Source organism: Micromys minutus (assembly GCF_963924665.1).
Source record: "Micromys minutus genome assembly, chromosome: 1".
Classification (NCBI taxonomy): domain Eukaryota; kingdom Metazoa; phylum Chordata; class Mammalia; order Rodentia; family Muridae; genus Micromys; species Micromys minutus.
Genome location: NC_137969.1, coordinates 77,666,779 through 77,738,867, shown reverse-complemented (window position 1 = coordinate 77,738,867; position 72,089 = coordinate 77,666,779). Strand labels below are relative to the sequence as shown.

The 72,089-nt window shown below is 39.5% G+C and overlaps 1 protein-coding gene across 2 annotated transcripts; it reads right to left on the bottom strand.

The window, feature by feature from the left end:
- Nucleotides 1-21,598: 21,598 nt before the first annotated feature.
- GORAB (golgin, RAB6 interacting) lies at nt 21,599-38,156 on the bottom strand. 2 transcript variants are annotated; one of them, XM_080929035.1, is made up of 5 exons: nt 38,024-38,156; nt 31,587-31,944; nt 29,490-29,591; nt 27,718-27,858; nt 21,599-22,124 (listed from the first exon to the last, which is right to left on the bottom strand). In XM_080929035.1, the coding sequence occupies exons 1-5, from the start codon at nt 38,082-38,084 to the stop codon at nt 21,680-21,682; spliced, it is 1,107 nt and encodes a 368-aa protein (XP_080785161.1). In that variant the 5' UTR covers nt 38,085-38,156; the 3' UTR covers nt 21,599-21,679. The 2 variants fall into 2 exon arrangements, with proteins under 2 accessions (XP_080785161.1, XP_080785162.1); XM_080929036.1 differs by lacking the exon at nt 38,024-38,156 and having other exon boundaries at nt 31,583-31,715.
- Between the last annotated feature and the right edge of the window lie 33,933 nt (nt 38,157-72,089).

Below are 72,089 nucleotides of genomic sequence, written 5' to 3'. Positions count from 1 at the left end.
TCCTGTGCTCAGTAAAACAAAACAAAACAAAACAAACAAACAAACAAAACACCCTTAACTGAAATGTGCCCTGATAAACACAAGAGGCAAGTCACTCTGGATCAGAGAGTAGTTAGAGGTCTCCCATGTCTTGGGTAGCTGCTATTCTTGATTTGAGAACATGTGTGTAGCTTCCCAGTATCTTTGAGAGAAGAGTTGTGAAATACATATTTTATTGAGTGTGTGAATGCATCTCCATTTCTAGAATGGGGAGTATTCAGGGGAGTTTCTTCTGCTTGCTTTTTTTACAACAGACTTGAGTCTCCCTAAAAGGCTGCAATTTTCTGTGGCATTGGAAGACAACAAAATCCAAGCAGATTGTAAGATGGACAGTGCCTTTTGGCCAATGTCTAGTAGAAATTGGAGGGCAAACCCTCTAACCACAGTCAAACAACCATGAGGTTTGTGGGGTGTTTGTGTGTTTGTTAGTTTTGATAGATTGATTGAGCGATTCTATCAGTCTCCCTATTGGTTGGAATGTCCAGATTAGTGATAAAGTCAAATCAGGTCATTTCCATGTAGTAGAAATAGTGTTCTGTAAATGTCAGAGTTTTAAAGTTGTACAGCATCAGAGTCACACAGGATGTATCCCCCATGTGACCCTGACCTTCCTGTGTCACAACTTTCTTCTGTCTAAATGGATACCACATCAAGAGATTTATATTTTTAAAGAAGATATAACAGTTTCTAGGTATATTGAAACAAAAGTGTAGGTCAATATTCAGTAAGGGTTCTTTTCTTTCTCCAATGACCAACAATAATTAATTTTCAGTGAATCATTTTGTTGCAGATCTTTTGAGAACGTAGTCAGTAACTTTTTAGTAACTGGTGACCTTCTTTTGCTATAACTGCATAACTCAGATAATAGTGTAAGTGTGCAAGTCATAGGAGATATGATGAACAGTATCTTAAATGCTAAATCGACTCTCACATTTATCCCTAACACCCAATATTCCGATGCTTTTTGGTGCCTTAACAATAGCAATGATATATTCTTGCAATGTTTTTTTGCAATCTATACTTACATTTATTTGTTTCCCCTAATGATTTTATGAAATAACCTAGGCAATGGGTACTCAGCAGTAAAATAAAGGCCACTACATAAGTCATAAGTATGAAACTCAAACCCAGGTCCCTTTGACTGAAAGCTTAAGCACCGGGCATATTGTCTTGAGCTCTTAATCAGAAAGAACAGAATCCTCTGGAACTTCAGACTCAACCGAAACACTGCCAGACACTTGGATAATGTAAAATTCACTTTTCTCTCTCGGTACTTTATTCTACAAGTTGGTGTTATTTTTCTTTCCTCCAGTTCTTTGAATCAGATAATTGTTATAATGAAGGTAAAGGGAACATTCTTTAAAACATGTAATGGTCATAAAGGGGGAAAAGCTTCTGGATTTTCTCCAGAGTTCCTGGCCACTCTCTGGTGCTAGTGAGATTCTCCATGGTCATTAAATGTTATTTTTGTCAGCATATTTTCAAGATGATATATTAGAGCTGCACTTGCACTGGGAGAAAGATTGAGGCCAGCCAGAATTACACAGTGAGACCCTGTCTCCAAACACCAAACAAAACATACACCAACGCTACCTGCTATAGTTCGCTATGGGGTGTTTTCTACGCTGAGGGGTGCAGAATGTACTCTGAACTGCAACACAGGAGAGTGAGAAACCCCTTGTTTACACATTACCTAGTGAAAGCGCAATATTTTGTTAACATTTCTGATAGTTCTGATATGAATTAGATACACTACTAAAACTTTTTTGACATGTTTAAAGAAATTTCTTTCATTTGTTACTTTTGTGGCTTCGTGTGCAACTTTGCGTTACATTTCTGCCAGGCAGAATTTATCTCAAACCTTGCAGTGGGAGGTAGAACTCCTGCTTCTGTCTTCATGTGGGCTCACAGCAGGATAAAAGTAAAGGCTCCTGGAGCTGCCTTCCTACCCTGAGCTGTGGCTTCCACCACAGGTTACTGGGCATGAATGGACAGAGCACCTCCCTCTTGGTGTATAGCTAGTTTTTGACTGGGTTTCCCTTACTCTTGTTTAAGTGCAAAGAGAGTTAGTTGTGTCTTTAGAGCGCTGTTTGTACTGTAAATGAAGGCATTGCTTCATTCCACGAAAACTATTAAGTCAGCATTAAAAAAAAAGGCATTTGCGCTCAGTTTTGCTGATTTATACATAGAAGGGACTAGGGGGTGGGTGGGGGAACAGGGGATGGAGTTGTGTTACATGAAGTTGGGTCTAAGCTCACATCAGTAACACCGTGAGTACTCACAACGAGCACAAACATCTTTCCAGATCGAGTGCTCCCCATCTGAAAAGAACACCGTCCAGAGTGAGCAACGAGGGTTCCTCGAGAAATCAAATGACATTAGCCACGACTCCACCTACATATATTGCTTCAGGAGACTACAGCTGATTTCCATCTTGAAGGAAGGAATTGTTTCTGTCAGCCTGCCTGCCTGAGATTGCAGTTGAGCCCTATTTAGCCTCTCGCTAGATGTTTTAGTGCCTGGCTCTTTTTAACTGGCATATGTTAAGAGCTTCGAATTAACAGGTGCATAAAAACTGTCAAAAAACACTTAAATCTCAAGACAGACTGTCAGTTGTATTAAAAAATATAGCGTTACATAACCATGCAGACCCAACACATCCAGCATGTTGTAGTTGGAATGTCCTTTTCCAGCTCCATGAAATGCAGTGATGCTAACCCATTACTGGAAACAAAAGACCATGGTCTTTCAGACGGCAGTGGAGGACCCTGATTATGAGGTAGATGGAGACAGTAGATTCTAAGCATCAAGCAAAGGTTGTCTTTTCCTACAATTAAAACTCCCTTCAGGTTTAGAGATCCTTTTATAAGCCAAGCTAAGTAGAGGGAAGAACTAGACTTCGAGCAGGCTCCTAATTTTTTTCCCTTTTAAAGAACATCACATCACAGGACTGTACTGAAATTCAAATTTATATTATCACAAATTATATTATCGCATTACTATGGAGAAAATCCGTTGCTTTTCAAGGCATTGTATTTTATTTTATGTGTAGGCGAGCTTTGTCTGCACTGGATAGCACATGCATGCCTTGCGCCCTGGAGGCCAGAAGAGGGCGCTTGGTCCCCTAGATTTGGAGTTACAGACAGTTGGAAGCCTCCACACAGGTACTGAGAACTGAACCCAGGTCCTCTGAAAGAGCAGTAAACGCTTTTAACCACTGAACCAACTTCGGTTTGTATTGACTAAAGCTTTACATCATTTCAAGTAAATGGATAAAAGATGCAGCTTGCCTGAAATCTGTGGAATCAAGTGTGAGGCAGTTATTGCACAGGAGAAAGCATGTTTACATTTATATCAAGCATCCCTTCTTCTCAAAGACAATAGTTATTTCAGGAATCCCGAAACTGGGTTATTACCAAGAATTTCTGATTTCACTACTTCTTTGTACACGGCATACCATTAAGGCATTTTTAAAAAATGAAATCAAGTTGAAAGTTAGACTTGACCTTGGCTTTATTTTAAAGTATTTCATATTTGGCACTAATCATTGATCTGGCAAATAACTGGGTGGCCAGTGATAAGTCACTTTTTCTAAAGCTTTTTAAAAATTATCTTTAAATGTATTATAGAGCAGGATGGGTATAGGATATTTGAAAAAGCATTCATTTTAATATTAAAAGGAGAAAAGACTATGGTGTGTGAGATGCTACCTTCTAGGTATTTCTCTGTGGGATGCTAACATCATATTGAAATTATGTTTTTGTTTTGCCCCATTGTTTTTCTGTGTTCTGACATAGATGACTTCCATACATCAGCTTTTTACAAAAGTAGACTCTGAAACAGAGATGTGTTTACCAAACTTTATTGGTGAGGATGCCTTAGGAAAGCAACCGAAAGGAACACTGGGTGGATTTCACGCAGGAGCGGCAGTCAACAACTCTCTCCTCCAGATACTGTGGGGGAAGTCTGGCTCAAGATTTTTCCCAACTTGGGATAAGGAAAAATGTATACACTCATAACTATAGTCTCTTTTTTCTGTTCCCCAAAAGAAAGTACATTTGGAAAAACTACTCTCTTTAGCCCAGAGTAAGCCCGGGAGTTTTCAGCTCAGCCTTGACCGTTTCTTGAGTTGGGAGAGAATTTTGATTTGTAAATATGGAACAGGAAAGGAACCCTTTCTCCCACATTCAACTGTAATCAAGCCTTTCTCAGTCTATCAGAAAGTTATAATGAAAATGCCTTGCCCTGTAACCATGGCACACTTAAAGTGATTATCAGAATTGCCAGTGATCCATCAGCAGCCAATGTTTCCAAAGGGTAACAGTCCTGAGGGATACAGGACCCAGCATATGATATACCATAGCATTCCACACAAAGAGGATGTAGAATCTATTCTGATGGTTCTTGTCAGGACCTTTGACAAGATACCAAACACGACCTTTATGAACCCATGCTTTCCTTATTTCTAATTTGGAGAACCAGGCAAAATGATGAAGATGGGGATGATAGTATAAAGGATCTTAGAGTGCGTGGGTGTCCAGCATTAACAGTTAGGTTCACTGTCCTCTCTTACTAGATAATCATCTTTCTTTATGACTAAAGATAACTTAAGTAAATCAAGAATAAAGAGATATGAAACTGTCCTTGAGTGTCCTCTACAGAGAGAGCTGTTTTCCAACCAGAAGCTGCCTTATTCCCCGAAAAGGGCTGACGTTTCAGACTGTATTGCATTACCAGAACAATGTGATAGGCTACAGCCTCGTTCTGTCTCCATCCTGTTTCCAAGCTACTTCAGCCTCTCTAGTTTCCCTCACTGACAATGCACTGGGAATGGAGACTTGAGGAGTTCTCCAGAGAGGCCAGTGCTACTCTCCTTATCTATCAATTTTAGGGATATCATTAAATGTTCTGCCAATTTTTTCTGACGCTGGTTTAAGACGAGGAGGACTTGGATAGGACAGATGGGAGAAATGCAGAAGTATTTAGTCATTTTGCCAAATCCCCTTTTAAATATAAACCCAAGTCAGAAACAGTTTGCATAAATACCAACAAATTGCTTCCCATTGGGAAGTTTTGCTTTGTTGGCCATTAAGTTAAGTATCATCTTTACATATAGTCTACCATACATTAAAGTATATTATTAAAGTTACTGTGATTACTGGAGGAATTACATTTTTGTTATTTTGTTTGTATTGAACAGAAAAAAGTCAGTTTCTAGAAAGGAGAGGGAGGAAAAGGGGGTTTTCTCCAGCAGTTGGGCTTTAAATTCGAAGTGTCCAGGTCTCAAATGATACTCTTCTCTGAATACTTAGTCTGGAAGTCCTGCTTGAAATTCCAAAGTGCACAGCAAATCATCAACATTATTATTCTTGCCCACCCCCTCTCTCTGCTTCCTTTGCCCAGAGAGCTTATGGTGTTTCCCATTCACAACACCAGCTGATCTAACTTAACCATTACCTCAGGCCAAAGAAGGAGATGCAATGTCATGAACCAAACACTACTAATGAATACTTTAAAAAAAAAAAAAAAAAAAGCTAAAAACCAACTAAAACAAAACACCAAAAAAAGTATCTCATTTCAGAAGTCAAAGGACAATGTTGAGGGAGGAATGTTCTAAAACAGCAGCTGGCCTCCTGACATAGGCAATTTTCTTCTCTTTTCATTCTCACTCCTTGTTTTTCCTCTTCCTCTCCCCTCCCTCTCACTCTCCTCTTCTGGCCTTTCTCTTCTCCTCCCCCTCCCCTATTCTTTTCCTTGTCTGTCTGTCTGTCTGTCTGCTTTGGGTTTGTCATTGATCTCATGCTGGCCTCAAACACACCTCCCTACCCTAGGGTCCCCTAGTGCTAGGGTGACAGTCAGTTCTGCCACACTCAGCCTCCATAACTTCCTTAGTTGGGAGATAATTTTGATTTTTAAATATGGAGCAGAAAAGCTCTTTTTCCCCAACATTAGACTGAAATCAAGCCTTTTTTAGCCCATCAGCAAGTTATATTGAAAATGTTTTGGGCTGTGACTATGGTAAGCTTAGAAACCATAGCAGTAAAACAACCTTTGAAAGGCCTAAACAAACAAAACCTGCTTTCTTGTCCATGGTAGGAGCTGAACAGCCACGCGTCCCAGGGCAGATTGGTTTCCCTTTCAGCTTATTTACTTTAGACTTCCATTTCCCTCCCTGATGGAGTCTCAGGAGTTTTAGAGTGGAAAGGAGTTTTATGCTAGCAACGCTCATTGTATTACCTTGGTCCTGATAAAAGATGTCAGGTGCTTAATTTTGAAGCATGTAACAGGTCTCTTAGAAAGACTATTAAGCTGTTTATTTTACTGCTTTAGCTCTCAGAAAGGATCCGAGTATGTGGTTTCATAACTGATTGGTACCTTATACTTGGTCAGAATTTAGCAGAGTCTGTCCATGTAGCAAGTTTCACAATAGCAGGCTTGTGCTGAGACATAGAGTCACGGGTGATCAGGAGACTCATGGGAAGAAAAGGAAATGGGGGTCCCAGAGGTACTTCCACCCATTCTAAAACAGCCCCTTAAGGTCCCAGGGGTCCTGTGGTGTTTTGGCATTACCTGCCAAACCCACCTGGCTTGGTGGCTCAGGGATGGACAGCCTCTTGCACTGCCACTAGCAGGTGCCCCTCTCAGTTGACCCTCACATGTCAGAGACATGTCAGGGACCATATGCCTTCTACCATCAGACTGGGAGAAATAGGCACATTGCAGGCATACCTCTCATACCACACTCACTATCCAAGGCTCCAGACCCACAGATGCTGTGCAGTCCAGAAAGCTGCAGAAGTAATTGCCTACCAGTCAGAATAAGTAAAAGTGGGATTTGTCAGACACATTTCCCTTTCTCCCTCCTCCTGTGGACAAAACTTATCTGAAGCTCCACCTTGCTACCTGCTAATGCTCCCACTAGAGACACTCCCTGGCTACCCAGCTATGCCTCTTCCTTACTGTTGCCAAGTGGAGGCCAACACAATGTCCCTGACTACTCCTGTATTCTTTGCTCAAACTGGCCTCTTCAGTAAAATCACAGCAGTTACTTCTTCACCTCAGCATCATGATCTTGTAGACCTCAGTCAGACAACAGGGCAGAAGGAAGTTTTCCAAGAAACTGGTCATTTAAGAGGGTGAATAAAAAGAAAAATGTGCCCATCAGAAACCCTGCAGAAGACAGAAAACTCCAAGATGCTGGTAACGATATCCGTCTTTCAGGGTGTCAAAAAGTATTTCTACAGGCCAGGTGGATGTGGGGGTACCCCTGGAAGACCACTGGAAAGCAAGTCTAGCCATAGGCCTCCATAGCTGCAATGAAGAATTATCAGATACCTTCACAACAAAATGGCTGAAAGCTAGGGAACAGGCGAGCAGGAATACATACAGCTAGAGGTGCACATTGGTGTGAGAATGTACACAGAAAAATTCGGGAGGGATCTCGTGGAACGTTTTAAACGTATACATTTGGAAGGGGGGGGGGGTTGAAAGAAGGATCTAGAAATTCTGAAAAACAAATGAGACCAAGGCCAACATCCAAAATGTAGATGTTGGCCTGGGGAGATGGTCAGTCAGTAAAGCACTTGCCTGGAAGGAGAACTTAATCCCCAGCACCCATATAAGAACAGAAGGAAAAAGCCAGATTACAATCACACTTTTAATCCCTGCAGATCACTGGAGTCTACCAACCAGTCAGCCAGTGTTCACACTGGTAAATAGAGAGTCGAGGGGCATCTACACAGAAGACTATTGCTGAGCTTATAAAAGAAGTAAACCTGTCCCAGCGTTTATTATCCTGGAGGACACTATATTAAGTGAAGTAAACCAAAGACAGAAAGACATATCTATTGTGATCTCAGGTTTGTTTGGAACAACAAAAGATTGATTGAATAGCAGCCAAGAGCAAATTTTGGTTAAAACGATATTACATAAAGTATATCAAATCTCAGTTAGTGAGAAGAAATAATATCAGAAAATATATTGTACAACAGAATTACCTTAGTTTAGTTTAACAGAACAGAACAAAACAAAAACAGGCATTGTGGGTCAGTGAAATCGCCAAATGGGTAAGGTCACCTGCCACCAAGTCTAAATGCCATCCCCTGAGCACCCACATGTTAGAAGAGAACCAAGTCTCACAAGTTTTCTTCTGACTTCCACATTTGCACATGGCATGCACATGACTCCCTACTCATGCACACACTAAATAAAACCTTCAAAATAGTAATTCCTTCAAAACCATTAGCAGAGAATACTTCAAGTGGTCTCATTACAGAAATGAGAAGTCTCCGAAATACTACACAACGCACACGCTACTAGCTGGACTTAGCCATTTGTCAGCTCAGGGAGCAGTGGTGTGGGTTAGGAAGCAACAAGAAGAGCAGAAAACCCACTGAAGGAGTCAGCAGACTTATTTCCTCAGACATTCTGAGGGATAGCCATAGGATTGATTAGCCAGGCTTAATTAACTAGCTGCCAGGATTGTCCAGCAGGATTGGCACCTGGCCATGCTGAGATCTCACTAGGCTAGCAAGCCTCATGCTTATTCAGGTAACCATCACTGTAAAAAGGTATTAGCATTGGAGAGGCAGGAGCACTACGTCAAGTACTCTAAGCTAGAGCTGCACCATCTTGGAATGGTGACTTCAACTTTCTGAAACATGTTCTTCATTTTGAAAAATGCTTAATCCTATTTGGGAGCTGGTGTAACAGCAGAAGACCATCCTGTTGCCAGATACAGCTTGGGGACACTTTGCGCATGTAAATGTGATCATTTAGGATGAACAGATGCTTGTGGAGAGTCCGGCTCAAGTCTGACAAACAGGAAGCTGCCATTTATTTAGTAAACACAAATGGAGCTTTTGGTTCACTCTGTAAAATATGTACTACAACCCAAATCAATCCCTCAAGATGAAGCCATCTTAAGTTTCCTGGTTACCATTGAAAGTCAGAGAGCCACTGGTTCAATCATAGAGCAGGACCCACGTCCTGGCGTTTCCAAAACTGGAGCAGCTCAGAAGTCAGTAATCACTCAGGACTGTTAGCACAGCGTGCGGCAACCGAATCTGTGAACATGTGGTGGTCAATGAGAAGTTTTCCTCCAAATGTTTACAGACGGCAGAGAATACTATTAAATCAAGCTTCAAAAACAGGTAAAAGATAGGAAACAACCACTAGACTGTTTTCCCCAAATGCACTGGAGAGAGAACAAACCGGATCAAATCTCTCTGACCAGTTTACACAGTTGGCAAAAGGGAATAATGGCTGGCATGCCTTGGTTGGCCCTCTGTGTCTGGTATTTGGTTTCTTTCTGGAAAGATCAGAAATTCGAGGCTGAAACCATTTATCCAATACAGTATTATGGAATGACAGAGCCAGGAAGACACCAGCGTCAGCTATGAGTTCAAGGGTAGCTTGGTCTACTCAGTAAATTCCAGGCTAGCCAGAGCTATATAATGAAAAGCCTGCCTCCAAAACTGAGAAGCAAAATTAACAGACATACATACCAATATCAAAATCAGTATGACTGGCAAGAGTCACCATTTCTAGTCTATACTGTCTCCCAAGTCTCTGGAATGGATAGATCTATCTAGTTAAGCGTGTACAACATAACCAAGAGCCATCTTGAAGGACGAGGGAGCAGAAAAGACTGAACCCAAGAGATTCACAGGCTGTAGTAGGAGGAAGCAACAGGAGAGACATCTCTATGCATCTGTCTTTTTGGAGGTTGGTTGGGGCAGAGGGCTAGGGAGTTAGAAGTCAGGTGGCAGTCGATTTGGATGCTTGGACTTTATGCTGGAACTAGAGACAACCGGTCCCTACTATTTGTGAAGCAGCCTCCGGCCTCTGCCCTCCAGTTCTGTTTCAGATGCATTTTTGAATAGTTTTGCAGCCGTCTGAATCCTTTGCCCTGCATCTGTATCATTCTAGGCTCCTCCATTGTCTTTTGAGATGATTCCAAGATCTGAGAGAAAATCCTCATTGATTTCTGCTTCTCTGGTTGGGAAAAATACAAATAGGGAAAAAATGAGAATGCAGGGGGAAAAATGAGGCCAGTCAAGCTAGCCTGTAATCACAGGTACCTCATTAGGGTTGATTTATGTTTGGCTAAGTTAGACAATGTTTTTACCAAAACAGCCCACTCCTAATTCTTAGAGCCATGTAGCCTTTCACCCTCAATCTGACTTGAGCTACAAATGTGATTTAAACTCTGCAATGCGCATGTTGCCCAAGGCAAGGGTTTAATGTCAGAGTCAAGTTTGCAGTCTCTCACAAAATAGCCTTTCTCACCCTTGTCACTTCTCCAGTTACCAAGTCTTTTCCAACCTGTCTGGGCCCTCTGAGGCCCATGCATAAATCAGGAGAGATGTGGGTGGATATGGCTTCCTTTTCTTCAAAGCAATGTGTACCCACCTCAATGGAGTGCTAGCAGTCTGTAATGGTGCATGTGGTTTCCATTACGTCAAGGGGGAAAGCCTGTCCTCACTGCTCCAAATAGTCTGTGGTTTATAGTGACACAGCCTCTCCTCTGGATAAACCCATTTTTAGAAACCCCAAGCCTCTAGGTTAGAATCAAAGGCATCAGTGACTGGGAAGATGGTTCAGTGGTTAAAGGGCTTGCTATGAAATTGTGAAGGCTTGAGTTTGGATCCCTGCACGCCCAAGAAAAGCCTAGCCAAACACGGTATCACTTCTTCAGCCCAATGTTAGGCAGATGGAGCAGAGAGACAGGAGGATCCTGGGAGTTTTCAGGCCAGCCAGTCTAGCTGAAATGGTGAGCTACCCATGTTCAGTGAGAGACCCTGTGTCCAACCAAATGAGAATAATCAAAAAAGACACTCAGTACTAAACCTGGGCCTCTATACGTACATATATAGTAGGGGCATGCACACATGCACACACAAGCATGAAGAACAGAGAGAACATTGACACACATTCAACATACATGGCCCCCACATATGAACATATGCAAATACATAGGCACACATGCAAATATACATGTGCGTGTGGATCCATGCATGTGCGTGAGCGTTCGCGCGCGTGCGTGCACACACACACACACACACACACACACACACACACAGAGAACTATTTCATATCTTAGATCAAGTCTCTTATTTTAAGGAGAGAGACACTGAAGACGCTATGACTTGGATCTTTGGCATGATCTCCGAAAGAGTCTGCCCTGATATCTCTGGCTTCAAATACCACTATCCTTAAGGGATTTCAGACACCACGGCTGTTCGCAGCCTGATCCAGAATGGTCATGGAAGGCCTGGGAACAAACATGAGACACAAAACCTTGTGGCTCCAGGCCTGCATTTGCAGCTTTCTTTGCTTCTTCCTCTCCCCCTCCCTCCTTTCCATCTGTACCTTTTACTTCCCTACCTTCCTTCCTTCTCTTCCCATCTTTCCTCCCATTTTCTCTCTTTTCCCAGTCGATGTTGTTCTTTGTGTGCTCAGCTGAGCAGATGGACAGCTTAGACAAACCACCCAGGAGCACTCCACTGTGCTGTTTTTCCTGAGATTCTGTTGTCACTGTGAGCCTGCTTCCCTCGGTAAGGAGCAGTATTTGTAGACAACTGGATCAACATATAGACATGTTTATGTCAAGGAGAGATGTGTAACAGGAAATAGAGGGTAATAACCAAACATGTACCAAAGCTCCTTGCATAAGTGATATGTGCATAAATTCTGTCTTCCAGATTTATAGGAGAGACAGACAGACACAGAGAGGCATAAAGACAGATGCACACACAGAGCAAAATATTTCCAATGAGTCAAAATCATCATTTCATTCAATGAACATTTATTAAGTGTTTTTATTCTAGAAACTCTTGTAGGTGAGACTTAAAACAGTAAACACAAAGACACACTCTGACTGGTCCACTTTGTAGTTTCAGGCATTTTGGATATGTGACTTGAATGTTCCCAAGGACTCTAGAACTAGATATCATTTCCAGCCTACACACAAGGAAAATCAAACCTCAGTGATGTTAAAGTGCTGTGGTTTAGTAGAAGAGCCTGGTTAAACCAAGTCCATCTGATTCCAAAGCTTGCATGCTTCCCATTAGATAACACAGTGTTTAGTGTCTAAGGAAACCCTTCCCGAGAGGTAGCATAGGTAGTGACATCTAGGCTAAGTGTCAACTGAGCAATCTGACAAGGGTCTGAGAAGTTCCATGAAGGCACAGAGTCTGAAAGACAGACATAACTAGGACAAGAGAGAAGGGACACTGAGCCACCAAGCACATATAGTGCAGACACAGAGTGGTGGCCCCATTTAGGGACAGTGTGTAGAAATGGCGTGAATGAAAAGAGAGACTCTCACAGTAAGCAGATCATCTGGAGGCAGATGCGAACAGGAAGGTCTGGGACACACTGGTGTGCCTGGACTGTGTACAGCAGCTCAGATCATTAGAGTATGCAAGGTTGGACTTAAACCCTTACAGTAAATAACCAGCTATTACTTTATGAAATTTCCCCCATTCAGACTCACCGTGTTCTTTGAAATAGAGAACAATTACAGACCTATTTTTACAGTCTTTGAGAGACATCAACTAATAAAAATGCTTGTAAATTTCTGGACAGAATGTCTCACACACGATTAGCCTCCCCATTCTGGTTATATGTTTTAATATAAGGGCAGAGTCTTCTTTGAGCAGGCATGGTGTTCATATAACTGGATACATAAGTATTGAGCCAATAAAGCTGGTTGAAGAATGTGAGAAATTTATCTAGTACATGAAGTCATTGTTTCATATTTGTCTGGAGCTCCCAGTGGACTCTGAATCCCAGCTCTTTGCTCCCCTCTGCTTTCCACATTGCCTGCTCCCATGAGGAGACTCTTTTGATATCAGCATGGGGTATATGGAATTCTGGGGGGGGGGTGAAAGGTGTACTTTCTGTTATAGTAACTTTTTATTTAACTAGTTCATTCCCACACTATAGCTCCTCCAGATGCAATAAAAGTTAAAGGAGCATGGCAGGTCTGTTGGACTCCTCTGTTAGGGGACAGTTACTAGGCAAATTTGTTGAGCAGCTGGAATCGTTAAGGCCACACTAACATTGAAAAATGAAGGTCCTGACATCAACATACTCAAAGATCTGAATAATCTTGGGCTGCTTCCAATTTTGAAACCCATTCTTCTGGGCCTTTCCTTTCTTCCTTTCTTTCTCCCACAGTGGTTTCTGACTTTTCCCCTTTGCCTAATGAGCCCAATTCTATGCGGATTTTTAAATTTTTGCCCATCATAATGCTAACAGTTCCTATGTTCTAACCTTTAGGTCAACTCTACCAAGCATTATTGGCTCAATCTGCTCAGGAGGGTGGGTGGGGGCGGGGGTATCCCTTTCTTCTGCCCAGATCTTGTGTAATTGCAGGAATTCCCTGATTTAGCTTGTGTTGCAAATCCATCCCAAAGGTGCACTGGCTGCAGAGACCGAGAGGGTAATCATTATGCATTCCCTGCTGAAATACTGACCTGCAAATAATGATGGGAAAATCAACCTTGTGCTTTTCTTTAGTCTAATTCCTTTGGAACTTCAGACTGTAACTATTTTTTTCTTTCTTTCTTTCTTTTTCTTTCTTTCTTTCTTTCTTTCTTTCTTTCTCTCTCTTTTTTTTTTAATAGATAGCCCCAGGATATACCGGAGTCTAACCAGGAGAGTGCTGAGACCTGGATTTTCACACCATGAAACTGGTAACAGTTTTGACTTCAATGTCTTGAAAAGTGGGTGATTTCAATTGCCCTGTTTCCTTTCAGGGGAAAATGCTTTCTTTGCACCTAAACAATCTTCCGGTGCCTTTGACTGACAAGCATATTGTTGTGATTATGACCGGACTTCTTGACTCCTGCAGGGATAGCATTTAAAACTGCCAGAGACTGGCACAAATCAAAATATTCATCAACTTAAACTATGTCACCTAAAATGGAAAAGCCCAAATCGTACTGTTTTATATCATGTCAGAAGCCCATGAACAAAGTGCAATCCACTTAACTCTTGCTCTGCCCGGGGAAAATTCATCACACTTACACGTACAGTCAAAGGAGCTCGAATTCTTTCCCCCAAATCATAGTGACTATATACTTACTCTCCTTTTATTTTTATTATCTTTACTATTTGTTCGTTTGTTTTTATGAGACAGGGTCACACTATGTAGCTCAGACTAGCCTAGACAATACTACCTCACTCAGAGTAAGGAGTTATTTATTCTGAGCAAAATATGAGTGACCATACTGTAGAAACAGGATTCAGTCTTTTCTAAATATGTTTTGATCTAGGAGCAGTTACATAAAATTTTATAGTCCCAGGAAAAAAAAAAAAAGAAAGTCATAAACCAATGGCTCTACCAAATATATTGGTAGGGACAGCAGGTCATAACAAGGCAGGGAGGAAGACTCTGCGACAGGCTTTAGGGTTCCATTTTGGGTTTGGTGGAAGCTAATGATCTGCTATATTAACACATTTAAAATGTTTTATCTGATAAGTGAAAGAAAACAAAACATAGGCCAGATGTGGCGATGGTTGCTAAATGGCAATTGGAGGGAGTAAAAGGCTGAGGTCATTTTGGCTCTCATCAGACTGAGACATCTTCAACATAGGTGAACCAACAGCAAGTGTGTGGCTAGTATTGTCAATCTGACAGGCTCTAGAATCAACTAGGAGACAAGTCTGTGAGCTTGCCAGCGAGGAGTTCTCATGGGTGCACCATCCTATGGGCCAAGGTCCCTGATTGATTCAAAAGGAGGCCACAAGCATCTCTTGCCCTCTGCTCCTAGCTCTCTGCTTCCTGGATTTGGGATACAATGTCTAGCTCGCTGTCTAAGCTTCTGCAACGACAACCTCACACACCACAATGCACACAGCATTGTACCCTCCAACTGTGAGCCAAACTTAACAAGATGACTCTCATCAGACATTTTGTTACAACAATGCTAAAATGCTTGGCAGCTCTTTTCTTTTCTAGAGGTCACTGATTGCTTGAACTCACTAACTCAATGAAGTCTGCCCTCCATTCTCATTCATTGATTCATCTGATAACTCAATGCTATTATTTTTGTTGTTTTAGAAATTTTAGTTCTGCAGGGCTTTGTTTGCCTCCATGAGGAAGAGGAGCTAAATTTGCGCACACAACTTACTGACAGTCTATCGGACCAGACATGTCCATAAATCACTAGAAAGCAGGGAGCACAGCTCCTGTGGGATAGGTGCATATTAACCTCCAAGCTTGTTTAGGAAGGTGGAAACCCTTCCACTTAGGAAACAGTGAAACAGACAGCCAAGGGGTTTTCTACTCAGACTCCACTTTCCCAAGCTTTGTCTGTTCCTCTGGGGCAGTAGATACTTCACAGACACTTCAGAGCATGAGACTTTTGTCTTTTCAGATTCATCTAATGACCATTGGCCACCGTGGTTCATTCCCTTGGAATTCAAATAGCATAGCCTGAGATTTCAGTGTCAGGCAAGCCCAGAGGACCATGATGTAAAACCTTCCCAAAATGAAGCCAACAGGGACAGGGACACATAGTCAACATTTGGGAGATGAGTGGAGCCCAAAGAAAGTACAGATCTTAAAGACATTTCCTATCGTTGGTGTTTTCTCTAAATAGAAATCAGCCTCATACTCTAGCCTCTCTCATCTCTTCCCCAGTGCCTACATTTCAGTCCCTCCCCCCAAGGGGAAAATAGAACTAAGCTGATCCCTATTGGTCACTTCCAAGGAAATCTATCTGATACACAATGTAAGCAAGAAAGACAGGTTTGTCTCCATTGAGCAGAGAATGGAAAAGAGAAATCACAGTGTAGCAGGCTAATATTTTGATGTATTAACTAATGTGTTTTCCCCATGATTTCCTGTTACCCTTTACCCCACCCCCACCCCAAAATCTGGGCAGTTAGACCATGAGTCATTCTGTGCCTCAAGGGAATGTTGTCACAGCAGAGTCAGAGAACAAAAGAGACAAATTCTTGGCTTTGGAGTTTAAAAAGCTCAGCTTCAGGCTTCAGACAAAAAAGATTTGGAAGACTATTTGATCCATTTGAGCCAATTTTTCTTCCTGCCCACATAAGATAAAAATTCCCCTGGCTGGGATACAAGAGGCAATTTTAAGGCAAAGCCAGAGGGTTAGAAGCCATGTGGTCTCCAGGGAGCTCCAGGGCTCTTTTACCCCTTCCTCTTCCTAAGCGTTGGAGTGGAGTTCTAAAGTATTAAGCCAATTATTTCTTAGTATATTTCTTTGTTGGGATCTAGAGGGAGGCAAGCCTTAAAGATCCTTATACCAGGTATTACTGCCAGAGAAACTGCCTGGCATGGACAGGCTAAATGGGCTGAGGTGACCTTAGAGAGGTGAGGGAGGTAAGCTAAAAGAGGGAAGAGTTGGAGGAATCCCACAGTTACGGCAGGTATGATAATAGTATTCCTAAAAATTAGAGGACAGGGAATGGTGGTTTCAGATACTAGCCTGGCCAGATAACAACCAGGCTGGAGCTGGGGATGATGACAGATGTTCAGAACTGGTGGAATCAGAAGAATCTTTGGTTCAAGGAAAGCTTGGGATACCCAGCAAGATCCTGGCTCAAAACCAAGTGAGCAGCCATGAGAATCAGACCCTAGCAAATACAGAATGTTGTGCAATTCTGGCAAAGTAGCTTGAATTCACTTGGAGCAGCAGTCTGAGTTTGTCGGACCTGCAAGTTATGTGTACTGAGTCTAAAGGTTCCAGACACTCTCAATTGAGTGAGCTAATGATTTGAAAGTTTCTTCAAGAGCAGGATTTCTCTCAGAAAATTGATGTCTTGACTAGCTCTGGACCCCTATAAGCTGTTCAGAGTCAAAGCGTCTTGTCTGCCTCCTTCATCAAGCACAAGGAGAGGGTTTTTTTTTTCTCCTTTTTGTTATCTACCCAACCAAATTCCATCTAAAGAGGACCACAAATGGCTGTGGTGTCCTTTCTAGAATTCCATTGCCAAGTTGATATTACAGGAAGAATAAAAGTCTAACATCATGTAGAATACAGAGAAACCTCTGTCCAAGCCATGGTCTGCTCTTCTAAGCCTGTTTTACTGGAAATGATTTACTCTCCTATAATTGCCTACACTGTACTTTCCCTTCTCTGTAAAAAATAGCCCACCATCAACTACCTCTTGGGTGTCATGCTACATGTCTCCTGTACTTCTACATGTCGGTAAAGTTTGTATTTCCTGTTCTTTCCTGTTTGTCTGTCTACTGCTAACTTATTTCATAGATTAAAATTACAGAAGAGTAGCCCAGTATGCTGGGTCTTGCTAGCAACCCCAGTTATTGAAAAGTTGAGGCAGCAGACCAAATTCATGGCTAGCCTAATAGACATAGCAAGTTTTAGGCCAGCCAGCGCCACACAGTGAGACTGTCCAAACATAGACTGGAAGTTTGGATTTCCCTACATTGTCCTCCATTCTTTTCCTACAAACTGATTTTAAGAATGAAAGCCCATCACCCAAAAAGGGGTCTGAGCCTTGAGAAGCCAGCCACTGTTTGCTCTGACATGTTTAGGATATGGCTTTGCCCTGTGCCTCAGGAGACATCAAGACACACAGAAACTAGTTTCAGTCACACTTTTATTATCTTCTGAAGTGTGAAGACTCGGAGTACCTTGGGAGAAGAATCCAGTCAGATTCCCTCTTCCATCTGCAAGGCACTCCAGAGCTCCCTTCCCTGGATTCTTTCTGTACCTTAGTTACTTAGGATCTCCCCTCTTACCCTGGTTAAAGACCTGTCGCCAACATAAGGTAGAATTCATTTGGCTACTTGAACTTCTATAATTAGTTCCGAGATAGGGTAGAGAAAGCTTAGTCTAAAAGGCTCAATGTTGTTTGTAGATCTGTGGCACTAAGGCCACATCTGATCTGAGGGGAAGAATTGCCCATGAAGCAAGCCAACATATGGAAAAGGACTAAGGTATATTCTTCAGCATCCCTCAACAATAAAACCCAAACCTAAGCAACCAATGATGCATCTAGCAGACTGTAGTTCTCTATAGAGGTTCTCAAGTTTAGGACTGAGTTGCTTCATTTTGCTAAGTAAATAAAAGTTTTAGGTGAAGCTTCTGTTGTAGCTTCAGAAAGCTGGATGAAACTAATGGCCACATGTACTGGACACATGGCATTATTACTCAATGTCTAAATAGCTCATGCAATGACTTTTCTAATTCCAATTACTCATTTCCTTCTTTTCCCCGTAATGACAGTGCCCCAGACCTCGAAGGGTTATTTCATCCCTTATATGATGAACCTTGGCTTAGTGACATACCCCTGTAGGCATTTTACAACCAGAGAAATGTTATCCCTGCCACATCTTATTGCTCAATTTTGTCTCTATTTTAGGCTCCTGGAGTCATTTGGCTTGGAGAGAACTCTCTGATGTGTGATCTTCCAACAGGCCTCGTGTTGACTCAACGTCATTTCTCACAGTTCTGGTTCTATCTTGTCCTGGCTGACAAAATAACTGCCCCTTGACAACTGTCTACAACTGTAGTGAGCTCCTATACTCCTGCCATTTCCCTTCCAGAAAGATATGACTCCGTCAACTTTTTATCATGACACTGTCCTTACTTCTTCCAGTAGCTGATGAGGATTGGCTCTGGTTACCCCAGTGGGTAGTCTAATACAGGGTACCTACCCACCCCCACTTCTTTGTAGTCTTACTTTGGTAACTAAACTTAAAAACAAACAAACATAAAAACCCTTCCAATCTGACTCATGGTTTAACATGGGTATTCTGTTTTATTTTAGTGCTAAAAGTGAAGTAAAATAATACAGTTTTTCTTGGTCACAATGCCAAAACAACTGGATGGAATATCTAAAATCACAAGAATTATCCATGCTCAATATTCTAGCCACTTACTTTGCTTTCTTTAAAGTTACCCTGCATCAGTGTATACAGATGTTAATCATACTGTTAATTAGACCGTAAGATTAGGGAAGAGGCACACATCTGTATGAGTAGCTACATGCAGCTGCTTGATCAACTGCAAAGATGACATTGCAGTTTGAAGACAGCTGCTTGGGATTAGGATCTTGCAAAAAGTAGTCTACCATTATGGTAAAGGTAGCCTGGGGCCCAGCACACTCCACCTCATCTCTCCAGAGAACAGTGCAAGTCAGGCCTGGGGTAGATCTATGTGGAGTGGAGGTATAATTACCCTGGACCAGAGTGGCCTCGGGTCATGTCTAGCAGACTGAGTTATATCTGTCAGAGCTTTTAAAACTGCTGACTTGGTTCCTTAGAAATACAAAACCCCAAACATCATTTATAAAGGTCACTGGGAATGGCCTGGGTCAGAATAACTTGAGTCAGTCTTGTGCCAATACTATGAAAGAGGAAGTTGCTGAACAGTCAGATAAGCCCCCGCAGAGTACGACATGGCTAACTCCAGACAAAGAATAAGAGGTCTGAAGAGCTGAGTCTCTTCTACTCTGTAAGTCAAATGCCAACCCAGCAATGAAGTCTGCTCTCGGAGTCACTCTCAGAGATTTTTTTATCATGACTTACAAACCAGCTGTGCTCTTCAGAGAACAGATTTCCCACCTATAATTCAGCAATACTATGCAGAGGTGAAAATTTTTAGGGGAAAAAAAAGGTTATTTTCAATGAGAACCATTCCTAAAGAACTCTGCTTCTCTGAAGCCTGCAGAAACAGCTCCGGTTTAAAACAAACAAAAATAGTTGCAAGGAATCAAGTTTTAAAGAATGCTTTAAATTCAAATTCAAAACAGGATTATGCTCTACAGTAAGTGCAGCTTACAGCTCTCTGGTAAACACTTTTAGCTGGGACCAGCAGGATCATGATTAGTAATTTGGGGCTAATTTCCTTCACAGAAATGTCCTAGTGACTTTACAGATGGAAGCTGAGCAGGCTCATTTAGAAGGATGTGCTCCAGGGCTGTCCTGTAGAAGTCAGGACCCTCCAGTTCTCTCCCATTTGCTCTGCAGCCTCGCACACATGGGCGACAGCTGCTTTTGCATAAAGCTGTTTTGATATAATTCTGTCACTTATTCATCACCTGAGCATTCAGATATCACCTGAGGAAAGCTGGTAAGACAATGATTTGTCAAAGTAATGGCTTCAGTGGAACTTTTACAGCACATATTTGAGAACATCAACACACACACACACACACACACACACACACACACACACACGGGGTAGGGGAATTGTTAGTAGATGGACACAGTGAACTTTATGGGTTGAGATAGGCAGAAACTTTAACAGAAACTCAGAACTCTGCTAGGTGTGGAGGTGCATCTCTTCTGTAACTCTCCACAATTCTGTGATTCCACACACATGCTATTTAACACATATTAAATTGTGTGGAACATTTTTTAAGGTAAATGAAAGATCATACTGGAAACATATCAGACTTGTTTATTCCTTAGAAAAATAAGACTGTATTGGACAAAGAAGTTTTAAATGTGTATGTGTCTCATTCAAAAATAAAACCAACACTATCTAAATAAATGTGTTTACAAGTCAGAAATGGAAAATGATACTTGTAACTCAGGTAATAGAAAAATACAAAGCATCCTCATTACCAGAAGATGTCTTAAACAGTAATTTAAAAATAGGATGTCCCTAACTTTTCTACAATGTATTTTAGAAACAGCTGTCTTTATCTCCTTCAATAACAGCTCCATTTTTATGAATGAAACATACTTTTTTTTGGTAACTTTTGATAAATTGATCATAATTTAAGCAAATATTTGTATATTTGTGGCAAAATTAAAATATTTGTACACATTCAAATCTAGCACAATGCACTAGTCAAGTTCTCCAGAACAGGTGATTAACAAACCCTGAAAGTGATTAGAAAGTGAGTACTTTAAGGACTTCAATGATTTATGACAGCAGAATCAATACCCGACAGAAATGCACATTACAGAGCTTCAGAGAGGGAACACACCATTGTCGGATAATCCAGTGGCAGTACGATTTGCCACTTTCCCATTCACTTTAGAAACACCTCCACAGTCTACGTTTCACCTGCCAATTCTCTGATTAAGGAAATAGAATACTGTAAAGGTGACGTTATACACTCAGTCAGTTTATGGATGTGTATCAACTAAGGCTTCAGGCGTAAACAAGAAACCAAGTATGGCAAATTAAAGGGAGAATAATGTTGACGTAGTTGATTTCCAAGTTGTATCTAGTCAGTCTGGTCGTATCCAGATAGGTGACTTAACTTGTTTTTCTCTTTTCCGCTCTCTGTACATAAGAAGTTTTGTCTTTTTAGACTACATAGAAGGCCACACAGTCTCAGTGTTCTCTCACGATTTAAGTCTGGCCAAGGGTTGAGAAGCCATGTAGTTTTTCTCCTACCACTGTGCTTGTTCTGTAGTGTGGAAGGTCACAAAGGTCACACCCAGGGCCCTAAGCACTGCCACCCCTCGAGTTACTTATTTTGACTTCAGTAACTAGGCTTGAAGAAACACCAAGGGGTCAATATTCCCTAGATATGAAGTTGTCACAACTGTGACTCTGAATGATATGCATGCCAACATACTAACGGTAAGCACTGATTCAAACACATGGAAAGAAGTTTTATCAGAGACAGACTATAATTTACTCGGAGATATGTTAACTGAAAAAACACTGGCCCCTCACGTGGCCACAGCAGCTGAAAAGTTCTTGGCCCCTGGATCTGGACAGTCTAGCGTACGGGGAGTGCTACTGCAGCATTTGCCCGGCTTGTCTGTCTCTGGGGGAGTCGCTTGCTTTTGAGGCTCTTTGTTCTCCTCAGCCAATTCTGAAGACACAGTCTCCCTGTCAGGCTGACACAGCCTCTCTGCAGGAACCGTTTGTTTGGCTGCCTCTGCTTCCTGCTCTCGAAGTAACTGTTCAACCTCCACCTCTAGTTCCAAAGCTTCCTCATCAGCCTGCACGTCCAGCTGCTGCATCAGCTCCTCCAGCTTCCTGGCCTTTCGGAGCTCGTTCTGCTGGATGATGGTGCAGAGGTGTTCAGTGAGCTGCTCCTTTGTCTCGGTCTTGCGCTGTAAATCCAGCTTTGCTGTAACGTACTCAGCTTCAGCCCTGTCAAAGCGCTTCCTATAAAGACAGAAAAAAAGATCAGTTTACCCATTCTCAATTATACAGCTTTCTCAGGGTCAGAAACAAACTCAAAATGCTAAGTGAAATGCAGTAAGTCTACGGCTACTGATACTTTAATGATAGCCGATAGATAACACCTAAGCTAAGCTAAGCTAAAAAGCTACTATCAGAACATCTTTATTTGAATGTCCTGCCAATGACTCTGCTCTACCTGAGTGACAACAGGCCAAGAGAGTTTATGTGATGGCAGGTTAGCTCTGGGATGGAGAGAGAAGCAGAGAGCTCAGCTCTGTGGCACTTGCCAGGCAATATCGTATAAACACTGCAACTCTGGTTAATTTCAAGTTACCTGTGTGATGCTACCAAAAACCCAGAACCTGCTCTTAGGAGCTAGCACACGACAGCTCTAGTGCAAGTAACTTAAAATACAAGGTTGGTTAAATTCACACGAGTCAAAACAAGAGGTGAAGAAAATAGGGAACTCGCATCTCTTAATTAATGGACTGGGAAAGAAATATACAGTTAATAAGGAATGAACATAAAAAGACAGAGCACAGCTAACTAAATGATACCAAGTAGGGCAAGAAGCTAATACCAAGACTAGAAGCTGCAAGGCCGGGGTCAGTGTGGCAGGGATCCTCATCAAAGTTCACACCGGTAATCTGGGCCACAGAATTCTCTCTTCTCAGGAGCTGTCCTCTGATTGTAGGATGCTGAACAGCACACGGTGTTCTCCATTAGTACACACACTAAGCTATGACACCAAAACTCTTCTGGACATTGCCAATATCACAAGTACTCCTAGTTGAAAATCTCTAGGCTAAGCTGTTTTCATTCCATATAATAACAGTATTGTTACATGTAAAATCATTCTATAGGCTGAAACTACAACTCAGTAGCAGAGTATTTACCTAACATATATGAGAAGGAAAAGGGAAGAGAGGAGAGAGGAGGGTAGGGGAGGGATGGAGCTCCATTTTATGTATCTGCACAGCAAAAGCTGTGTGGATAGGTAATACAAGTCTGTTGTGAAGTAACATAACTCTAGGGAGAAGCCACCCTGAAATCCCCCAACCCGTTGCATGAGATTGCTACAAACAATAAGGTTGTCATGTCTCCACTTCCTACATGTCCTAAAGGAAAGGAAATTACAATTTAATTACTACTAATATCTGTAAAGGCCCTGTTAGCTTACCAGTTTGATGATGTCTTTAACTTCACTAATTCTAACATGCAGCTTTAAGTATATTTTACAGAAAATAAGAATTAAACCTCCTGCTATAAGAGTCTCTATCTTGAAAGGACACACTGAAAATTATAAAGGCTTTGACGGTAGAGAGCTGAAGGCTAAGCCTGTCCTCAGATGCCCATCTTTCTGGTCTTTGGATGCAGTTATCTAGTCAAGCTAGTTAAGGGAGAGAAACACTTATAGCAGGAGCAGTATTACAGGCTGTTCTCAAGGCTAAGAAGGCACGCCATTTCTACTTGAGCTTTCCTTCACACTCATGGGCCAAAATGGCTATCCACTCTAGCTCTCCATCAGATCCATCCCACTCAATCTCTCCAGACTCAGAACGAGAGCCCTGGAAGGCCTTGTTCATATCAGTGTAAATGGAGTTCTTAATGTTGGTCTGTGAATGAAATAGCCTGGGATGAATATAAACTATACCAACACGGCCAATATCTGGAGTGAAAGACTTGGACTTCTGCAGAGGGGTCAGAGAAAAGGGGACATGCAAAGACCAGAAACAGGCAGAGTAACTGGTCGTCACCATAGACAGTCTTGGGTCTTTCTGTATAACAATGACAGCAACAGTCCCAGAGACATGTGGCATGAGACTCAGCAGTGTAAACAGTCCCAGAACCCTTCCTTCCCAGGGCCCCAAATGGATTTTCCCTTCAGAGAACCCAAATAAAACCCACCACTGCTATTTAGTGACACTATCTAAAACTATGGCTATGGTAAATTTAGGGGTTTGATATTTATAGTTTCAATTTTACAGAGTGCTCATTCATAATACACCTTTTATTTTATTGTCAATTGATACACATATGAATAAATACATAGCTTTCAGTAACTTCTCATGCTAAAAGAACTTCATTGGGTATCTAGGGTCTTTATTTCTACTCTTGGCAACATATCCTACTTATGAATGTCTTCACACTAAGTAAAGAGCTCTGATATTATGGATATATGGATACTTTAGCCTTTCCCCACATTCTCTTCCCTCCAGGCCTATTCCTACCCCTAACTCTGCTTAGAGATTTACAGACTGAGTTCATGAATACTGACTTGAAAATTAACATTTGCAATCAGGTCCCTAGGTTACCACCAATCTGGGTTCACCCCAGATAAATCACTTAAAGTCTTGTATTTTGTTTATTTATTTAAAGTCTTTCTAGTCTAGATTCTGTACATATATTCTCCCACAGAGTGACTGTGTTTGAAATATTGGTTAGTTTCACAAACTACAGGATTAGTCTAAGAGTCTTGTCATTCATACTGAAGCTAGGCAGAAAGGGTACTCTGGAAGAGAATAATGCGATCATTATACATTGGACAGTAAGGCACACTGAACTGGAAATGTAATTACAGAATTGGTTTGTTATTTTAAGGGAACACAGAGTGATTTAATGTTATTTAAAGGTTTTCGAAACTGTCTCTTGATCTTGGTATCTTTGAAATTAAAAAAAAAAAATTCAAACTTAACCCTTTCTACACCACTAGGTTCTACTGATCTTATTTTAGTTTACAGGTCTCCTTCTTCTTTTCTGAAAAGTTCAACTGTCCGTATGGATTAACATGATTTTTGTCCTTTCTTAGAATTTCTTAAGAACAAAGGAAGCTTAGTTAATAAAATAGGATCTGAGAGATGCCCTCCCTCCATCTTGAAACACTTTGCTATCCCATCACCACAGGAAGTTTTTACTCTCATCTATGATAAAAAGTAAAATATCGAGAAAACAGGAATGATGTAATAACCAAGTAACTTATTATCCATTAGCTCCCTAGTGCTGAGTTCAATGTCCCGTGTCTCAAGAATGTGTGATACTGTCATCTTGACATTCTCAGTTTCCTCAGAATTTATTGCATATGTTGGAAATAGTGAAAACCAACAGAAAACTGATGCTGCTACACATTCAGATGTGATTGTGAGCAAAAGTACAACTTCCTCAAAACACGGATTGTGAATCTGTAGAACGTTAGAAGTTAGCTTCTAGAACAGAGGTGACTGAGGGCTTTAAGAGGATGCATTCTGAATTCCAGTGAATCCCATTTGCAATCATATGGAACCTCTGAATAGAGAGGACAGGGGAAGTATGATTACGTGACTATGAAGACACAGGACAGATAACTAACTGTGGCTACAAGTTCAGGAAAAGCTATTGCCATCAGAGGCTGGCAAAGGCAAGAAATGGACCCATGGGGTTCCTTAGAAATCAGGCCTCTGCTAACACATTATTTGAGGGTTCTAGTCTTCATTCTAGAAATGTGAGCTGGGAACTTTCAGGTGTTTAAGGCATATAGCTTCTGGTAATGTGTTACGTCCTAGGAAACTGAAGCAATGCAGAGTTACAGCATGGAGTCTAAGAAGGAAAACCGATCATGGAAGTGACATGTCAGCATGTAGAATAGTCCACTCAGATGAATTTCTTTAGTCTCATAAAGCAATGAGTAAAAATGTTCTTCTAAGGATAAAAACAAAATGTGATTTTCCCACACAATTACTCATTTCAATAGGCAGCACTAACAAGCATTTATAATTCCTCAATAGCCACAACTACAAATATAGAAAATTCTGTATCAATCTTAGCAATGGACCAGACACAATTTGACTTCTCCTTGGGACTGTTTATGGCTTCTCGGATTTACCTCCAGAGTTTCCTTGAAAAAGAGCCTCCTACATCAGCATCCATTCATGCAGCTATGTCAGTAACAGCGTCAAATGATGTCTTTAGCTTATTAAACACATGAAATTAAAGCATATGATGTGAAACACTGTGTAAGAATTCTCTGCAATTAACAAAATATGGTAGTATACACACATACACACACACACACACACACACACACACACACACAAACACACACCAACAATTAATGAAAAAATAGGCCATGAATTTAAAAAATAGCAAGGGGGGTGCTATTGGAGGGTTTGAGTAATGGGATGGAAAAACTGATGTGATTAAAATCTCAAATAAAAGAAAAAATTTAAAGTGCATGTCTGCTCTCCCTCCCTCCCCCCTCCCTCCCCCCTCCCCCATCTCTCTTTTGCTTTGCTTTCCCTGCTGACCCAGGACTTTGGGGTGCTATGAACCATCTAGATGAGATGCTTGAGTGGTGTGAAAATAAGCCCTGGCAACTCAGTTAGAGAGAATAAGATGTGCTCAAAGTTAAGGCTGAGTTTACTTGTAACGAAATTCTAGTCACTTCCTGAACAGTAACAGAAATTGGGAACTTCTGGTTATCAGTTCCTGATGGCATTAATTTAGGCTGTCCACTAATAAAGGCAACACAGAGTGTCTTACAGCACACAAGCAAACAACAATTACCCAAGTCATAAGGACAACCACAGGCCTCTTCTAAACACTAACCAGTGAATTAAAACTATCACCAAGCATTTCCGCTTTATTAAATTGTTATATAAACATTCTGAGGCTGTGGTTTCCCCGAGACTAATGAAGCATTCTGATTGATTCCCAGTGTTACGGGGAAAGATACAAAGCTGAGTCATTAGCACAGCATTCCCGTGCGAAGAAAAGACAAAGTACAATGATTAAAGCAATGTTACAGGACTGAGAACCCTGAAATTGGCCGATTTTTTTGCCCTTTTATCTGTTTGCAAAGCCCATGTAATTCTTTACATGTGTTTATTCATTTAAAAAATATTCCATAACACTTTTTTCCTTCATAAAAATGCCAACAGTTGAAAGCCAAGGAAGCACATGATAGCAGACCATTTTGAACAAAGTATAACCAAACAAGGGAAAAACAAACTTCACAGTTCTTAGGGGACATTAAAGAAAATATCCACAGTAGTTTCCCTTTGTAGTCAGACAGAATCTCACTCTGTAACCCAGGCTGGCCTTGAGCTTGCACCGATCCTCCTGCCTCACCCTCTTGAGTGCTGGGAATAATAACCATGTACTAGCTTATATTGAAAAGCTCTTTCAAAACAAATTAATTTTTTGCTTTGATAAAAAAATGAAGTCAGATTTAGGCTTCAATCCCATAGAGGCAATATCAAAGAGTCAAAACATTAATGGAAGGAACAGAGACTAGGTGTTAGAATCAGATAGTTCTACAGCAAGCTAACTGGATATGTAATTCCATAGATCCTGAACACTAAGGTCTCTACTGTTAATGAGCTGACTGTTAATCAGGAAACACTAAAATACAAATTAGTAATTCGGGAGCGTTGTAACAGGAATTCCAGCAAGGTTAAGCTATAGGACAGGTGGCCACTGGAGTTAGCACATTACTGATGGCATTCTCATGAGACTTTCCTGTAATAGTCATAAAGTCCACTGGCATAGTTAGCAATGGCCACGACTGAGCCAGACTGCTCAGCCCTCTTATCCTACTTACCGTGCATAGGAATACTCTAGGCTGGCCTGGTCAATTCTGTTCCTGAGGATTCCAATGTCAGCTGATACCATGTCATCTAAGGCCTGTAACTCCTTCTGGATCCTCTTTAGTTTTATGGTCTCTGCTTGGGTCCTCTTAGATCTGAAAATCCAGGAATGTGTGTTGGAGAAAACACTTTAAGACCACATTTCCATACATGATACAAATGAATGAAAAAGAATGGTAACTGTGTATATAATCATAGTTCATGACATTGTTTTTAAAAAATAGGAAAAAAAATTCGAATTGAGACAAAATAAATGCTCTGTACTCTATACTTATTAAACGTTCTATTGGTCTATATTATTTTCATGAACAAAGGACAGACTAAGACTTTATACAGGTCATTTGTGAACTTACATCCTTCACTAAAAAGGAGTCCTGAAAGGCTATGTCACAATTCCTTCACAAATCTCTCCTTTCTGTCTACACTAACCAACACAATCTTACTTCATTATCCATTATTAATAATATAATTATGTGCATTTCCCCACATTGTTGTCTCTATGTTATTCTGTCTAAAATCAACAGCAGAGAAGTATGGAATCTCTACACTCCTTTTAAGATAGGGACAACGTGGCTCAGGCTGGCTTGGCACTCACAATTGTCTTCCTCTACCTTCTAAGTGCCAGGAGTACAGGTGTGCACCTCTAGAGCAAGCTACATACACCCACTGCGTTTGTAAAGTCTCCAATAAGCAGTCTCTACTCTCAGTAAAGACCAAGAGAATCTTTCAAAAAGTATAATCACTTGTGGGAAAGATGGTATTATTAATTCATATTTTGTTCTTTTTCTTGAAATATCAGCCAACCTATGAGTTGTACCTTTATGATAAGTTGCTCTAAAAGGGGAAATAAACAGTTTACCAAATGTTTCTCTCTGAGTTTTCTGCATATCTCCATCTCACCTTTTCTGCCCTTACATCAATCAAACCTCAAGCAACAGCAGTTTACAGGTATTGCTGTATTGCTGTGCAGCCTAGGCTGACCTTAAACTTAGAACAATCTTCCTGTCTCAGTCTTGGCAAACCGGACATAGCAGGCAGCTTCCACCATATCTATCTTTAGGTCTTTAAAAGCAAGATTGAACATTTGCTCAAATTTAGTTCAGTCACTACTTAACTGACACACCTTAAGGCCTCAGGAGAATAGGAAGTAACACACAAAGTACAGGAAAGGCAGCAGAAGCTGGGCAGAAAGGTTTCCATGGGGAATGCTACAGCTGGGGTCAGTATGTCACAGCACATGAGAAGAGATAAAAATCAAACCTCACTTAGGGTATATGATGGCTTCTGTGAGTCACCAGTGAAGCACAGTAAATTATTTAAAAAACACAAGCAAGGTTTCCGACAGTGTAGGTCACCCCGTACTGCACCATTCCTCTAGATGCCTGATGCCAACACATCCGAACTAAAGCCTGTGTCTGCTGCTCACTCATGCACACTGGTATCTACTGCTGCCCTGTGACGGGTGAGAACAGCTGGCTAACACTGATGCCACCTCACTTGCAATAACTCTACAGCTGACTCATTACTTAAAAAACAAAAACAAAAACAAAAACAAAACAAAACAAAACAAAATCCCTAAAAGGTAGAACTAGAATTTCAGTGTCATTTAAAGCATACGTGGTCTTACAAGTAAGAGCTGCAATAAAGCATCAGTTTATCGGGTAAGGCCTGGGAGAATAGCCATGACATGCCTGTGGGTCACAAGCCCCTGACCTGCAAGCCTCACCTTTCCGCAATGGCTTGAGCCAAAAGGGCTTTCTTACGTTTATTTTTCTCTTCCATTAGTCGCTGTTCTTGTTGGAGAACTTCCCAACGAGATTTCTCTTGCCTGGAAAGAAAACAGAGCACAAAAGTGAATTTATTAAAAAGACAGTTACCCAACCCACACCTTACCAGTCTGTCTCCTACACAGAAAATTTAACCATGCAGATTACATATATTTTATTCCAAAAATTCCCTTAAAAGAAACCCATCTGCAGGTCATTATTCTGTTCTAATATGAACAAAGAGCATGGTCTGAATAAAGAGGCTTCCATAAATTGGACCTTTGAAATCTATATGTGTGTATGATATAGAAACCCACACACTAGAAGCTCAAGTATTGTGACATTCTTTCAGAAGTACAAAGAAATGTGTGCGTGGATAATAGCATATGGAAAATGGAAGTCAAAGTATACTGGGATGAGGTTGATGTCATGTTTTACCTTCTAGAAGTTTCTTCATGAAAATTCTAGATTGCCTCAACATCTTAACAGCTAGTTTGTTTCTTATATTTTCTTTCATTCTGCTCATTAGTCTCCAAATTAAAATAAAAAAGGTTAAAACAGGTTTTTAATTGAAACAGAATTATATTACTTTGCCCTTGCTTTCCCCACCCCCATCCGTATGTATAATACAAATATATGGTCCCTTATCTTCAACTCTTAGTTTTAAATGAGCAGTTGTTTGAGCTAAAGGCAAGTGGGATAGACTAAAACAGAAAGTCGAAGATGTACTGTATCTTCTAACGTGTCCAGGTCTGAAAAGGTGCCTGCATTTTCAACAGGCATAAAGCTAGAACTGGAAGCAGTCACAGCAACACGTTTTCCTCCTGCTGGTGTCTGTCCAGCCCACCCATTGCCTTTCCCTTCTAACCATGCCTTCTCTCTCTCACTACAGCCTCTAGCAGGGTCAGCGTCAGCCTTTCCTCACACTTTCCACTCCACAAGCCTTTCGGGCCCACTTCGCCTGGTTCCTTCTCCCAAACTGTACAGACACCTGCCATCTCCAGGATATTTCCCCCTCAGGCTCTGGTACACCAGGACGCAGGCTCCCTTTCTTTTTCTCTACTTTTCTTTAGCCTTTGTGTCTCTCAGAAAACTGAGATACCATCACAGAACACTGTAGGACATAGCTCTCCTTTCTCAAGCTTATCATTTCAGGATTCTTACTTTCTAAACTCAGCGCTTCCTCAAATTCTGTCTCCTAAGGATGTCCCAGAGTATCTAAAATCCAGTGATTTTTCCTTCTGACATCGCACCTAAAATGTCCATCACAACCATATATTCAAACCCTTCCTGAGATACACTGAGGCTGTACTGTAAAAACAAAAACCAAGCAAGCAAACTTAATTCATGCGATTTTTATATATCTCATTAAAATGAATTCTGTCATAAGACTCTGGTAGACAGGACTCTCATGACACAAAAGCTGGGCCAGCAGAGATGAGAAGTATGCCTGATATTGGGAAAAACATGAGACACTTTGGAAAAATTCAGAAAAAGAAAAAACAAAAACAAATGCCATCTTCTCTTTACATTACTAAGGATTCACAAGATAGAAAACGAAAATTTCTATATGGGTAGAGATAAACTATATAGGTTCTAATGCAAAAATATCTCAACTCTGTTACTTACTGGCTGTATATGTTACCTTTAGGGAGACAGTTCCCAGCTCCTCTGCCTATGTGTGTGTATGTAATTTGAGTGTGAGCATAAATTTGAGAACATTTTTGCTATACCCTCAGTTCAGCCTGGTACTCACTGTATAGGTCACTTTGATCTCAAGACTTGACGGTTCCTTCCTTAGCCCAAGCACTAGCCTTCCTGGAATGTGGCAGCTATCTAGTGTTAAGAAAACAGTATTTTTTCTATGTCCTAAATAACCCCTCTGTAAGGTGAAAACATAAGCATGTAATTATAAGGCTGTTGTGAAGTGTAAATGATAAAACAAAATATTTAGCTCCTAATATATTTAGGTGGTAGACTCCAGGAAAAACCTCACCAAACTATATTCTTTCTAAGTCCCTGGGGAGAAAAGTGAAAAGTCTCATAGACTTACTAACAATTCCATTTTCTTTTTCTCCACTTTGCAATCTGGCTTTGGAGTTCGAACCTCAGCACTTCTGTGATCATGGTGGGAATTCTCAAGCCCTGGTTCTTGTGGCTGACTTTCAGCACTGTGTAGCTTTCCGTTGTCAGTGGAAGAGGTGAGTGTGAGAGGACCGGGGGCAGCAGAGGAAGAAGGGCGTGGCTTTTGACTGCTATCTCTGGCTTTGGCTGTAGAGAGCAGCTGCTCTGGAAGCAATAAGGCCGATCCATCTTGAAGGACAAGTTTTTGGCTATGCTCTACAAGGGCTTTTTCTCGCTGAAGCTGTTGTCGACTTTTTTTCACAGGGAGACGGCGCTGAGGTTCAAAAGGATCTGCATAAAAGAGAATGAGGCATCGTTGTTGAACAACAAATAATAATCATGTCTATAAAAACATAAAGTAGTTACATAATTTTTTGTGATTCTAAGGGCCCCTCCCTCCCATCCTCCATTTTGAAAGCCCAGGAACAGGCAGCCATTTTCCCAGGTGCAACAGTTTTTATATCATGCTATCAATGTTTAACAAAAGCCAGCCTGGTTCTCAGTTCATCTTTATAGGAAATCTATTCCATGAAAGGCCAGATAAGTTCTAATCAATGCATTCAAGCTAATTTTAACAGCAGCCTGAAACAAACAAGAGGAAGATAAAACAGTTACAGGGATGTTGTTTTCTTAAAACACAAATGATGCTCCTTTGGGGGACTATTTATACCAAGACTAAACTCTTAGGGCAAATAATTAGTAAATTTCACTCTCATACTACAGGGTATAAAATTATGAATCCTTATAAGTGAGCAACTCAAACAGGACTTTTAAGGCTGGGCATGTCACACAGTGGTGCAGCATTTGCCTAGCAAAGCCCTAAGCTCAATACCCAGCACACAAAGAAAACAAAAACCAACCAGCCGAAGACTTTTCAACTGTGATGTTTAAATTCTACACACCAACCACTGAAGTACAAGTTTTTAAATTTAAGCTTTGCAAAGTAAAGCTTTGTTTCAGATTTGTTTGTTAGACTCAACACCTGTCATCCCAGTTGTAAACTATCTGCTGTACTGAAGCCATGGAGACAAGGAAAGAGTGAGATATGGAAAACTGTCTTCAAAAAGACAGATAATATAAAAAACTGTGCCCTGTGTTGATTAATCTGAACCATCAATTTGATGAGATTAGGAATCCCCTGGAAGATACACCTATAGGCACACATGTGGGGGATTATTGATTAGGGTAACTGAGGTGGAAAAACCCACCCACTGTGAGTGACACCATTCCCTGGGCTGATTGTGTAAAAGGGAGAAAGTGAGTTGAACACAAGCATTCACTATTCTCTGCTTTCAGAATGAAGATGCGCCACAACCAGTTACCCCAAGCTTCTGCCTCTAGGGCTTCTCCCTCATGCTGGCCAGTACTCTCCAACTGTGAGCCAACATAAACCCTTTTCCCTCAAGGATTTTCTCAGGGTATTTATCACAGCCACAAAAAAAAAAAAAAAAAAAAAAAAAACCAAAAAACTAAGACACAAACTTTCTCAGAAAATGCAAAGTGCCCTCCTCTACCATAAAGATTACTGTTGGTTACTGTTCTTATTTACAACATCAAACATGTCACTGAGGCTGATTTGGGTTCCAAACTGCAAACACTAACTGAATAATTAGTAGTTCCTGTGTAACTCAACTATGCCTATTTTACTTTATATTTTTTACAGAGCATAGATATAAGGCTTACAATGATATATTTTTCACTAGCAATCAATAGACAAATCAGGGCACGTGAAAACAGAATACACTGTTTAAGTGCTATGTTCTGGAAACTTAGGGCCAACTGAGAATCATAAATCTAATACAAGGAGGACTAGCCACAGTAACTTCTAGTCAGCTGCTGTCATTAAAGCAATTTAGGTCAATACAGCCAGACACCGATTTTCACAATTAAAAACAGGCACTTAAAAATTATTTCTATTTTGATTTATTTACTTACTTCTTTATTTATTTTGTGGTGTTGGACTGAGCCCAGACCTTGCACATGCCAGGCAAGTGCTCAACCACTTAGCTCTGGCTCCAGCTCCTAAACAGCAGTTTTATATGAATTGCCCGTGGTTTTAAATATAGGGAACTGTAACAATCATCAAAACCTAGATCCTGCTACAGTGGAAAGTGACTCCTACTCTGCAGTGGCATGTTCCAACTAACAGCCAGGATGACAATCCAGCTCCGAGGGGAAGATACATTATGACACTCTGGGTCTAATTTTCTGAACCAGAAAGCAAAAGATATCAGAGGCCAACAAACATATTAGTTTTGTAAACATTACTGATGATTATCACTACTATTAACATTTTTAAAACTGGATAATCAAAAGAGAGGAGGGAAAAAACCCTGAAAAGTTAAATAGTTTAAAAAGAGATTTTATGTATATGAGTGTTTTACTTGCATGTAAGTACAGTATGTACATGCTGTGACCTAAGATGGCAGAGGGGACATTAGATCCCAAGGGGCTGTAGTTTACTTAAGGGTTTGAGCTGCTAAGTAGGTGCTGGGAACTGAACCCACATCCTCTGGAAGATCAGTGAGAGCTCATAACTGCTAAGTCTTCTTTTCAGTCCCTGGAGAATTTTTCGTGTGTGTGTGTGTGTGTGTGTGTGCATGCATGCGTGTGTGAGATCTACTGTGTATCTCATAGTTACATCCTTCTCTCTGACCCCAGTCTCCACTATCATTTGAATCATATATTGATCATTTTCTTATGAGTCTACAAATATTTCTAAAAAGTATTAATTTCACCAAAAGTGTACTGCACAAGCAAGTACTTCCTCAGTGTCACACTGACAGTGTCCACACCATTGACACCGTTACAGTCATTCATTTCCAGGGCTGGCTCACATCCCTCAGAGTGACAAACCAGAGTTTCCCCATCTTCTTCCCCCAAGAGACACTGAAGCTGGTTTTAGATTTTACTTCTGTGAGCCTTGCTGTTAATTTGCCTTAGATATCACCCCCAAACTACTGGGTGATGAAGTGTAACACTAGGTGTTAAACTGCTTTCCAAACACATTTTGTCCAGCAATGTGCAAGAATCCCCTTAAATACACGGAATTGCTCTGTCTAATGTTTAACTTTAGCAAGCAGGAGAGCATTAGGTGGTACCTCACTGTGCTCCTGATCTCTAATGCTCTGCTTCTTCTTGATGGTTAGCATCTAGTCATATTCCTTTGCTTTGAAACATCTATTAATTCTGTAATGTCCACACATTACTATAAGAGAAATGATAATAAAAGAGAGTCTATTTCAATGCCAGAAATGGTCATAAATCTAGGGAAGAACTATCTAACAACAGAAACATTCAAAATTTATATGGGGAAAAAAATTCTAAAATGTGTTACATGGCATTACAGATGGTCTAAAAATTCAATGTACTTCTAATCAAATTCCTATCCCCTAAACTTCAGTAAAATTGTTTAAAATTTTCTTTATAAAATGGTAAGAATGGCAAGAAAATTACTAAATAAAACAAAGAGACAAACAAGACTCCTAATAAGAATAAAGACAGTGGGTAAGATGGCTGGGCAGGTATAGGCACTGTCACCGAGCCAAAAGACCTGAGTTCTGATTCCTAGGACTGTCATAGTAGGAGTGAACTGGCTGCTAAAGACAGCCTCTGACTGCCATGCCCATGCTAAGACCAAAGGCCCATACAACTAAAGAGATAAATCATAAAGAATAACAAAGGGCACACAGAGTTAAGTATTTATCTTAAAACCTACAGCATAGTCACACGGCATTCTTCCAGTATTTACATATGAAATCCACCACAGATCATGTGTGTATACATATATACATATCATACATATTTGTGTATATGTATGCCATACACTCTTCCAATCCGTATGACTGAGAATAATTCAGTTTAAGATGTCAATGACTTCAGCTGACATACCCCCTCTCTCTGACACCATTTCAGTTACATACAATGTTTTCGGTCCATAAAATTCTATGACTTACTTTTATTAAAGTTATTTGCGAGTGAGATCATTTAGTTACCAATGTTCTATTTCTAATCTCTTCTTCCTGCCAAAGAAAACTGCCATGTGACAACATCAAAAGATAATATGGAATGACTGTGTATCAGCTTCACCTGGCAACCCATGTTACAGGAGACACTAGACTGAAAAATAATTATTTTAAACAATTGGCTATTTTTTCCGAAGATTTTTTATTGTTTCAATTGAAACTGTTTTTGTCTAATTTCTTAATTACCAGTGCTGCTGTATGTATTCATCTGTCCCCACCACACTTCCTTGCCTTTCTACCAATCACAATTCTGTTTCACTCCCTTGATTTTCTTCAGATAGTCTTAAAGGATGCCTAGTCTACCTAATTTTGCTCATATACAAACTGCACTAGACCATTATCCACTCAGCAACATCTTGCTCCTTTTGCAAATATTCATCTAATTTATAAAAGTTCATTATTAATGAATGTGGCCAGTGATTAATATAGTCCCACCAACGAACACATATATATTATGTATCCTGCTAGTAAACAACCAGTGCGTTTCTAATTTTTGAATATTATAAACAAGGTGGTTAAGACCATTCTTGACTGCACATGCATTCAAGTGTTTCAAAAGGATCCTGTACTTACTTTTGCTGGCAATGGATCCTATCTTCCTATATTATTTAGCTGCATTCTGAACAGCTGTGAGACGGATTCGATTTCTGCAGCTTTAAAAATGGGAAAGCCAAGGTAGAAGACTTGGTATTTCTGTGTGGATCACTGTACTACATTATGGCTACATAAAGGTGGTAAGATTCTTCTGCTCTGACAGATGTCATAGATGGATGATTTTAAACCCACAGTCTAGCGTTTCATGACCAAGTGATAGGCCTTGAAGTTTATGTTCTCATTACCTTCTATCCAAATCCAAATTAAATAGTTAAAATATACTTTTAGATAACGAACATTGGAGTCTTACATTAAACCTCTGTGCTGGCAAGCTAAAGCCAACATTTAACCTCCATGAAACATCCCCAAAGTCTAGTAAATCCTCAGCATGAACTTGCTCTATGGCTACCACTTGGTCAAACATCTTCTACCACAGTCTGTCTCATTAATCCACAAGGTCTCTAAAGGCAAAGATGTCTGGCTCATTTTCACATCTCTAATGCAGAAGTTGTGTTTCATGACAGCTTGGCATTCCCCTTGACAAGGATGGAAGAGGCCCCTGGACAAGACACACCCAATTCAAAAGCAGATTCTGAAAACTGATTCCAATCAGATCTAGATGCCTATACTTTGTACATATAGATATATGAATGATTCACATGACAAGAGAACCTGAAAACCCCGAGCTGGGCAGAATCAGTGGGGACATATCTGATATGATAATTTCATGATAATTCTAAAATACCCCTGAACCAGCCCAATTTTCCCCAAGTGCGTATGTGGCACATTGACCTCATGTTAGCAATTTACCTCCTTTTGCACCTGCCAGCCCCAGGTAATTCTTATATCTGGGCTAAAAACTGCAAATAACCCAAGCCATATCCAAATTTCTCACAAACTATAGACAATGAAGAATTTATTTATCTTTAAATAAAGTACTTTTTATAATGTTAATAGTGGCGGGAAGTTCTCACAGAAGTGGTGGGCACTGCCAAGATTACCACAGACATCTTTGTAAAGTTTCAGTCACAGGTCAAGAGCATTTTACATCGTTTCCTACCAAGTACCAGAAATTTTAATGAATCAGAAGCAGCGTTATAGCAAGCCCATGAGGTAATCTATAATCATTCCATAAAGCCGTGGGGGGAGGGCACCAGATTTCCGTTGTCCCGGAAGGCAGTAAAGACAGACAAGTGGGTGCAATGTGCATGTACACACAAATACACACACACTTCAAATCTAATCCTTCTGGTTTGCGACTCCCCAAAACTGCAAAGAAATGCAAATTCATCTGGTAGCCAGAGATAAATGCAATACAGATGTGTCATAAATATCACTTCTTTGTCGCGTATTCACTCTCAGGATTCCTTCTCCAATAACTGGTTCTATAAGTTCACAATTACGATGCTGCATAGGCAGTAATATTCTTCATTCACCCTGACCCCTAAGTCTACAACCACTGATTTGTCTACAGTCTTCCCTTAGGAGCCATTCAAAGTGGTGGCTTCGCTTTCTCTCCCTAGCCTCATTCCTTTTAAAGGGATATATTAAATTATCAGAAAACTGATGCTAAAAGAGAAACGCTCTGGGCCCGCCCCTCTGGCCTTTGCAGCTAAAACTGACACTTGGAGAGCCCCATCATCCCTGTCCCCCCAACCCCCACTTGCAGCTCCAGCTCCACAACCCCTCACCAAGAAGGCCTCCTGTCCTTCAGACTCGAGACGTCACACTCGCGTGCATATACACTTTACCTTTATTCTGCTTAAGTCTCCTCAGCTCTTCTTCAGAGAAGCCCGCCCAATCCTGAGCCATCCGCCTAGCCCTGGGTACCCAAAGAGTACCCAAATCTCAGCGCGCAGATTGCCAACACAGCTCCACAGGCACATCCGGATTCCTTCAGTGGACAGGGCGAACAGCCAATCACTGCGCCGAACTGTGGCGCTAGGACCCCCTCAGCCTTCGAGGGCCGTGCGCCCTTGGGGCTGCCCAGAGCGATGCCTGAAGACTATCCCAGCGAATCGCATCAACACCGCCGTCGCCTCCACTCGCGGGCCTCTGCTATATGGTGTAATTCTTCTTGCTCCATATTATTGGGAATAATGGGGGTTATGGGAATGTGAGGAAGAGCTGAGGACAACAGGCAGAGAGGCAGTGGCAGAGGAGACCGAAAGGGGGCGGGTCCAGTATGACTAGCTGGGCGGAGACTGTGTTGCCTATAGGTGGGCATACCTGAGCGTCCTTGTTTTAGGGGTTCTAAGTCCTGGAGAAACCAGGATTAGGGCTGGGATATAATCAATGACTAGTAGTTCCCTACCAGACAATAGCATCTAGCAGATTACATTTTCTTTTTTCTTTTTTTTTTTTTTTTTTTTTTTTGAGAATGAGTCTCAGTACCTAATTTTTATGCAAAGAGATTTTGCTGGTCTCCAATTCACAAAGCCTCCTGCCAAGTGCTGGGACTATAGAAAGAAGTGTCTCACCACACCACACTCAAGTCCAAAGCGATGAAGTTTTCTTTTGTCTAAAGCTATCTTCTTCAGCTTCCATTTCACCGTTTTAATAGAGTTTAGAAAATTGAAAGATGCAAAGCTTGTCGATGTATGTGTAGGTCAGTGTTTTTAAAACTATTTCTATTTTCACTGTTTTTACTAAAAAACAACCAAAAACATTACATTGGCTACATTGAAGATTTAAAAACCTCAGGTGACAGTAGATGCTGGCGAGGATGTGGAGAAAGAGAAACACTCCTCCACTGCTGGTACAACCACTCTGGAAGTCAGTCTCACTGCTCCTCAGAAAATTGGATATAGCACTATATGAGGACCTAGCTATACCACTTCTGAGCATAAACCCAAATGATGCTCCAACATCTAACAAGGACACATGCTCCACTATGTTCATAGAAGCCTTATTTATAATAACCAGAAGCTGAAAATGACCCACATGGCCTTCGACAGAGGAATGGATACAGAAAACTTGGTACATTTCCACAATAAAGTACTACTGAGCTATTAAAAACAATGACTACATGAAATTCTTAGGCAAATGGATGGAACAAGAAAATATCATCCTGAGTGAGCTAACCCAATCTTAAAAGAATATACATAGAATGTACTCACTGATAAATGGATATTAGCCCAAAAGCTCAGAATACGCAAGATACAATTCACAGACCACGTGAAGCTGAAGAAGAAGGAAGACTAAAGTGTGATTGATTCAGTTCTTCTTAGAAGGGGGACAAAATACTCAAGGGAGGAAATATGGAGACAAAGTGTGGAACAGAGTCTGAAGGAAAGGCCATCCAAAGACTGCCCCACCTGGGGATCCATTCCATATACAGCCACCAAACCCAGACACTATTGTGAATACCAAGAAGTACATGCTGACAAGAACATGATATAGCTGTCTTCTAAAAGGTTCTGCCAGAGTCTGAAAAATACAGATGAGGATGCTTGCAGCCAACCATTGGACTGAGAACTGGGTCTCCAATGGAGGAGTTAGAGAAAGGACTGAAGGAACTGAAGGGGTTTGCAACCTCATTGGAAGAACAACAGTATCAACAATATTAAACAACCAGACACCCCAGGGCTCCTAGGAACTAAACCATCATGGAGGAACCCAAGGCTCCAACTGCATATGTAGCAGAAGATGGCCTTGTCAGGCATCAATGGGCAGAGTGGCTTGGCCCTATGAAGGCTCAATACCCCAGTGTATGAGAATGTCTGTGCAGGGAGTTGGGAGGGAGTGGGTGATTGGGTAGGGGAGCACCCTCATAGAAGCCAGGGGCTGGATAGTGTGTTTTTTGGAGGGAAAACTGGGAAAGGGGATAACATTTGAAATGCATTTTAAAAAAATCCAATAAAAGAAAATAAAGAAAAAATTTAAAAAGAGTATTAATTTTCAGCTTAAGAGTCAATATTTTTAATCAAGTTGAAATAAAGGAGTATACTAGAAAATAAAATATGACACAATTTAGATTAGTATTGGGGAAAAAAAGGTTGACATCTTTTCCATATTCTTCGAACTTTGAAATTTAATGTATTTTCTCAAATTCAAGGATGCCACACATGCTTATCTTAAAGATGAGTTTATTTGCAATACACTTAAGAGGTAAAATGCCATTCAAAAGGATTAATTTTGTTCAAGTTTGAACATATACTAAATATGTAAACAGATATACATTAACTCCAGAATAAAATGTAGTAATCAGTCCCAATCTAGTAGTGGATTCAGCTTGCCCTCTGTACACAATCCATTTACCAGTAGTCCAACAACAACCTTAAAACTAATCCATGGGCTCTTGGTTACATTTAATACATACATCTATGAGTTTTACAATTTATCACTAATCTTAATAGAGCCAGTAATTATGGCAATTTAAAGGGTTTATCTTGCTTATAAATTCAAATCAAGCCATTGGCAAGAGATAATAAAAGGCAATAAAATCCATATGTATACAGTTATACTTTCCCATTTGCACTATCCAAATCTCCTATTTGTTGTTGTGTTGGCCTTCCTCAAGAAGCCCACTTTTGTCAAATGCTTAGGATATACTGGTGGGAACTCAGCTCCAAAGTCTTTGCTCTGTGGGAGTTCTTTGTTCTGAGTTGAGAGAGTATTTCTAAGAATAGTTTTGCTGAAAGTCTCAGTCATGTTCATCCAACCATATTTAAGGGGAAATTTTCTCTATTTGTGTAGTAAAGTTGGATCCTGCACCATATACACCAGGGGTGGTACTGTTTTCCCCCACTCAGTAGGCTTTCTTATTTTCCAGAGCTGTAAGCTGTAGTTTTCTAATCTTCATATGCTCTCTTCTTTTTCAGTGTCTTAACTAGTTTGTTTTCAATTATATGTAAGAAGCTCAGTTTTAAGTAGCTGTATTTTGTAGTATTATATATATATATATATTTATATAAAGTTCTATGATGTGCATTTTTGTGTTTAAATAAAAAATATATAAATTTAACATTTTCAAGTGTTTATTAAAAGGTATTTGTTGATTCTCCACTAGATGGCTGGTGTTCTTTTAAAACCAAAAATCCAGAGGCCAATGTGGTGTTCCAACCCTGTAATTCCATCACTCAAGAGGGTGTAGCATGAGTTTAAAGCCAGTCTGGGTGTGACACGGTGAATTAAAGACTGGCCTGGATGCAGTGTGAGACCCATTATAAAACAATAAAAATAAATAAATAATATTTTAAAAAATGGAAGTGTTTCTAGTGTGTTTATAAAATGGAGCTGCCTGGTAGTCTCAGAAGGTTGAGGTACATGCTGTGGAAGACTGGCATTATGAGTTCAATTTCTGGTACCCCACATAAGGGTGAATGAGGAAAAGTTAGTGCATAGAGTGGTGCTTCGGTTTCCATCCATGTGCTTTCACATGCATGCCCACACACATCCTCCCATGCACAACAGTAGCTTTTACAACATGAAAAGTAACTCTCTACTTCACTCTGAGTAAAATCCCACTTCCTCCATGATCCTATGTCATTGGCCTCCCCCTCCATTATCTATACTAAGCTCTCTTTTTTTTTCCCACTCACCTGAAAATTCAGTCAGACTGGATTTCCTTTGGCCTTTGGAATGCATAGACCTTCTCTAGACTGTCTCCCTCCACCCTGCTGGCCTAGTCAGAGCTTTACAGTCCCCGTTCCTTAAACCATTCTCTTCTCTTGTCCATTGATCCTTCCTGCTTAAGTCACACATCGGCTTTTTATGACCACACTATGTAAATATCCTTCTATTTCCTGTATTTTTTTATGACTTATATAGCTCCAAGTGCAATATGTATGTGGCTTGTATTTTATGTTTTAATTTTTCAATTCCCCCAGTTTGGTTAGAGTTCCATAATATGTACATTAACCTCTTATTTCTACCAAGCATGAAATAGACTATTAGCTGCTAAAAGCTCATGTATTGAAAGAACAAACCTTTCTGAGTTTAACATTCCTTTGTAACATTTCACATTTACATTACATTAAATTTATTTGAGATTTCTTGCTAGAACAGAATTCTATGATGCTGCAAACATGAACTACATATTGTTATTCTTCTTGCAGCTATGAACTCATTAGTTAATAAACACATTTTAACTAGTTGAGAAAAATCAGGAAGGCCTTTATTATTTTTTAGGGCCTACGTTAGGCACCTCCATCACCTTGGATGCAACAGCTGACAGAACGGAAGCTGAGGAAGGCTGCTTTCGACTCGATGTTTCTGACAGCAGATAGCATTCCAAGGAGGAATGGAAGGCATGACAAAGCAGCTTAGTTCACCGTGGCTGGAGTATGTGGCAGATGTTGGTTTAAAAAGAAAATCACAATTGTTCAATTTTACCAATTGAAGACTCAGAAGCCAGATGCCAGGGTGAAAATCTGCTAGCTCAGAAAGGCGGAGAAAGCAGACATCACAGAAAGAAGAACAAACAAACAAATAAACAAACAGAAAATAGTTTTCTTTAAAAAGTAAAAGAAAAAAAAAAAACAACTAAATGGTCCTCCTCTCTACTTCCTGTTCCTCCTTTTTCTACTTCTGTTGCATCTCTCTGTCCATTCCCCTAACCTCCTCTCATTCTTTGTGTGTGTATTTTTCCTTTTTCCATCTATGCTTTCTCCCTGTCAACTGCTTGCTTGGTCTATTTCTTGACCTATGGTCAACTTTATTCAATCTTGTTTGCAATAAGCAACAATCAGATTAAAGGTGTTTGCTATGTTTGAGCTGTACCACAACTAGAGGTGTGTTTTTCCAGGATACAGTCTTGGGGTTCACAGTGTGATCAAATATCCTGTAATCAGCAGAGGCTTGGTCTATCATAGAAGATCAGGAAATGGAGAGCAGGACTAACCAGAGACTGGCATATCTTCAAAGATCTGTGCCCCAATGACCTATTTGTATAAACTAATTCCTACTTCCTGAAGATTCAGGGCTCTTGTCAAATTAGTGCCAACAGATGGAACAGGTATTCAAAACACGGCCCTGTCTGAGAACTTGTGGTTTCAAACCTTGCAAGCCTTAACAGAGTACTTAGCAAACTTCACAGGTTTCCGTGTATAGTTCTTCTACTTCTGTCCAATATATCTCTAGTTTATAACATAATGCTATTATTAAGTAGTTTTATTTACTTTAAAAATCCCCAATTGTTCTGTATCTATAGACACTGTGGTCTGAGTGGTGGTATTCTGGAAAATCCAACATGCTAGAATGATGAGGCAAGGGTTCTTTAGGTGGATTGCTAGGTTAAAAGAGCTTTTAGAACCCGGATGAATGGGGTTCACGTTCATGTAGAATGGCATGAAAGAACCTATGTCCCCCTCACTATGAGATAACACACCAAGAGAGCAGCTTGTCAGAAGTAGAAAGCTGCCTATCACTCTAGCAAGCAGAGTCTTGAGCTTGATTGTCCCAAGCTCCCGGGTGATAAAAAACAAACTTTGCATTTGTAAAATCTATTCAATATATGATATATTATAACAACCAAATGTGCTAATTATATCTGCAACCAATGCCTCCCTTTTCTTACAGTCTGTTTGCCTTTTATTCCCTTTTATGCATTACTGGTGGATGTAATAAAATAAAAGTGGGATCAAATAGCTTATTGGATTCTGACTGTGATGGTCAGTCTTGATTGTCCACTGGTTTGAATTGACAGATGCCTTCTCTGTGTCCATAGAGCATTCCTGGAGAGGATTCGATGCATTATGTTTGGGTCCTGACCTCATGGCTGACTTACTGTGCCATAGCATGTAATTGGGTGGAATGATCTGTCCACACTAACCATGTCAGCTTTGGTTGTTCAACATGAGATCGATCACTCCTCTCTTCACTACTTCAGTGACTATCAGCTTTAGTATGCTTTTTCCTTAGGAAAAGTATCTCTCCCTTCCTAACATATTTGCATGCTCTTTGTTTTATTGGCTTCAGTAGGGTTAGCTTTGAGATCATAGCACACATTTACTCATCGCTGTCTGTCTGTCTGTCGTATAATGCCATATGTTGTATGAAAGCCTTATCAACATAGAGTTTCACATCTTCTCATTTAACCTCGTTATTGTATCAAGTTTTATGGTACATGGACCATAACACCCACATTGCATTGTTAACTTTGTTTAAACTGTCAAATATCATTTAAAGAATGTTTAAAACAAGTAAGTCCTGTTGATTAATCATTGTATGAATCATGTTTGCATGGTCAAATGAACAACTGAAAGGAGGAATGACTTGTTTATGCTTATGGTTTCAGAGCGCCCATCCCATGGCTCCATGACTCCATGTGTAGAACATCAAGGAAGTAAGATCGTGCGATAGATGATATTCTTCAACTCACATCAGATAGGTAGCAGAGAGGGAGACAGAAGCTAGAGACAGGTATAACCTTCAAGGTACACCCTCAGATAGTTACTGCCTGTAACTAGCCATACCTTAAAGGTTTCCAGAACCTTCCAAAATAGTACCACCAACTGGGACCAAAACACATGAGCATGTGGAGGACATTTTGTATCTGAATCAAAGACTTCTGTAGACATAGCTATCTCTGCCCTTCATTTCTTGATGCATACCCATATTTCAGCAAATGTCATTTTTCTTTTGCCTTTGGGCCTTCCTATACTGTGAGTGTGATGAATTCTTTGACCATGAGTCTGTAGAATTATTTTGCTTTTAGTTTTGAATAGTACCTGTGTGTATAGTGTTCTAGAATGACTTCTTTGTTTAAGTAAAGTGTAGATGTTGTTCTGTATTCTTCTACCTTGTATCATTTCTCATGCAAACATCCATCACATTCCTTGTTTTTTCCTTCATGCATGACATGCCTTTCTCTGACTTTCAGATCTCTATTTTCATCAGTGTTAAGATACTGTTACTTGTCATAGTTTCCAGATAATTTAATGACTGTGTTTCTTTGATATGTTTGGCTGTTGTGATGTGATAGTTATTGTCAATTCAACATTTTCTGATCCCTAGTTTTTGAACTTTTGGGGTTAGTTCTTTCTTTTCTCTTTCCATGATTTCTATTACACACATGCTATCTCCTTTGAGCTTTCCCACAGGGACTAAACACTGTTATAACTGTTTAACACTCTTCCTTCTTTGCTTCACTTTGTACAACTTGTTTTGCTGTACTTCTGCATTTTTCATCATATTTACTGTTGTCTTTGATATAACACTGCCCCATATATGGCATTTTAAACTTAAAAATGTTACAGTTTTACTTACAGAGGCTCAATGAGTTTATTTTCTATTTTCAATGTCTCTCAAACTTTTTGAACATGGATGATAAAATTAATATCATTGTTCAAGGATTCTAACAACTGTGTTAGTTACGAGTCACTTTTAGGTGGTTAGTATCTTTTCTCATTGTGATCTATATTTCCTGCTACTCTGCATTCCTGTCAGCTTCACATTATTAGGTACTAGATATTTTTATGTTCATATAAATATTTTTAATCTTTGTTGTAAGATCCAGCTAATTAATTTGGGAAGAGCTTTTGTCTTTTTTAGTATTGTTTTTAAACTATGTTCTAATCATAGAAATGGTTGGCAAAGATTAATTATTTCCTTTATTTCTGTCATGTTATATAGTTTGCGTCATTAAAATTACTCTTTTATGCATTCTTGTTTGTTTTGGTTTGGTTGTCTTGGAAAAGGGGAAGAACTCTTTTTGCCTGTTAGTTGAAAATACAGTTGTCAGCACTCTTTCTTTAATTTGTTTCTTTTTAGTTATTACACAAGGTAGTAAGTGTTATAACATTTTTATATCTAATTTGCTTTTATTGATCCTTCTCTGTTTCTCCTGTATACCCTTTATCAACATTAATACTCTTTACACTTCTGTCTCACAAGTATTTAATCTTTTTCACTAACTCATGGCCCCCTTTTAGTTTCATGTCCTACACACACATAAGGTGGGGCAAGAAGAGGGAGAAAGAAAAAGGATATTTATATTTGAGAAGGATTATGTGATATCTCTGAGTCTGAGTCACTTTACTATATTCTTTAGATACAAACATTTTTTCCTGAAATTTTTATTGTTATTTATGGTTGAATGAAATTCTATTGTGTATTATAAGTACCACATTTTTGTGATCCATCCAATCATTGATAGACATCTCGTTTGATCTAATTTCTTCAGTGCTTTACCTGCATTACTGGTGGTGGACTTAACAGTACCTATAGAGTAATTAAAGCTTAATTCCTGTTTTACAGTGAAAGAACCTGAATTGCAAAGAGACAAAACTACTTTCTGCAGTTTGCACATCCTGCACATAGTCAGGTGCTCCTGCACACAGTCAGGGACTGTAGGCTTGGGATCTGTGAGGTTAAATCTTATGACATTCTGTTTATTAGGTTTTTTAGCATCCAAGAATCTATGATAAATATTTAACTGAGTTTGTTTTTCTTTCTGGAAAGGGGTCTTGTTTTCTCTGTCTCTCCATCTGTTTCTGTCTCTGTCTCTCTCTTTCCCTGTGTGTGTATCTATGTGTGTGTTTTATATTATACCTAAAAAAAAATAGGAAATAGTTTTTGAAATTAAAACACTATTTTTATTCACTAAGTAACTTTGTCTCACTTCATCTTGGCATTTCTGGTTTGATTTTTCTAAATAGTTCTTATTTTTTGCCAACATCTCTTGATCCATTATCTAGACTGTTAAAGATGTCCTAACCATTTTCCTTATTAATATTTGCATTCATGTCATGGCATTGGGAAACATGTTGGTTATCCATTAAAGTTATTTAAAAATAAAATTCTGAGTTTGGGGACATGTATAACTTTAGTAAAATGCTTACTGCCCAAGCATGGAAACCTAAGGTCCATGTCCCCTAAGCTCCATGTCCCCTAAGGTCCATGTCCTCTAAGCTCCATGTCCCCTAAGGTCCATGTCCCCTAAGGTCCATGTCCCCTAAGGTCCATGTCCCCTAAGCTCCATGTCCTCTAAGCTCCATGTCCCCTAAGGTCCATGTCCCCTAAGGTCCATGTCCTCTAAGCTCCATGTCCCCTAAGGTCCATGTCCCCTAAGGTCCATGTCCCCTAAGCTCCATGTCCTCTAAGCTCCATGTCCCCTAAGGTCCATGTCCCCTAAGGTCCATGTCCCCTAAGGTCCATGTCCCCTAAGGTCCATGTCCCCTAAGGTCCATGTCCCCTAAGCTCCATGTCTAGAACCTATTGTAAAAAACCAACATGGCAGAACCTGTCTGTAACTGCAGTTCTGAGGATACTCACAGGAGATTCCCTGAAGCTTTCTGGTCAGCCAGTCTAGCCAAGTTTGTTACCTGCAGATATTCAGCAAGAGATACCATCTCAAGAAACAAAAGAATAACCACAACCATAACAGCTTGTTTTCTTTCCTTTGAGAAATATTTATAGTTCTTTCTATCAGCTTTCAAATTTGAATTTGTAGTCCTAGAATTTTTATCTGTTCCCATGCATGCTTATTAGGCAGGGATGAGTGGTACATAAGAAAACATGCTTTATTTATTATTGCATTACAAATATCTAGAACAATATCTAAGATGCTGCCTTAATGGATGGGTGGATTGGTGGGTGGATAAATGGATGGATGGATGGATGGATGGATGGATGGATGGATGGATGGATGGATGGGTGGGTGGGTGGATGGGTGGGTGGAAGATGAATGGAACAAAGAATGCTGGTGATTACCGGAAGAGTCAAAGAGAGAGTGTCTAGGCAAAGTTTGTGGCAGATAACACATTTATTATGAAGAAAGTATAGAATGTTGATAACTGAGTTTTGACAATGTGAGCTTAGGCTTTGGGATATGCTTTATGCTGAGAATCTTTTGACTTCAGATTTTATCATTCAGAGTATAGGGAAATCATACTAACTCTAAGAAGATACTAGAAAACTGAACTTCTCTCTTTCCCATACATCATCTTCACTGGAGCACACTAAAAATGTTTTCTAAATAAAGCAGTAGTTCCATTTAACAGCACTAGTATTTCAAGCATTTTTTAAAAATGAAAGCATATAAAAAGCACTAACTAGAGCTGCTGGGCAAAATACCTCCCCTGTTTAACAGTTTCCATCAGTTCTCAATTTAACTACCATGCTATTCTGCCAGCTTGCTCCACAAGTAATTGGTGGAATGAAGTCACTTCATTGGATATTTACAAACATTAGACTTGTAAAGGGGGGATCTGTCAATTCCCTTTTGGCTTGGAAATGGCTGTGGCTGACCTGGAACCACATTTCCTCTATTTTGGGCTCAGGATATTTTCACAGTCACTGACTCTGTAAGATGAGGGGAAGGGAGGTGACCAAGGGAAATGTGTTCACTTTATTGCCCAGTCTTAGTTCTGCATTTTGGAATTTTCTTGCTACAAACAAATGACAGTGCACATCTCTGATTTGTCTGGAACAGAAAATTGGGTAGATGTGTGCTTGTGAATCTAGAATGTCTTGGCAAATTATAAATATACTTGAAGAAATTCACTTCACTGGGTATTTATAAGGAAAACATACCTTGGCTTCTCAATAATTAAAAAAATTATGATGGTTAGTTTATTGATGTCACCTTTTGATTTATAAAATGTTTTTATTTCGAGTTAAATGATAAGATTTGATTTTTGCAAGGTATGATATCAAATGGAGGCAGACAGGATGAGGATTGAGCTGAGTTAATTTTATCTCAGATAGCTAACAGGAAATTCCAAATGATGGAATAAATACAAATGAGTTTCCTAAAGAATTGAGCTGGAGTGCCAACTTAGGAATAACACAGGTTGAAATTATTTAAATAGAAATTCTGACTAGAAAAAAAATTTCTACAAAAAACTTCAGATCAGCTTCATGAGAGTTCTGCTTGTGGTAATGTTTACAAAATGGTGTGTTTCACTTTAAACTATTGAGGTAGAGAGAAAATCATTCCAAGATGATTTGGACTAGGATACGCATTGACTAAACAACAGATTAGTGAAGGTTATATGTCTCATATAAAAAATAGTAATGATATCTTTGGTAGTCATTATGAAGAATACAAAGAAATGAGAATAGACATGTTTTTGATTACATTATAAGAGCTCTTCATGGTGATCCCAAAGGAGTCCACAGCATTCATTTGTAATATCGCCAACATCACCAGTCTCCTTGGCTGTTATACCTGATCATACATATCCATCTTTGGCTAGCTGGGAGTGTTAAGTCTTACCTGTATTCTAATGCACTCGGTGGACTTCTTTGGCAGTTCTAGATTTCCATTGATCAGAATGTTTAGACATGAAACAAACAACCACTTACTGAGTAAAGGGATTGTCCCTTCCCATCTAAAGGAATTTCTATGATCTTTGTAAAGTTTTGCTGAGAAGCATCCTAGTGTCTTCTTATGTGAGTTCTTTTGTGCTTGTTTGTAATGCTCATTCCCCTTAGGTGTGAACCACCAAAACCTCATGTGTAGTGTGGTTGGAGAACCAACAGAACAAACTTCTACCCCATCTTCAAAGTATTTCTGAGTGCAGAGTGCTGAATATGGCTTGGATTTAAGTTTTTAATGCCAGAGTCACCACACCTTGTGTAGGATAATTACCTCTTAGCCAAACATTTCTGAGTTCCTAATAAATTGGTCCCCCCAGTCACTTAACTATTTTAGTAGTTCTTCTCTGAACTCGGTCCAGGTTTTCCATAATTCCGGTTAACAAGGTGCTCTGCAGGGAATGCAGTGTCCAGGTGTGGTAACTGTGCCAGGGCATTTGGTGCAGTTGAGGGAGTAAGAGAAAGATGACAGACATCAAATGTCCCTCAGGCTCTCATAAATGTATGGCAGCCTGCCAACCTACAAACTTGAGCTCACAGTAAATGAGTAGGCAAGTGGGTTGGACATGGCCCCTACCTTGACTTAGGCGGAAGAAAAGCTAGTGGTCTCTGGATTGCAAGGAAGTGGTGAAGATGTGTATGGGTTTGAAGAATGTATTCATCTAAGATAGTGTAGTAGCTCACTTAGTAAGAAATCATTGTAAAGAAGAGGCTACCCACCCTCCAACTGGGGTCATTTTAAAGATCAGCAATGGAGTAATGTGGCACGGCTTTTGCACTATCTTCACCTGCTGTTTACACTGCCTTTTTGTAACATCAGCGAATTGGTGTTTACTGGTGGGTCTGAGTGAGAGCCGACAAAGCATAAAGGGATTTTGAAATCAAGTGATTTTTCTCAGGTTAAAGAGTCTAAGTAAATAGAGTCAGGTTGATATGCTGGGTGTACAGAGCTCCCCTGACTCAGACTCCTGAGTTTTCATGGGACTGCAAAGCAGAAACACTCCAAAAGCCATATCGGGGTCTAATGGCAGCCTAGGAGTAAGAGTGTGTTGGTGAATCCTTCTATTTTTAAATTTGATGACTATAGTTACAAAGATTTTTATAGTAGTCCTCAGATTCTCTTTATTGACAACTTTTTACATCACAAAATAAAATTTCAAGGACACCAGAAGTAAGGAATATAACTTTATTAGTTCTTGGTGTGGGAGATCTGAGACTCTAATGAAGAATCTACTGCAATATTGTACAGGTTTAAGTAATTTAGTAATGCATATCTGAGAAATATACTTAAAATTAAAACTCCTATGTCCTGATATTTGAAAAAGTAAGTGGATGTTTAATTATCTGATTTTATGGCTAATTAAATATGCTTATAATCGATCATCCTAAAATTTATACTAGTTATGTATGGCATAACATACTCATTTATTTCTTTTTGTTTATTCATTAATGTGTGTACATGTGTGCGTATGAGTGTGTGCGTGTGTGTGCACAACCTGCAAGAATTGATTTTCTTTTGCCTTTTACCCAGATGCCTGGGATTGAAGTCAGATCACAGAACTCCGTGTTAAGCACCTTTTGCTGGGAGCCATCTCACCAGCTCTGGTCATCTTCAAAATGTGCAACTATTGCTGGGCATTGAGAGTATCCAAGAAGAGCTGAAGCAGCAAGGTGCAAGCACTTGCAACCCAACTCATTAGTGCTGCATTTGAAAAATACTTCCTAAAAAGATAGCCATTAAACCTTCATTTTGACTGTTATTCTTATTTCTCACATCCTGGAAGATGGGTCACTACTAAATCAACATTCAGCGGATCACATGATGAGAGTTGGAACCTGGCTTTTGTTTCAATCTCCTTATTCCCATCATTAAAAGAAAAGGCACTTACTGTATAAAGATGACTGTTTGCTTAGAAAGTCTACAATCAGGGGTGAGGGACAATACTAATTCAGTGCACAGAATTCTCGTTGTTTCCCTATCATATCTATGGAACTGGAGGCAGAATCTTGGGAGCTCTGCATCTCCTTTGAACACAGCTGGACTCTCAGGTAATTTTTGGTCCTTAGAGACTGATATACCTAAAATAAATTGAATAGTTAAATCTGACCATGTGTGAAATGGCAGTTGCCTTTTAATTTTAATGGAATATTTTAGAGCATTTTTATGGAAAAGCTCTTAAAATTCTTTTTTTTTTCACTCTTAATGAAAGGGGGAAAATGTGTTACTATAGCTGTGATTTTTTTGTTTTAAATTTAAAGCAATTTCTGCAAATCTTAACGAGTAAAATCAAATATTTAATGCTTTTGGGAAAATGCCTTTATAAAATTTACAGAAGAAAATGAAAAAAATCTGGATTTAAATTTTCTGAATAAAACAGATTTTCTAAAAGCACTTACATCATGAATCAAGATTTCCAAGTTAATTTGTTGTGTAAATTCACAGAACCACATTGTGACCCCTAGCCAATTTTACTAAAGCTCAGTCTCTATTCTCAGATTTTGTTAAAGAAATAGAGTTTGATTCACAAATATAAGTGTTGTACCTAGAACACATATTTATTTCATATATGCAGATTGGGATAGCCTCAAGAAAGTGGTTGCGATATAAGCCATAATTATCAAAGGCTAATAATTTCTCTCAGATGAACTAGTGTTCTTAGACCATCTGAGAATGTGTATGTGTGTGAGAGTGTTTATTTGTGCAGCTCTGGAGATCAAACCTAAGCTAGTCAAGTGCTGTGTGACTTAGTCACATGTTCATCTCCTGGTGGTTTTGACAGGGTTTAGTCTTCATAACACTTAAGGAAATTTTGTAAACGTCCAGTCACCAATTTATGTCAGTTTTGAGAGATTGGCTTGACACAATGAATCAAAGATTAAAACAGTGACTTTTATCGATGATATTTGTGTCTTATAAAAGATGATTTAACTGGTCTTTTGCTCTGAATGGGCTTTCAGTGACATCCTTCACAACACCCCTGTTCCCATAGTGGTACATAAGCATGGTTCTGAGGAGCAAAGACATCAAGTGCTTGACCCAAGTTTCTACCAAAAGTAACTTAGACAAACCTGAAAACTTGATTTAAGATTTGTGCTCTAAATCAAAGTATTATCAAGTCCTTTTACAAAGAAGCCTACCTAAATTGTACATAGTCAATAATTTAGGGTATTTTATAGGTTTGTTTATAGCCATTGAATACGTGAATGAGGGACACAGTGAAACTGTCATTGATAATTTAGATGATAGTAAAGGGTGGACATTTTAAGCTTAGAATCATTCTAAAAGGATATAATTTTTGGATTATTTTAATAAAATGGAGATTAAATAGTAATGTGGCTAAACTACACCCTTACCTTTGGTTAATAAAAATCACTTGTCAAGAAACTATAAATCTCTACTCCTTATATTGCTCCTTAGAACAGAAATAACTTAAAATGCCTTGTACACACTTATATGAGTATATGAGTACATACATATATGATCATGAATACACATATGTATATATAATTATATATGGAAGTAAAGAATGGTTTACTTAAAGCAAAATAAGAGTAAAAAACATAACCCAGAACAGAAGGTGAGAATAATACACAGAATCAGTGTTCCCAGAGCTCTGGTACAATATTTAAAATGTGTTTTTAATTTAAATAAAATTACATCACTTTCCTTCTCCCTTCTTCTTCCCCAGCTCTTTCTAGCTACCCTCCCTGGAACCCCTCCCATATTCCCTAACTCTCAAATTAGTTTCCCCTTTTCTTTATTATTATATGCAGATGTATATGTGTGTATACACAAGTATATATTTAACACACACACACACACACAACTTGATAAGCTCATTTTTGTTGTTTATGTGTATATCAAAGTTCTAGCTGAAGGAGTAAATTATGTGCAATGTTAATATTTTTAAGAAATATTTTTAAAAGTCAGAAAAAACTTTCAACTGCATGGTAGCAAAGATTATATAATGAAATTCCTTAAGGAATGTCTTTAACATATATATAGAACTTTTGAGAGGAATGGAAGCTAGACAATCACTTTACCATTTACAAGGATTGGAAACACCCTACTGCTGAAGATGCTATGTGTACTTCAGACACAGAATGTGAGTCTGAACTGATCTGAATTGAATCTGATCTGAAAGCCTCCTTTCAGGACCAGCTTTCACAATATTGGAAAGTTTTATGCACACTTCCAAAGGAGAGAATCACCCAATAGCCATACCAAGCTACAAAGACAATGGGTGGCCTAAGGGTGCAGTACTGATTTACTTTAGTTGTAACCAACAACTTTCTAATTCAACTTAAAGTCTATTCATCATGAGAAAATTTATCGGAAAAATTAGCCAACTACACAAAGCTAGTGAGGTCATGAATCCTAGAAAAGAACCTCACACAACCACTTTACTAGACAACCATAATTTTTAACTGCATTCTAAATATTAATTCTATACTCATAGACAAATATTCTTCTCATCTTTCATCAAAGAAAATACACCTGAACTAGTCAAAATCCAGATAACAAGGAATTATAGGGTACCAATGGATATGTTTCCAGAACAACTCCTGCATCTAAGGCTTAAGGAATATCATAGATGAAGACCAAGAAAGATTGTAAGAGCCAAAGACCAGAGGATCTTCAGTGCAATACTGTGTCCTAGAAATTACCAGGAAGCTCTACTCACGAAGCCTCAATTTTGCTACCTAAACAAGACCTGTAGAAGCACAACACCAATAGATATGCTAACATAGATGGCAGAAATAGTCTTCCCCAAGGATGACCCTCGTAATTGGTTATTCAATGTATTTGCCTGTTAACAATATGAGGCTATGATTTCAAAAAGTGAAGAGATGGGTGTATGAGAGGAACTGGGAGGAAGAAATGGAAAGAGGAGTTGGATAAAATCATATTTTAATTTTTAAAAAATTAGTTAAGAAATCCAAAACGTACCAGCTGACTAGTAGAACTCAACCAGACTAGCCAAACTATGCTGTCCAAGTTAACTGGCTTTATCTTGATTTGGTTTTACCAAATCAATGCTGAAGTGCATAGATGAGTAGCTAAATGTATGCCATGGTTGATATTCCCTTCATCTGTTCATTGATTTAAATTATGGGGTACCTATGGTTAGAAACTTTTTAATGTGTAAGAGGGAACTTAGTAGTAACGGATCGTTAAGCAGGATTTATTGAAGACAATGTTTGCAACGTGTGTGGCACAATCATGGAAATTAACAGGGGGTGGCAGCACTAGCTGGCATCCATAGCCATTGTGAAATGACCAACAAAGAGAGTAACAAACAGAACCAAATTATTTGTGGATCTTGCTATATAATAACCTCAGGAAAAAGTACCTTGACAAGAGTTGTGGCCCATCTGCAGAGAAAAGTAGTGATTGCCAAGCCGCTGGCTGCCTTATCACTTAAACAATGGTGTCTTTTTGCTGTGCAGAAGGTTTTGGGTTTCTTGAGATCTAGTTTATTAATTGTTATTCTCAATGTGGGAGATTGCAGTTATGTTAATTTTTTCCATGCCAGTGAGTTAAAGCATATTCTCTACTTTCTTCCCATCTTAGGTTTGAGACATCACGTCTTATACTGAGCTCCTTAATCTGTCTGGAGTTGTGTGGGGTAGGAGATAAGGATATAGTTTCATTCTTCTACATTTAACTATTCAGTATGACCAACACCATTTGCTGAAGGTGATGTCTTTTCTCTAGTATGAATTGTTGACCTTTTTCTAAAATCTCAAGTATCTATAGCAGTGTGTGCTTATGTGTGGATTCTCAATTCTCTTCCATTGATCAATATTTCTGTTTTATACCTGCCGCATGCCATTTTTTATTACTATAACTCTGTGATACCAACTTGAACTAAGTTTTAAAGAGGGCTAATGGAATGGAACAGCAAGGTTTAGATGGGATATGGGTGGGTAGGATAAAGGAAGTAATATAAGGAGGGATAACTAATGCTGTAGGCATTTGTTAAAAGTCATATGGAAACCTTCTACTCCACAATATTCCTAAAATATCTACATACATAGACACAAAGAGTTTAAATAAAGTTACCAAAAACTGAACAACAATGTCTCTACCAGGCACCATAAGGTAATAAGTCAAAAAGCCTAATGCCTTGAATTGGTTATTCTTTTAGACTTATTTGCCACTGAGGTCCCATAGACTTTTGAAACATTGCATTAGAAGCTATTGTCAATGCCCTAACCTTTCAAAATGTGATAAGACCATGTTGTGAAAGATACTACGCACTCTGTCATAGAGCACGGAGAAATCAAGCTGGTATGTAACTGGAAGCTTCATCCCTCCTGGCTAGGTTTCACAGGGTTAGAAGGTGCCATGCATCCTACACGAGGAAAAAAGTCATCATCAACTTTGCCGAGCTGTGAATCCTTTGGTTATAACAATTACTAGCAATTTTGCTGCAAGTGTCATGTGGTTGGTCAACTACTTTCTGATTGGATTTAAGGTCTACTACACAAGATGAAACCAATGCCTGATACTGTTATCAGAGGCAGAAATTTGTAACTAGACAGGTAATAGGCTCTAGGAAGGACTCATTTCTGTTACTTCATTAAATGGACAGAGTAGTAAATCAACTCATAATGACTTACCACCACACCATAATAACTGTCTTTTTTTTTTTTTTTTTTTGCAGTAGATGACACCAAACACAGAGACCTACAACTGGTTAAGGTGTAGAGGACACTGAAGAATACTTACCTATAGGTGTGAGGTCTGTATTTTATTCCCTCCTACGGGACCATTGAAGGAGAAGCGGCAAAAGGATTGCAAGATCAGAGGCAGTAGATAAATATGAGGAAACGGTGTCTTGTGGATACAGGACAGTTGCTCATACAAATCCACAGCAGATGAGACAGTATGTACAAAACTTGTGTAAACTGAAGCCAGACAAAATTCTGCCATGCATGATGGGTATGAAGTCCCATTCCAAACTAATAGGACATTGACAATTGATAACTTCTAAGGCTGTGGCCATGGGTTAACTACCCTCCAGTGGAAGGCCATACACATCCAAGAGAATGAGGGCTACGCCAACTGTACCTCATGGCTGTTAAAAAGACACAAAGTAGAGTGGGTATGAGAGGGACTGGATATGGGGTGAGTGAGGGGCAAATATGATCAAAACACATTGTAAGAAAATTCTCAAATAATTAATAAAATATGAGAAAAAGTAAATCCAGGATTCACAACTGAGGTAAAATTTTGATGGAGGTAAAACTTACGATATTTAGCTTTCAGTCCTTACCCTATTACACTTAACACAATAATTTCCATTTCTGTGCATCAAACACCATACATTGATTTTTCTTTGTGGGCAAATAAACTCCATTGTGGATGTATATCACATCTTCTTTCTTGCTATTGTTCTACTGCTAGACACCCAGACTATTATGAATAGTTTTATAATAGACACCGACATTCAATTATCTTTGTGGAATCAAGTAGATACTTCAAAGTTGTATAGCTGTGTCATGTAAAGCTCTAAGTTTAGTTTTGGGAGAAACTCTCTGTACAATGTATTTAATGAGGTCATGTGTATGTACTAGCTAGTTAGTTATACTCTCCTGATATCTAGAAAGTTCCTGTGCTGGAGCCTTATTAGTTTATACTCAGAGTGAGTCAAACCACAGAAACTGCCAAAAGTATAATTCTGTGTCTTAGGCTTTGCAACGTCCAAATGGTTTAACAATGACATAAATATTTGGAAATATTTTGGTTTTGTCAAAGTTAATTTATCATTTGTTAAGAGATTTATGCCATAAACCTTGATTATGTTTTTAATTTATTACCTTGCCTCTTAAATTTATTTATAGTTTATTTTAAAAGTAATCCATAGTAGAAATCCTTTTTAATTTTAGTTTTATAATTATATCAGAAGTTTTGAAGTGCTAAGTAAAAATGATTTTGTTTGAGAAAACCCAACCCTCATGCCTAAGCATAAGGTTAAAATTCATTCCTTATCTCGGGGTATCTTAGCAAAAATGTCAAGAGCTGGGTCTGTAAATTTCCTCCCACCTTACCAGTTAGAGCTGAGTTTATGATTACTACTGCTAGTAATTAGTATAACCTTAAAAAGATTTGATTACATTTGGGAGTGGAGAAAGGTCAGGCAGGACTTATTCCAGATTACACCTTCAGTTTTAGCCTGCCCTTCCATGTGGGCATTTGATTAAGAGTGTGAAGGAGGTGGGCTGGAGAGATGGCTTAGAGGCTCAGGGTTGCTCTTCCAGAGGTCCTGAGTTCAATTCCCAGCAACCACATGGTGGCTCACAACCATCTATAATGAAATCTAGTGCACTCTTCTGGGGTGCAGGCATACATGCAGGCAGAGGACTGTATATATAATAAATAGACAAATATTTTCTTTAAAAATGTGTACAGGACTCAAATACAACCAGTTCTTTGGTTTGCTATTTGTTTGCTTCCTTTTAAAGGAAGAGGATAATTTTTGAGACAAGGAAGTAAAAGAATCTCAGAAACAGTTGTTGGTACTTGCCATTGAAGAACTGATGGGCTTTTAGGGAAATGTAATGATTAATCAAAACGTTTGATTATTAGGGAAGTCATGGGAGTGAGAACCTGCAGAATAGTAAGATCTCATGATGCGGATGGTAAGATGTTGTTTCCATCCTGAGAGACCTGGTGTGTGGGTGGCTGGTTTTTGAGTCTCAGGTTATCTGGGCTGAGAAGTCCTCTATTGGCTCCACAGGCAAATTTCACCCGAATCTTTCTGTCTATTCTATCTCATCAGAACATCCAGTGATAAAATGTTACCTCAAGTGGAAGAATGGGGAGTGGAACCTTGTGGAACTGGGGGGGAGGGGTGACACAGTGTGATTTTTTGTGTCCCCCACTGCTCAGAATGGACAGTGCACATGGGCCACAGACCCCAAGCATCACGACTTTATTGGGTGAAAAAAAGAGTTTTGCTGAAGAGGAACTGTCACCAAGAAGTGATGCCACCTTAGCACTTGCTGTGAGGCTCTCAAAATAGGCTTAGAAACTCAGTCTATTTCAGCTGCTGTTACAAAATGACATAAACAAGGTGGCTTAAGGAATAAACATTTGTTTCTCACCACTATAGAGGATGGAAGTTCAAAGCCAGTTTGGGTTTTTGGTGAGGATTCTCTTTTTGGTTTCTGAATAGCTGAAAATAAAGAGAAGAAAGGGGCGAGAAGAGGGAAGGGGAAGAGAAAGAGGAAGAGGAAGAGAAGATTGAAATCCTATACTAGTTCAGAACTCAAAAACTACTTTATCCAAATACCCTTTACCAACTCTGTCACACTGAGGATTTGGTTTTTAGTATATGAATTCTGGAGGACACAAGTACTTGACCCATAGCAAGTGACTTTATTATTTATCTGGTCTCAAGCCAGAAGTGAAAACAGGTGACCTATATAAGTGAGGTGATTAGAATGTCTCTCTTGGGGAAACATGGCCCAGCACCCTCCTCCTTTTCCCTTCAAATACATGTCACCTTCCCAAGCTCAACAAATAAAGCCCACACTTCATTTTTGTTAAAATCTCTACCAGGGCTTCAAAGGAACTTGCTGAATTACCAGAGCATGGGTCAAATTATTCTGTGTCTATTTACTGAGCTAGACAAAGGTACAAAAAGAGAGATGGGGTACGAAGGATGTGTAAGGGGAGAGAAATATTTCAATGTATTCTCAGCGATGCTTCAAGCTCTCCTGAAACTTCAGAGTAAGATAAGGCCATGTATTTCTTTGTGGCTCATTGGAACTTTCCTGTCAACCACCCACCTAACCTCAATCACTAGAAGGCAATGTGCTGGCAAACTGACCTTAAATGCTGAAGGTTGGTGAACCCCAGCCAATGCCTCAGGGTGGGACAGAACCCAGGCGCCAAGCAGTATCCCTGGCTGCTAATTTGCTGGACACACAGAGCCCTGTTCTGTAACCTCCCCCTAGGTTGTGGGTGAGTGGAACCCATTAACATTTAAAAATATTTGCAGAAATCAGAGGGGGGAAAGGTATTTCTGGAGGGCCAGTACGCAGAGCACTCTTATGCTTGCCAAAGTTTGCTGGCATAGCTTGGGCTTTGATAGAGAACATCTGGGTGGCTGCGGCTGCTGCATATGGATGGGGCAGAGGGCAGGAAACAAAGGGGGCTTGTGAGAGAATGCTGAGGGAATGTGCTCTGTAAGAGAGAAGGCCTTAGTACCTATCCTATGTTTAGTAGGGAAGGGGAGAGAGAAGAAGAAGAAAAGGAAGGTTTGCCTTCATGTAACCTTGGTCATGAACTCTAGAAACTGAACTGTGATGACAGTGGTTTCCCAGGCTAAACAGACAAGAGCGCCGCAGCTGCATCATCATAATGTGGCTCCTTCTCTTGGAGCTTCTTTAGAAACCCATATGCATAAGGGCAGAGAGAGGATTCTGTTCTAATGGAGCCAAGTTTGTCACTGCTTCCCCCACTGCTGACTTCATTCATTCAGCACAACAGGACCAGGTACATTTCAAACACAGAAGTGCTTTTATTAACTGCAGGTTAGGGTCAGGCTGTTAAAAAATCAATCATTTGTGAACAGACTTTGTACTGGATGCTGCCTTATCCACCTCACTTTACCAAGCTTGTATGTATGTATAAGAGACCTGTTTGTTCAGACATCTAGGGGAGAGCAGGTGTGAATCAACTGGTATGCTCGTACAGAAAACAGGATGGCGGCCTCCAGGCAAGCCTATGCATTCCCACACAGATTTTTTTTTATAATGCTGTTCCTCTCTTCTTCCCTTTGGTGTTCATTTTGTTGCTCACCTTCTGTCATGATTAGTTTTTGTCAATTTGACACAAACCTAGCACCCCTGGAATGAAGGCATTTTGGGTAAGGAATTGCCTCCGTCAGATTATCCATGAGCGTGTCTGTGGGCATTCTCTTGATTGCTGACTGACATGGGAGGTTCCAGTCCACTATGGATAGTGCTGTCCCTGGGCATTTGTTTCTGGGCTAGATAAGAAAGGTAACTGAGCAAGCTATGGTAGCAAGCCAGTAAGCAGCACTCTTCCATGTTTCCTGCCTCTGCTCCTGATTAAGTTCTTACCCTAAGTTCCCTTAGTAACGGACTATGAGTGAGGAATGTAAGCTCAATGAAGCCTCCTCCTCCAAGTTGCTTTTGGTGGGTGTTTTATCATAGTCACCTAGTATCCCTTCTGACCAAGCTCCAGGGAAACAAGTCTTCTATGTTTAATGCTTATCTTCTCTGGGAATTGATTGGGGGCCCATGCATTAGTAGCTGAATCTAGAATATGGTAATGATGGCTGTGTAACTCACGTCAACCAGTCTAAACAAGCTGGGCATGTGAAAATTTCAGACTCAAGATCAACTAGGCTTACAGGGTGAGTTTTGGTGAAAACAATTTAAAAGCTACAGTTAGTTCTCATTAGCAATTACATCCTGTTATGAGCACTCTTATTTAAAAAAAATATTTAAGATGCCACTTCTGACTCATTCTAAGACTTTTTCTTTGTCTCTTTCCTTTAAACAATAAAATAAATATATCTGAATGCTAAGTATATGGCCAGCTATTCTAAGAACTAGGTATTTTAAAAAAATTAAATTGCTGTTTTTTTCTTTGGCTTTCATCAGGCATTGTTCTCATAAAGTATTTCAAATTAACAGACACTTGTTCATCCGGAAGTAAATCTAAGACTCTAAAACATTGACACTGGCCAATTCTTAGTCTCGTGAAAGTCTATCCTTCTTTTCAGAAAAAAGAATCACTGTACCAGATCTTGCCTTTATTCTGAGACAGTATGTGAATGAGAAATTGTACTACAGGTCACTAGCTTTACTTCCTTTTGAGGTTAACATATGAGTATACAGTTAGTTAGAGTAGGCAAATACTTAGAGTTTGCAATCTCTTAGATTAACAAATATCATCCATTATTTATGTGGCTGTCAGTGTTTTGGATATAGTAGATATTTAAATGCTAGTAAAACTTAAATTCATGAAAAAAATAGTAAAGAACAAGGAAAGGAATACGTGTCTTAGTTACATCATCAGGAGACACAGAAACTGACATCCGAATGTCTCAGGAGACATGGGGAACCTCATCTAAGTCCTGAAAATGCTCTCCAATTCATTTGCCTTTATGCACAAATCATGTTGTTTTGTTTTGTTTGTCTTTCACATTTCAAAGGGTTGGAGTCCTGGAGATTAAAAACGTCTTTTTAAAAAGATTCTTTCGGTTTCAAAAATTGTAAACATTATCGTTAAATCTGAGTCTTTTCTCTGAACTCATTATTCTGAAGCAAATAATTAAGTGTAGGCTGAAACCTTGGAACTTGGTGTCTCTACTACATTTTCCTTGTTACCCAGTCTTTTCAAAATACTGCTCTATCCAAGAGTAGTCCTGGTTGCTCAGGCCTGTCTTAGGGTTTCTATTGCTGCATATGATGAAATCACCATGACCATAAAGCAAACTGGGGAGAAAAGGGTTTATTCCACTTACACCTTCCAAATCAGAGCTCATCACTGGAGGAAGTCAGGACAGGAACTCAAGCAGAAGTGGAATTTGGAGGCAAAAGCTGATGCAGCAGCCATGAAAAAGTGCTGCTTATTGGCTTATGTCTGGCTTTCTCAGAGTGTTTTCTTATAGAACCCAGGACCATCAGCTCAGGGATGGCACCCCCAACAATGGGCTGATCCATCTCCCATTAATCACTAATTGAGAAAATGCCTTACAACTGGATCTCATGGAGGCATTTCTTTAACTAAAGTTTCTTCCTCTCTGATGACTAGCTTGTGTCAAGTTGGCACACAAAAGCAGCCAGTAAAAGGCCTCATCATAATTTCTTCCGTAATCTGTACCGCATGATGGATGGATACTTGAGACACAGGCAAGCCTATTTGGACTGCAAGGAGATTGAAATGGCTGAAAGCTCTCAGGGGCCAGTCTCACAGATACTGTAGTGTCTTCTAATAACCTAAGGGTATGCACACAGTTTTAAAGGAGGTGTCTCTGGAGTTAATGCCCCCTCTCTCAGTTGTTAGTCATTCCTCGGTTGCCTGATACAGTTTGGGTTCAGCCACCTGAATAGTAGAGAGGATGGCCCCAGCTTCCACAGATGATGCAAATGTTTCAGTTTCTCCCATGGTTTTCTAGCTTCTTTTGAGCTGTCTTTGGAGGAGCCCAGCTGTGTGATCTAGTACCATACCTGAAGCTCTTCTCTGTGGCTTTTGAGAGTCAGGCTTAGTTTGGGTATGTATGTAGAGAATCTCTATTCATGGCAGTGAATGTGGGCTTTATTTTCATTATTGCAGTACTAAGTCTGGATCCTGGAGTTTTGTACATGATGGATAAGTGCTTTGAGACCAAGCTATACCCCACTCCAATATTGTCCATGCATCCTTTATTCATGGGGATTTAGCATGTTTAGGAAGCCATAAAGGATGTCTGCTTTATATTGCTGCATATAGCTTCCACTGTTATCTGGCATATACCATCCACCATTCATTTGGCCATGATGTCATCTCTATTTGAATGACATCATCAACCAAGTTCTACAATTTGCAACATCCAAAATTTTCGCCAATCACCCATAGCCTTTTCATGCTCTTATAGTTATGAAAAACAGTGGTTATAGTGATATAAACTCGAGCATCCATTGATACTTTTTATTATTTGGAGATCATAACTGTGACTTGTTATTAATGACCAACTCTCTTGAACTGATCAGAAATCCAGTAACAGCTAAAGCCTCAAGGCTTACCAGTTATATAGATTTTTTAGAGCTATGCAGATCATTTTAAATTAGTCTATATTTTTTAAAGAAAAGTAGTATTTTATTTTTGTGTGAATTTTTTAAATGACAAATATATTATAATGAGGAACTACTTGAAGAAAAGAGTATAAAAACATTAGGCAGATAGCCAAGCGGTGCAAAGAAATAAAAACATATTGGACAATATATGACATCATAGCAGAAGACACCAAATCCTCAGTGTAAGTAGAAATTACTTTATTCTTATATGAAAGTTGGATATATCAGTACAAGACCCACATAAGTGAGAGGTCAAAAGAAGATGGTGTCAAAAAAATCTCCATAAGCTTATGTAAAACAATGAAGAGAAAGACAACAGAAGGCCTGGTGACTCCATGGTAACCCAACAATCAACATAATCTCTTCATTAATAAGTTTGGGTCAGCCCTTTCTACAGAGTAAGACCTTGTCTCAAGCAAATGGATAAACAAGCAAATTGACAACAACACTCCTCAAACCTTATCTCCCTAACACTTTTCCTTTATTTTATTTTTTCTGCATTTTTTGTCTGTTGGTTCATTTTTGAGAATTTATTATCGTCCAGGTTACCCTCACACTCCTCCTGTTTCATAGCCTTCCAACTGATAGAATTATAGGAGACACCACACCCAGTCTCAATTTTCCCTTTGGAAGTGAACATAATATTAATAGTTCTATAGAGAAGTAAATCTTATTCAGGGATCTTGTTCATTTACACAAAGTAATCTTGTCTAAGAAAAAGAATAATAGAAAGTGTCTGACACAGTCACTCCAGAGAAACCTCTGGTGCAAGTATCACTCCTACACTTCAAATCAGATCTGGATCTCTATCTACCAGAGGGAGATTAAAGGTTTCAATCCATCTTCGCCAACAGGGAGAATGTGTGTTCCCTGGTGCTGTGTAAATGATTTGCAGGCTGGTGCATTTCCCTAAGTATTTCTCAACCAATTAGTAGCCTCTGCATTTTATTGACAAAGAAAAACCCATATTTCTTTGAAAAATATTGTATACCATCCCTGGAGAAAGGTAAGACTGGAGGCAAATGAGGCAAGAGAGAGATTATCACTATTTTTTGCCCCACCCCTTTCTTTCTAGATTCCCTTACCAGCCACGATTATACCAACATAATCTTTCCTGTTGCATTTGGGGAATATTTTTTTCTTCTTTCCTTTTTCTAAATATAAGAATGTAATATTGGACATGTTTTATTCAAACAATCAACATTCCCATTCTCAGGTTCTATTGCCCTATCACCTGAAAAGTAGAGACAGAATAGTTTCTCAGAAGCCTAACAAACTGAAACATAATCATAAAAATGATAGTTTTAGTCTCTTTGGGAATAAAACTATGGATTAGGTTTATGAAAACCTCTGATTTTTAGCCTAGTTTCTAAATGACTGGGCAGCTAGTTTGGAGATAAGTGGGGCAGAGACTGTGTGAGGACGAGGGGCTCTATGTCACTCTCCACCTGTCCAGCCAAGTCCAGTGCATGAAGGGCTTCTTTGCCTCCATGTTTCTAGAGACAGGATCTCACTGTACAGGACTGGGAGGCCCAAGAACTCAGGATCCCTTGCTTTATCCTCCAAGAAGTGGCCATCATGGGTAGGAGCCAGGATAACTGTCTCTATAGGCAATATCACAGGTAGGAGCCAGGATACCTATCACTACAGGTGACATCTTGAACCTGTTCGTGGTATTGGTGGGCCCTGGTGCTCATAATGTACCGCTCTTCTGAAATCTAGTGTACTTTAGTTCTTTTTAGGAGATGCGTGTCATTATCTGATTTTTTTCTTATTGTTCTTACTATGGCTAATTTCTGTGCTGGGAATCAAACACAGAGTCTTGCACATTGAATTTTAGACTTTATAAATATCACTCCCAGTTGTTACTAAACCTTTTATTATTTCATTCTTTAATTTCATTTATAATTAGAAGAAGAAAAGGAAAACAGATGCTTTGGGTGGGTTTATGGACTTCTGGTGTGGTGCTGCCTGCTTTGTACTGAATGCTTATTCAGATCTAGGAACCTTTTTGAAAAACTTCCCATCTAGTCTCTGACCCTGAGCTTACTCATTCCAGCTCCTGCTGTGCAGCTTAGCCTGGCTTATGCATTTCCAGTCACATGTTCCTTAATCCTTACAGCGTTTCTCTGATATAGTCAATGTTATCCATAGGTGACAAATGGAGAAGTAGAGTCCTGGGGACAATGGGTAGCTTGTCTAAATCATTCTACAAGTTAGTAGTAAAACCAATTTTCAAATCTCAATTTATCAGAATCCTGAACCTATAGTCTGCCGTCTGAGTCCATAGTGCCTTTAGAAATAGTAATTAATCTTTTATCTCACAGTTTCCATGGGTTTCACACTGACCTGCTTTTTTGAGTCTTCTATATGCCAGGCTGACCTCAAAATCATGTATCAGAGGATGATCTGAACTTTCTGACCAACCTTACTACCCTACAAGTACTTATATGAAAGGCATATATCACTATTGGTTTTATGTGGCGGTGAGGATGGAAATCCAGGGCTTTGCTTGGCAAGTACTCTACTAACAGAGCCACATCCTCTAGCATGTGCCTAAAAGAGACTCTCACATAATCTTGGAGATATAAAGTCATGTGTCTCTGTTCTCCTTTCTTTTTGTCTCCTTGTTTCCTCGTGATAGACAGCTGATTGATAAGGAAGGGGTTCTCTGCTACAGTCTGTCTGGACCACACTGTGTAAATGTGTGTTTGATCCAGTAGAAATATTTTATTCTTGTAAGAAAGTTCTCTTGTGAGTATTAAAGGAATAAAACTTCCCAAGCAGATATTAAAACAATATTCTCACTCCGAGTTAGCAAAGTCCAACCCATAACTTCAGTTTAACACATCAAAATATTTGTGTGCAGGGATCAAAAACATCGGTGCAGAATATTTGTCTAGTATGTGTGAGGTCCCGGGTTCTATCCCCAACACTCCAGAAAAGCCAAAATATCTTCTGTGAGAATTAGTCAAAGCGTTGCTCTCACAAGTGTCTGCGTCTCTGAAAACATTTTTCTGTTTTTACAATAGAAAGGTGTTCATTGTCTGCAGTGTAAGCCCATGAAATTGTTCCAGTGAGAGATGGGACAGCATCTGTATTTTAAAACACGCAGCCTTGGAATTGTTCCTGAGGGGAGACAAATTGAAGAACGACCTTGTCTCCCTCAGGTATCTTATTTTCTTAGCAATGGTGCCATTTTGCCTGGGAAAATGTGGTCTCGGAATGTGAAAGAGTAATATCGCTGAGCTGCAGAGCTCAACGCCAGAATCCAGCTGGCAGTGTCTTCCCAGTACCGGCGCCATCCCCTCAGAAACACACTAATTCCGTTTCTGCCATTTCTGAACTGAGAGAATGTGGCAGTTTGTTTGAGCGTGATGACAAATAGCCACAGAAATACGAACAAAGGCACAAACTTGGTGTCCCGGCTAACCACAAAGACGTTAAATGAGACATAGCAAAAACACATTTTAAAACTGACATTTTATAAAATTAGGTTATTTGATGTATATGTTCTTCTACTTAAAGATAGAAAGCAACCAACACAGTGCTGAGTTCTACGGAGCAGAACTTCTGTATTCAGGACATTGGCTTTCTTAGCTTAACCTGGATCACAGTTTCACTGAAAATTTTCATTAATGAGTTATTTCATAATTGCTGAGAGTGCTTTTCTTTAAAACAAATGGACATAACATTGAATAGTTCTCTAGACTGACTGGGTGGTCTTGTACATTTTTAAAATGTGGTTTATTGATATAGAAAAGAATAGTTTCAATAGATGTTACCAAGTAAAATAGGGAGATAAGGAAGAGTTATATAATGTTTAGAAATTATATGCTGGCTTCTATACTGGAGAAAATACTTATCCCCATCAGTCTTAGATCACTAAATTCTTACTAGATGTAGTCTTTAGATTGTACTGCAGATGGGTATTGTTTTCCCCAAAGAGTACATTTATTGTTTTGAGAACATAGCACAGACTTCTTGGAAGTAGCTATGCTGAGCGGTTCCTCTGCTGTACACAATTGGGTTATTCTGAGTTTATGAAAACAAAGACTTTTTCATTTTATTTTATTGGTATTTATGTCTTGTCTGTGCTAGAACCTGAGAAAGACACAAAGTCCATGCCGGTCTCCAAACTCCAAAGAGACAACATCTGGTGGGATGCTTTATTTATGGCTAGTACTGTTTGCCTTTTCTTGTGAACACACACACCAAACCACCATTTTACTGGAATAACTCTGAAGTAGACCAGATGAGAAAAACTGCTCTTGGGGACTTTATAGACTCTAATAATTCACAATAGCTATTTACTGTAGGATCCAAGAGGAGATTCAGTCTTCCAACCATCAGCTAGAAAAGTCAAAGGAGCCATCTCTAATTCAAATGAGCAAGTCACTGGCTTAGCCTTGAACCAAGCACTACTTTTGGTGTCTCCAAACTTACAATGATGGGGTTGAGATAGCTGATTTCTAATATCCTTCCTAACTCTAAAGTTTCAAGACCTTCCTGAAGTAAAGCATGCCAAAAAAAATTCTTTTTGGGGGACACAGGGCCTACTTTCCTTGGCTTTATCTTCCTATGCTAATACCCGCCCCTCCCACCACTGCCCCAAAGTCTTTCTATAAATCCTGCCAGCATTCTGGGTTTTAGAAGTCTTCCTATAAGTTTCTTATAGACCAGAGCTTTTGCTGTATCGGTCCTTAGCACTTTGGTTCTGGGGTTGCCATTTGCCAGATCCCCCTTTTAAATGTAGAGTCAGCTCCTTTGACCATATGAAGCTTTTGGTGTTGGGAAACTCTCTGGAGTCTCTTCAGCTCTAAAAGAAATTGCACCCTAGGGACTCATTGTAAGAGCTTAAAGCATCTTCCACAGCATCTTCCACGATCTCATTAAGGTCACCCAGTTGTGCAGACCATGAAGTGTCTGGAATTACAGGCATATCAAGTTCAAGTCTAAGGAAATGGGGTCTACTCTTTAATTAAATGTCTTTCCACACAGTGTTCATGTCACTTCCCCCAGTCATTTTTCACTACTTTTCATATCCTGGCTGCAGAATTGGGCCAGAATCCGTGACACATACCATCTTCAGCATCAGTATCATTGAAGAGCTATAAAAACGAATGTCACATCCATTCTGTTCTGGACACACAGTCACTTTTATTTGGCTGCTGTGTGGGTGTGTGCTGGATAAAAGAACCTTGCATTTTAATAGTTTCTTCCAAAAGACTCCCAAGTTTATTGAGTGATCAGGAACATTTTTTGGGACTAACTGTTTCTGTGGCAAGGCTAACAGCTGAGCAATAATCAAACACCAGCCACTTACTGGATATCTCAAATAACTTGTTTTGCAGCTATTCTGGTAGTATTGGATGATTTCCTGTGTGATGAACAAGCCAGGGTTTTCATTTTAAATTCTTTTTTGAATTTCCTCTAAGTAACAGAGTGGGGTGGTCTGTGGCTGCCTCAAAGCCAGACAGTCTTTTTTTCCCCCTCACATGCAATAAATGTACAGGAAAGTATGTGTTTCCATTCACATTAAAGGCAAAATTGCAAAGCATATCGGCCAATTTCTATTACAAACTTGAAAAGTCCAGGAAATTTTTCTACCACTTCTCAGTCTGCATTTACACCCCACCCTAAAAAGTCAGTGCTGGACAAGTGTCTGCAGCTTTTGAGTCAGTTAAATTAGCCATGTCTAGCACTTAAAATTCCTTCTGCTGTACTCTTATGGATACATAAACTGGGTGCTTATTTGCTAATACTCAAAATTAGTTGAGTGTTGTAAATAAGGCACTGAGGACATATGCTCACACCTAGTAATGGGACATATGTGGTGTGTGTGTGCGTGCGCATGCACGCATTTGTCCCTGCTAATGTGCAGATGCATGAGGATGAAATGTCTGCATATCGGGAGGAGGCTCACAAAAACTACTGAAAACATCACCTATCATACAGAGTGTTTTTTATGCTCGAAAGGACCTATTTATGCCCCAAAAAGAGAACATTGTAACTACATCAGGTTCTTGAATTTTGAGAGGTTTTTCTGATGGATCTGTTTAATTCTATCTGACAATCATCTTTAACATTTAGATAAGAAGATTTTTTTTTTTTGGTAAAATTTTATCTGATGTTTCTAAACATCAGCCATAACTAATAGCTTCCTTCTCTGAGCTCACTTCATGAGGATACTCTGGCAAACATCACAGTAAGTTCATCTCAAGTTCTCTTTCCAGATCCAGGAGAACTTGAGAGTAGCAATTATGCTTGGAAATATTTTTGAGGTTGGCAGACACTTGTTTTTTTGTTTTTTTTTTTTTTTTTTTGTTTTGTTTTGTTTTGGTTTGGTTGTTTTTGGTTTTTGTTTATGTTGTTTATGTATAAAATATTAGATATCATCATATCATCTTTAAACAGTGTATTTTAGTAGATTCTCAATAACTTTTTAATACAGGCAATACAGTCAGTAGGAAAGAACCTACGTGTGAAAACCAGGCATAGCTTCAAATTCATGTTCATCAAAACAAGCCATGTTTTAAAAAATGTATAGTACAACTGGAATTGCCTTCTCCTATAAGAGTTTTGACAAATACAAAAAGCCCCCAGAGATCTCATTATCCACTCCTTTCTTAGATAAAAATGAATGCCTCCCTGAAACATTCAATGTACTCATTTACTCTAATCTTGAGTACCATGGTAACCTAAAATCCCCACCTCTTCTTTCCAGACAGGTTGGTTTTTCTTCATAGTCTGGTCTGGACCAGCCATCAGCCAGACATAGACATTGAAGGTGTTTATTCAAGTGCTTTAAAAAGTGTCTTTTTATTGTGAAGGTTAATTCAAATGACCTCAGTTATCCAACAGCTATTTATATTTTATTGTTTATAAAATTCATATTTTATCATTTCATTATTTTGGTTTTGTGTATGTGTTTGTGTTTTGCTTTACAATATTTTTGTCTTTTTAAAGTCCACTTATTAAGTTCTGTTATTTTGCTTCCTGGTGAGTTTATAGACTTCTCCCCATAGAACAGTTTGTGCCCCTTGTCTATGTAATTATTATTTCATTAACCTGTAACATCCTTTATCCCTGTTCATCGCCCTGAGCATAGTTTCCACATGTTTAAAATAAGCTGTCAAGGTTAAATAATCTCCAAGAACTTTTAGATCTGGAATATTTTGGTTTCTTTAACCTTGCTAGTAAAGAAGGGCGGACTATGTTCCCCTACAGTTTTTCTTTCTTACTTCCAAATTTTATTTTCTATTCTTGGTCATCGTAATTGCTGTTTTTAGCTTTCCTTGGTATCAGAGTTCCAAACAGAAGAAGCTGGAATGTAGGGCATGCATTGCATGAAAAGTGAACTGTTTTGAAAGGGCTTTGAAGTGTTGAATAGAAATATTGCATTAAGAAAATTCCAACCAAATGGAAGAAACCTGCTGCTGGACAAGCTGTGGATGTGCAGATGTGATTACCAACCTTCAGTCAAGCAGAGAACAAGGCCTGTTGTAGAGATCGATAAGTCATGTGTCTGTATGCTGAGATGCACCACGGAGTTGTCAGCAGTTTCAGCAGTTGTTATCCCTCTGTGTATCGCCGCCAGAGAGAACTCGTTGCCCATGTTACACAGCCTACATATTTCAGTTCAATCTGCACTGATGTAAATGAATGCATTTACAAGGCTCTGTGAAAATAAAGATGAATTCTACAAACAAATTAACTGTTTTGGTCAAACTAGTGAGAAGGCAGAGAAGAAGTTCCTCTAGCATATTATTTTGTTCAAAGAAAAAAAAAAACCAACCCTTTATTCTATTATATGACACTCTATAAACAATAATGAACCAGTGGGCTGTATATCATCCCATAATGTATTATAATTAGACTGTGGGTGAATTGATTGGCCTCAGAGAACACTAAGGCTAAAGAATAGCAGAGAGTCATTTAGGTGACTCTGTGCACAAGCCAGTCCACCTTTGGAGTGTTACAGAGAGGTGTTATTTCTCAGAGATAAGGAACAAAGAAGCCTTAATATCCGGCTCAGCCAGGGCAGGAAATTGCCTACTTCCTGAGCCAGTGTGGTAGAGGCTGTGGGATGGGAGCCAGATACTGGAGGGAGGAGACAAGTAAGCCAGCTCTGGAAGCCTCCTGGTTTTATTGTCAGGCGCATGGTCTTTGTATCACAAAGCCAAAAACTCATTTTGTCTTTAGCACAGGAAGATGCTCAGCAAAGCATTAATGATAATAACATATGCATATAAATGTCATGGGTGGCCATTCTTTTCATAAGTAGTTATAGTCCTTTCTCAGATGGTTTTGCTTTCTATTATTGAGTCTGGCCTATCTGAGGTAAGTGCCAGCATTCTAATTTTAAAGACTATCAATTATCCTGTTAATTCCAAGTTCTATTTTAAAGGTGTAAAATAGCAGGCTGACCTCCCATCCTTTGCCCTAATTATATACATATGTTTTGATAGACCTCTATCCAACCCCACAGACATTAACAAACTAGTTTACAAAGCTGTTAACCTTTCCTGTTTTCTTTACCCCATTTGTAAATCAGAAGTGTCAAACTAGGTGATTTCAGAAGTTTGAACGCTAATGAAAAGTGGCAGATATTCCATCAAGTATGACAGTGTTTAGCTGGCAAAGAAATCTTTAGAATCTGAGATCCGAGTTTGTATCTTTAGCTCCCATTATACAATGCTTGTTATGGGGGGTCTCTAATGTTCTCAG

Bases quoted from the DNA above. Each gene is read 5' to 3' on its own strand.
- GORAB (XM_080929035.1), bottom strand. From the start codon at position 38,084: ATGGCTCAGGATTGGGCGGGCTTCTCTGAAGAAGAGCTGAGGAGACTT. The intron at 29,592-31,586 runs GTTAGTAAGTCT...TTTTCTTTCCAG, and splicing joins GAGAAAAAGAAAATGGAATT to GCAAGAGAAATCTCGTTGGG. The intron at 27,859-29,489 runs GTGAGGCTTGCA...CTGGATTTTCAG, and splicing joins GCTCAAGCCATTGCGGAAAG to ATCTAAGAGGACCCAAGCAG.